Source organism: Halichoerus grypus, chromosome 6 (assembly GCF_964656455.1).
Source record: "Halichoerus grypus chromosome 6, mHalGry1.hap1.1, whole genome shotgun sequence".
NCBI lineage: Eukaryota > Metazoa > Chordata > Mammalia > Carnivora > Phocidae > Halichoerus > Halichoerus grypus.
In genome coordinates, this window is record NC_135717.1 from 138620133 (window position 1) to 138692221 (window position 72089).

At 37.7% G+C, this 72089-nt stretch overlaps 1 long non-coding RNA gene across 1 annotated transcript; it reads left to right on the forward strand.

Moving 5' to 3' along the window:
* Positions 1 to 14748: 14748 nt before the first annotated feature.
* LOC118544320 (uncharacterized) lies at positions 14749 to 50439 on the forward strand. The gene is made up of 3 exons (XR_013448583.1): positions 14749 to 14968; positions 38965 to 39117; positions 50168 to 50439. It is a non-coding gene; the product is annotated as an uncharacterized LOC118544320 (long non-coding RNA).
* Positions 50440 to 72089: the final 21650 nt, after the last annotated feature.

Sequence of the window (72089 nt, forward strand, 5' to 3'; positions counted from 1 at the left end):
CAGGCAGCCATTTTTTTTTAATGCCAAAAACATGCATTATAATCCCGATATATTTTTCAAATTGGGCAAGCATAGCCCAAGTGCTTAAGTGTGTGGTTGTCGAATTAGAGAAAATTGGGTACTAGTCATTGTTCTGTAAATCAGTGTATTCATAATGCCTACCTCCTAGCGTTTTGTGGACAATATATGTAAAGTAGATGCTTAATAAATTGAGAAAAAAGGGAAAGGTACGCACACTAACTTTTAAATATAATTCGAAGGTTTTAAAAATACTTTCTTCCTGTGTAGGCGGTCTTAAGATTATCCACCCATCCATATCATCAGCTAATTAGCCATTATTAAATTCAGCTGACATTCTAAAATCAATTTGGATTCCCTTAATAACCAAGGTTGACAATCGGGCTAATTTGGTGCTCACCCTAAACTGATCCAGATTTATAAGCTAGGTAAAGAAAACATTGTGCAATACTTTTTGTAGTGGATTAAAGACAGCAAATTTGTCCCTACAATCTAGAAGTACAAATAATAACATCTCAAACACATATTGCAGTTATAGTTCTCTTTAGATATTAAAGGAACGGCTTTTGTTTTCCTCTCTCAAAAGTGAATTCTCCTTGACAATACTTTTGCGCTGATAATATAAGCGTTTAAAACTTGATTGTTTCTACCAACCACTTCAAACTTCCTCCTCTAAAAAACATCTTAAAGCAGTATTAGGAAGAATGACAAAGGCAGGTTTAAGTACCTCTGTAGGCTGCCAAAAATACAGGTTAGATGGTGTTCAGCACCTGGAAAATTCGTTAAGACCATATGGACTGTCAAAAGTTCAATGTCCTAGAGAAGAAAACTCCCTGCAGTGCCAGCATTTGAATAAAAAAAATTATAAACAATGGCTCTAGGGGATTACTGTGATCTTTCAAAAAGTTGCAGGTTCTGCTGTTAATAGAGAAATTATAAGCTAAATTATAAACTCAGTTGTGGAACAGGGAACCAGACAAAGAGAACTGGAAAGAATTCTTTGGATAAATAAGATCAGTGTCCCTTTACTTGACTTTACTTCTTACGGGTTTTAGGCTTACATATCTATTATGTCCATGCATATAAAGGGGTGAAGTCAATGTAGTAAAATAAAATTAAACTTTCCTGTTTGTTCAATTTCTGTTTTTGTTTAAAAGACAGATTAGTATTTGTCAAAACTTCTATATTAGTAAAATTAACACAAAATATGAATGCCCGGAATAATGAAAACATTTTAAGGGTGCTTGGCTGGCTCAGTCCATAGAACGTCCGAATCAGTCTCAGGGTTGTAAGTTTGAGCCCCACACTGGGTGTAGAGATTACATAAAAATAAAATCTTTAAAAAATAAATAAAAGAATATTTTAAGGCACCACAGATAGTGTTTTATAAATTAGAACTGTGCACTGGTATTTAAGTAATCATTTCTGAGCTTTATGGAACAAAAGAGCAAGCTCTATGAATATTTCTTTTATATATTTCTAAGATAAAATTAATTTTATTCTTTTTCTTTAAATTGATTAGATGAAACTTGCCAACTGATTTAAGTAAACCTAGGATAGGCTTCCCTGCCATCAAAAAGTAAGCAGAAGAAAAGTGATGAGACATTTATAAAATGAAAGAAAGGAGACAAAAATTATAAAATGAAAAGCGGCAACATATATAATTTGTCAAAGAAGGGTTTGACAAAAAATACTTGATTTGCAATTGTCCCACAGAGAAACCCTAATTTTAGAATTAAAGATGTTTGTGTGTGTGTGTGTGTGTGTGTGTGTGTGTGTATCTGTGTGTGTCTGTGTCTGTGGTTAAAATGTTAGGTACTTCTTTTAGTGAAGTGACCAGCTTCTCATCTTGCTCTTTATTCTCACCACAAGAAGTAATAGAAGATTTGTAGAATCCTAATTAATCTTATAAGGATCCATTGTAGGACACTGTTACCCATAAGGAGCTGAGCCCTCAGACAGTGAGGAGTGACAATATTTTTCAAATTAACTTTCTTTTTTCAAGTATACAAATAGTTCACTCTAGCTGTTGAAAATTTGTAAAATACAAAAAATAAAGATGCAAATAAATGTCGTAGTAAATTTGCCTCTTAGGGTTGATCATTATTAACATTTTGGTTCACTTCATTCCAATCCCTTTTTTTTCCCCTGGCATACATATGGTGAGACACAACATCCATTAAAATGATGTTTATGAAGGAATTTGGAATGAGAAATTGCTTGGAAAAGAAAAAAATACACGATTTAGAACTATATGAACGAGTTGTTGCACAATATATTTTTTTTAATGTTTAGTGAACATTAAACAGCAGTAGTTCTTTATTAACACACAATCAGCAGGGTCCTTTTTATTAGGCATTCCCATTTTAACAAAACAAACCCCCTATGGTAGCTGTTGAGCTCCTCTTTTGCTTTCAGCTCTGTGATGGGAGGACCATACAATAATCATAGGATGGGACACTTGTTAATTTGGGGAGTCAAAGGCATAACTCATGACCCCAAAGGAGGACAGACTAAGTATTAAAATGTAGTATTGATTAACCAAAAGTGCGTATTCATTGTGGACCCAAATATTTGAAGGAAGGTTCTATGGTTGAAGTAGAGACTGAGCTGGGCGTGGAAGAAAGGACAGATTTGGAAAAGGCAGAGAGCGGACCAAAAAAATTTTACTGGACAAGTGGGCATGTCAGGGTATGTTAGATTTTGGAGGCTTAATTCCCAAAGGAATTTGGACTTGGTATTGTCACTCTAGGATGTCAAATAAGTTTCAATTGGCATGTCAATTCTCTTTGCCTGGTTGTGGCTATCAGACAATGGCTGTGCTGACAAAGGTACCAAGCCCAGTCAAAGGGAGGACCAAGATGCTGCGTTTAGTGATGTCTGCTATGGTCATGGGAGGAGCAGGCTTGGTGTGCTGCTACATAGTTGTCTATGAGGCAGTAGGCAGCACGGCAGTAGATTTGTTTTTAGAGCCAAATCATTGTTAAATATGATTAAAAAATGTACATGCAACAAACATTTTGTTCCTATAGTATTTCAGATGTAGAAAATGAAGATACAAACATTTATCAACACAAATGCTGTTGAAAATGACACAATGCAGCTCAAAATACTTTATATTTCTTTAGCTGATATAGGAAACTTAATTTGAAACAAAAATTTTTTTCTAGGAAATAGTTTGTTGGATATCTCTGAAATAACACAAATAATCTACTCAAATTCGTCATGCAGGAAGAAAGTAATCTTTTCCAAAATTTATTAACACTAAGATTTTTTTGTCTATATATTGAAAATACTAAGTACTCTTTTAGCTTTTTACTTTGGTAGAGTGATCAGTTGCAAAAAGATATTGTTTAATTTCCCAAGCTATGTGTTTATTTTAGTTGTCAATTGTTAATTGGTAGTATATATGAAAATTTGATTAATTTTTGCATATTGAATTTGTATCCTGTGTCCTTCCTATGCTTATTTATTCGTTGTAGAAGTTCCTTTTTTTGTGGATCCTTTCGGATTTTCTACATAGACAATCGTGATTTCTGTAAATAGAGACAATTTTATTTCTTCTTTTTCAATCTGTATGCTTTTTATCTCTTTTCCTTGCCTTACTGCTCTGCCTGGGACCTCCAGTATGATGCTGAGTATGAGTGGTGAAAGTGGACATATTCGTCTTTTTCTTAATCTTAGGGGAAAAGCCTTCAGTCTTTTACTCTTTAGCATGATGTCAACTATATCTCTACCCACTTTGTGTTCACTAATTCTGTTGATTATTGATTGAAGATTATTAAAGACTTTATAATTGTGGATTTGTTTATTATTCCTTGCACTTAAAAATTATTATTGAATCAATTTTTTTAGAACAGTTTAAGGTTCGGGGCACCTGGGTGGCTCAGTCGTTAAGCGTCTGCCTTCGGCTCAGGTCATGATCTCAGAGTCCTGGGATGGAGCCCCGCATCGGGCTCCCTGCTCCGCGGGAAGCCTGCTTCTCCCTCTCCCTCTGCCCCTGCTTGTGTTCCCTCTCTCGCTGTGTCTCTCTCTGTGAAATAAATAAATAAAATCTTTAAAAAAAAAAAAAAGAACAGTCTAAGGTTCATAGCAAAATTGAGGGGAAGATACAGAGATTTCCCACATACCCCCTGTCCCTGACACATCCATGGCCTCCCCTATTATCAACATCCCCCACCAGAGGGTACATTTCTTATAATTGGTGAACCTACATTGACACATCATTATTACCCAAAGTTCATAGCTTACATTGCAGCTCACTCTTGGTGTGGTGCATTTATGGGTTTGGACAAATACTTAGTGACATGCATCCATTATTATGGTGTCATGCAGAGAATTTTCACTGCCTTAAAAATTCTCTCTCTTTGCACTTTTATAAGTTTTGCTTGATGTGTTTTGAAGCATTTTTTGTTATGTATATTCACATTTAAGATATGTCTTCCTGTGATATGACCCTCTTTTGATAATACATCTTTGGTAATATTCTTGTTACAAAATTTACTTTGTCTAATTTTAATATAGCCCTCTCCAGCTTTATTTTGATTAGTGTTTTCATGGTATATCTTTTGCCATCTTTCTCTTTTAACCTCTGCATGGATTTCTATTTAAAGTGGGTTTTGTAGTTGGGTCTTGGGGCACCTGGGTGGCTCAGATGGTTAAGCGTCTGCCTTCAGCTCGGGTCATGATCCCAGGTTCCTGGGATCGAGCCCCACGTCTGGCTCCTGGCTCAGTGGGGAGCCTGCTTTTCCCTCTGCCTCTCCCCCTGCTCGTACTCTCTCTCTCTCTCTCTGTATCTCTGTGTCTCGAATGAATAAATAAAATCTTTAAAAAATAAAAATAAAAAAATAAAGTGGGTTTTGTAGTAGGGTCTTGCTTTCTTATCCAATCTGACAGCTTCTTTTAATTGATGTATTTAGATCATTTACATTTAATATAATTATTAATATGATTAGATAGAAATCTACCATGTTGGTAGCAGTTTTTTATTTGTTCTATTTGTTTATTGTTTTGTTTTTATTTTTCTGCTCCTTTTATTTATTTATTTTTAAAAAGATTTTATTTATTTGTGAGAGAGCGAGTGAGAATGAGAGAGCATGAACTGGGGGGGGGGGTAGGGGCAGAAGGCAGAAGGAGAGGGATAAGCAGACTCCCTGCTGACATGGGGGTTCAATCCCAGGACCCCAGGATCATGACCTGAGCCAAAGGCAGATGCTTAACTAACTGAGCCACCCAGGTGCCCCTTTTAGCCCCTTTTAAAGAATAAATTTCATGATTCCATCTTATCTCCACTACTGGCTTATTTCTTATACCTCTTTTAAAATTTTTATTGATTGCCTTAGTTTTTAAAATATACATTTTAACCAATTCCAGCCTACCATTAAATAATATTACCTTATATGAAGTGTAAGGATCTTATAGCAGTGTATTCCCAATTCTTTGCCCTTCTCAATACTTTGAACTGCTGTCATAAATTTTACTTTTTTTTTTTTTTAAAGATTTTATTTATTTACTTTTCAGAGATAAAGAGAGCATAAGCAGGGGGAGCGCAGGTAGCGGGAAGTAGGCTCCCTACTGAGCAAGGAACCTGATGCGGAACTTGATCTGAGGACCCTTGGATCATGACCTGAGCTGAAGGCAGACACTTAACCGACTGAGCCACCCAGGCGTCCCTGTATTTACTTTTATATATGCAATAAATACATCAAACATTGATTCTATTGTTGCTTTAGACAGTCAGTTTTTAGAGTAGGTAAAAATGAAGGAAAAAGAATTATGTGTGTATCTCCATTTATTCAGTTTTCCTTATCTCTGTATTTCTTGGTATAGATCTAAATTCTCTTTGGTATCATTCTTTTTTTCTGCTGAAAGAATTCCCTTAAAAATTGTTTCTGTTGGGGGGCACCTGGGTGGCTCAGTCATTAAGCGTCTGCCTTCGGCTCAGGTCATGATCCCAGGGTCCTGGGATGGAGCCCCGCATGGGCTCCCTGCTCCCCGGGAAGGCTGCTTCTCCCTTTCCCACTTCCCCTGCTTGTGTTCCCTCTCTCGCTGTGCCTCTCTCTGTCAAATAAATAAATAAAATCCTTAAAAAAAATTTGTTTCTGTTGGAAATAAATTCTCTCTTTTTTTTTTTTTTGGTCTCAGAAAATATTTCTCCTTTACTTTAGAAACTTATTTTCACTGTGTGTAGAATTATGGATTGACAGTTATTTTGTGTTTAGCACCTTAAAATAGTCATTCTAGATTATGCTTGGGGTTTTGACTCACATAGTTTCTGATAAATCTGCCATAATTCTTATCTTTGAATCTCTATGTAATATGTTTCTCTTTTTTGATTGCCTTCAAGAACTTGTCTTTATCTTTGGTTTTCATCAGTGTGAGTATAATGTATCTAGGCATTTAAAAATATTTATCCTGGGACGCCTGGGATCATGACCTGAGCTGAAGGCAAACGCTTAACCAACTGAGCCACCCAGGCACCCCGGTTCTTGTGTTTCTTTAGGTAATTTTTATTGATCTATCTTCAGTTTCACTGATTTTTTTTCCTCAGCTGCCTCAAGTACACTGATTAGCCCATTGGGCATACTTGATCTCTGTTACCATATTTTTTTTTATTTCTAGCATTTACATTTGATTTGGTTTCATAGTTTTCATCTCTCTGCCAAAATTTCCTAATTGTGCATGTTGTCTACTTTTTCCACTAGAGCTTTTAAAATAGTATTCATATTTTAAATTCTTTTATAATTGCAACATCTAGGTGATATCTGTTGATTGCTTTGTCTTTTGACAATTTGTTTTTTCTTCTTTTTTGTGTTTTATATTTTTTGTATGAATGTTGGACATTTAAGGTGGTACAGTGGAGACTGAAATGATTATTATTTGTGCTTGGAAATGTCCACCTTTTTTTCTTGCTTGGTTTTAGAAAAGGAGGGGATATTGAATCAGTCTAATCAGGAGTTAAGCTCGATCTGGTTTTATTGCTGCCGTGACCTTCAGCACACTATAGGTTTTAAATTCCTTGTCCTTAGGGTGGTGGCTGGTTTGTTGGGGAATTTTTCTCAATATCTGCTCCACCTTCAGCTTTAGGTCTTCCCTTTGTGCCTGTGCCTTAGACAGGGTCTCTTTACAGAGTCTTGTCCCTCTCTCAACAACAGACTGCTGTCACTTGTTACTCGGTGCTTGGAGCTTAGTTGTTCTAGGTGAATGTACAGGCCATTCTCGGTTGTACTAGTTCAGTCACGATCATAGGCAAGTACTCTGTCTCTGAGCTTGGGGGTAGGACTTTTTCAGTGATTCTTTCCCTCCTCTATCTGCAGGAGATCACTAAACATCTGAGCCTAGGGTGACTTCCTGCCCTTCCTGGAGGGACAACATTAGTTCTTTTCTATTTCCTTTCTGCAGCTGCAATAGGTCTTGACATTTTATCCAAGAGTGACAGGGTTTATTGTATCTTCTCTTAGTGATTTAAGGAAGGGAAGATAAGGAGAAGAATCCATTGTTCCAGTGGCTCTTTCCCTCCTTCAAGCCTTCTCTACAAGGAAGACTTTTTCCTAATTCTTTACTTGTCCCAAATCTTTCCTGTGAGTACCTGATGATGTCTCTGGAGAAGAGCCTTTGAGTAGGTGAAAATTCCCTTTGCTTTTATGGCTCCTAGGGTTTCTAGACTCTCCTACTAAATAGATTACAGGTGGATTTTAGCGATTTGCTAAATATTTTGGATGCTTTCTTCTTATCATCTTATATGTTGCTCAGTGTCTTCTCTAGGAAAGCAAGGGCTTCACTCCTTATCTCCTGTGTTTCTTTATATTTTGAGGTCATTTGTTGCCCTGAGGCCTCAGATCTCTCATGAAAATTATGAATTTGCAGATTACTTGACATTTTGTTGTTGTCGTTGAAGGGATGAGAGCGGTACTCTTCACAGCTTTTTAAATTATAAATAGAAGCTTAAATTCCATTTACTGTGAATTATTATTTTGCAAGAAAAATCTCTTGTTGGGTTAATATGGCTTGGGAAATGTTTAATTTTGTTAAGTCATGTTAGCATCAATTTAAGCATTGTTTACTTTTATTTAATATACCATATGATACATAATCACAATACTACATATAGTAAATATAAAGTAAGTATAATTATGGATACTTGAACATGTATTAGCAAGGTTATTGCTTTGGAATCAGATAGACCTGGGGTTTGAATCTTAGCTTGTCATATTCTTGCTATGTGATTTTGGAAATATTTTTTCTCTCTGACACTCAAGTTTTCTCATCTTTAAGTGGAAAGAGAAGTACCTATACAATGCGGTGTTTTTTAGAATACTACAGACCTTGATATGTAACAGATGCATAGTAAATGATCCCTTAGGTTATTTGGTTACAAGAATAGAAAACTCTTGTGAGAATTGAATAGTTTATTGCAAGAACTAAATAATCAGGCCTCCCTTGGAAGTGTGGGGCGCAGTGTCACTCCAGCTGGAATACATGGGTCTTTATTCTTGTATTCTACCATTAATGTGACTCAACTACCAAATGGTTCTGTTGCCATATTTTTTCAAATTTTAAGAGTAGATATCTAATTGATCCATTTTAACCTATAGACTGATTCATTTTGGATCAGTTGTTCATCTGGGTCAGCAGTTGTGACCAGGGGAAGGAGGCAGAGCATGTGGTTCAAACAGAGTCCCTGGAGGCTTTGGTCAGAAGAGCTTATTTAGAAGGGGCTATGGGCAGGTAGACAACTATTACCATCTCTAGTTCAAGGCTAATTATTTTCACTCTTTCTTTTCAAATAATTTTTCCTAAGGAGAAAAGAGCATTGTTTAGCATCTATGTAAATTACTGAATAATTTTATAATTCAACCTAAGTTTCTCATATGAATATGGATCCTTTTCTATATACATAATACCTATTACATTCAGCACTAATGGCTACCTTCTCCTAAGCCATCATTCTTCTACTCTCAAGATATATTTTAATTACAAAGGAAACCATTTTTCATTAATTTTAATGGACTAGGCCCACTCCTTTACTCTGTCTCAGATTGGATGAGTAGATAGGTTATGGCATTTGAGTATCATCTCGGCTGCTGACTAGCTATACAATTTTAAGTTACTTATGTTCTCAGTTTCTTTTTCTCTAAACAGGATAATAATGATGCTCACCTCAGAAGGTTGTGGGGGGATTAACTGAGATGACACCTATGAAGTACTTAACATGTTGCTAATAAATTATAAGTACTTAATAAATAAATGTTTTTTCTTATGATAGTGATATGCCTCACCAGAGATTAAATGTGAGTTTTGTGGGGTTTTTGTTTGTTTTCATGAGGGGGAACACAATGGTAGAATCATCAAAGACAGTCCACCTAGTTGCTTCTCACTCCATAAATGAAGGTATGGGGTGCTTAAAGGGGTATCTTTAGGGAGACTTCTTTAGGGAGTAGTCACCTTTGCATCACAGAAGACAGCCCCATTCTGAAGTCTCCCTAGCCTGAATGAGATGGTGATCTTCTGTCAGGATTTGTGAGTAACCCTATTTTCCAGGGAAAGAGGGTTATCATCACATCCTTCATGTGTCATGAATTGGTGATTTAAAAAAAAAAAAGCTGTATGCATTCTCTGAATGGATCACTTGTAGTACTTTGAAGGGTAACTAACTGATCCACTTCTAATCAAGCACTGTGGATACTGGCTATTGTTCTGTGAGGTGACTGGGAGTGATCTTTAAAGAGCTGATAAGTCAAAGCTACAACCCTGGATGCCCAAGTGTGGGACATCCTTTGCTAATCTTAGCCCCTTGGAGACAGTAGGATAGTCCTACACTGGAGAACTGAGGTGACCTGCATGGTAACAGCTGCATGGTGGATCATTATAGAGTAGGCAGCTTCATCTGTCAGACTTGGGAGGACGAGTTTTCAACAATAACACCATTTGGCAGCTAGAAGCAACCTATCGATAGTTGACATTCATTATGTGTTTACTATGATGCACTGTTCTTAGCTTTTATGTGAATTAACTTGTTTAATTCTCACTACTCATTTGACAGATAAGGCTCTGAAGCCAAGAGAGGTAGAAAATTACTCAATCTAGAAAGTGATAGAACTAGAATTCAAACCCAGGCAGTCTTGCTCTGGAGACCACATTATTAGGCACTATGTGTGTTGCAGATATAAATGATCTCTCCAGTAGGGAAGAGAAGGCAGACAGATTTCCTTTTGTACTATGTGAACCTCCAAGATTTTGAATAATTCAGAGGGAAACTGGGAGCTCCATGAAGGAGATTTCTTGCTTTTGTATCACATGGAATGTGGCCGTATTGATAATAATATTATTAAAATTTCTAAGTAATTTTCTACATATGCTTTATTTTCCCAATTAGATGTTAACTTCCTTGAGGAAACGGACTGCTGCTAATTTGTTTTATACCCCTACCCCCACACTTTATAATACTTTGTAAAGAATTATTCTTATAGGAGATCATTGGCAAGGGTTCTGGGACAGAAGAATAAGACTGGGTCTAAAAAATTAGATTTAGACAAATATGGAATAAAACCAAAAAACTCATTATTTATTTAGGCTTCTGGTGATTGAAGCCTTCAGTTTCACTACTGCTGAGAAATCATTCATAAAGGAAATACTTGAAGTATAGTTTACAAATTACCCTCATGAGAAAAAACTTAAGTGAATGGGCAGTACACATTCTGGCTCTTCTGTGAGTAGAGATGACCAAATGTAAGATGACAGCGGCTATTTGTCAATGCGAATCTATTCAGAATAGAGACCTACCAGTGAAAGATTAGAACATTAATTTCCATGTGCCTTGAACTCTTCTGTCTCTTGGGAACATATCTGCTGACATAGAACTTGATACCAAGGCCACCTGAAATAGTTCCTTATCAAATGACAGGGAAAAAACCTATTATCCCTCCTTTTTCTGTGTACCAAAAGTTAATGCCCTCAACTATCAATATATCCAGAGTAATGTAGGGTTTTGTGAGAATTTTCAAAAGAATAGCCAAGGTCAGTGGCATAGCAAAAATCAAAGCATGATCATCTTTCCCAAAGAGATGACAGAAATTAAAAATGGGTACTTTTTTTTCAGAATGAAATTTTTTTTAAGGAAAAAGTAAAAAAAAGAATGACCAATGCTTTACTATAGATCTTCAGAGACAGCAGCAAATGTCACCATGCTCTAAAAAAGAAAATTGGGGGCACCTAGGTGGCTCAGTTGTTAAGCGTCTGCCTTCAGCTCAGGTCATGATCCCAGGGTCCTGGGATCGAGCCCCGCATCGGGCTCCCTGCTCGACGAGAAGCCTGCTTCTCCCTCTCCCACTCCCCCTGCTTGTGTTCCTTCTCTTGCTGTCTCTCTCTCTCTGTGTCAAATAAATAAATAAAATCTTAAAAAAATAAATAAATAAAAATTTAAAAAAATAAAAAAGAAAATTGTTTGAGCTCTTTATAGTAAGTACCTTATTATTTTCTTTTTTTTTTTATAGTACCTTATTATTTTCTCATCACAAAAATTATACTTAATTTTGAAAAGCATAAATCTTTCATATTTGTATAATGTGAAAAAATAAAACTACCTGCAGCCTCACTATGCATTGATAACAGCATTAATATATAATTCCAGTTTTTTTTCTCAATTCATTTAGATCTAGAACTACATACACAGATGAGCTCTCTGTATAGATCCTTGAAGTGACATCATACCTTACATATTTTATTACATGTTTTCCTATATAAGGCTAGGTAGTGAAACCTTTCTCCATTGTGGCAGAAAAGGCTCATGAAGTTCCAAAGATTTGAGCTCCTTTTCTCAGTGTAGAGTTGTTGGGAAGCAGTTTCCCAGCCAGGGATTTTTAGTTCCTTTGCGGCTATGTGGGCCCACATCACTAGTTTTGGTGAAATGGAACAGGAGCTGAAGTGATTTGCCAAATCTGGGCTAAGGAGGTTAAGAACCCGCATGCCTTTTCTACCCTCTCATTCCCTTTCAGGTTTCACTTGGAAGCCTTGCTTGCACTTCTTCCATTGTCATGAGCAAAATATGACCTCTGAATAGCCTGCTGGTCCCAGGAGAGTAAAGGATATATAGAGTAGAGCCACCCCAGTTTCCCCATAATGTGAATCTGCACAATGAAGCAGAGCTGCTTCAATGACCTGTAAACTTATGATTGAGAAATAAATGGTTATTATTATATTGCATTAAGTACGCTTCACAGAAGCTGATGTGCCTGAAATACATACAACTGAGTCTAGAAAGAAAGATGTGTCTCAAAAAGAACTGTGGATGTGATTTTTGACAAATGGCCTTTTTGGAATCAAAAACATAGATCTAGGAGAAAGTTATATTGGCAAAATAACCTCAGCCTGAACTAAAAGGGACTAAGACTATGTGAGATATAAAAGTCACCTCTCAACTTTTTGTAGGCAGGAAGCAGACTGAGAAAGCGACTCAGGATTCAAGAATGGTGTGTTCTCCAATGTCCTTTTGAGAAGTGGCCAAGAAAGAGAATGTAAAAGAAAAGATCTCAACCTCATCCACAGAGGGCTTTGTCAACAGTTCTCAAGAATAACAGACTAGCCAGAAACTTCCAGGAATTGGGATTTAGGCCAAGGTTCTCAAGAATAACAGAGTAGGCAGAAACTTCCAGGAATTGGGATTTAGGCCAAATCAAGCAACATCTTCCCTCAGAAGGACATGGCAATACACCTATATGGGCTTCCAAGAATTGCTAATGGACTGTTGATTGCTGTGTGCCTCATTAGTCTCCCTTTTTTCCAATGGGACTGTTTATTGTGGTTATCCAGTCCTTTTCCATTAGTATATTTTGGATGAGATAAGGGAGATAATCTGTCTGTTTAGATCGTGGGTCTGAATCAAGAGGAGGCACATGTAGACCTGTTGTAGGTCGTGAGATCCTGGACTTGGAGTTTAATGTTATCAATGGATGAGATTTGGGTGGGGTGCAAGTATTACTTGTATATGAGAGGAATATGAATATTTGTAAACAAAATAAGGAGGACTGTCATAGATTAGATTACTTTTTAAAATGATTCACTTTTTTCCCCTTATCTTTACCTTTCCATATGAGTACTCTGCACTTAAACCTTGGGCTTGGCCATATGACTTGTTTTGGCAAGTGATCTGTTAGCAGGCATGGTGCAAGCCAATGCTTAAAATATGCTTGAGTTGTAGCTCTTGCCTTTTGGGCTTCAGCCATTATCATGAAAAAGACAAGCGCTCAATAATCCCACTGATCTCAGGAGAAGAATAAGAGATATATAGAGGAGAAGCACTCCAATGATGGCTACCTGAAACAAAGCTACCACAGGTCACCAACAAAACTGAGCAAGAAATAAAGACTTATTTTTGCATTTCATGTTAGTTTGAGGTTGTTCTATGAAATACCTATAATGCTTTGTCTCTTACCCTTTTGCTAAAATGTCACCTTCTTAGTGACTGACTTGCCCTAATTAAAATGACAATCAATACACCCTATCCCTCTTCTCTGGTATATTTTTCTCCATAGTACTTGCCATCTTCCAATATTCCATATGATTTACTCATTTGGGGTGTTTATCATCTGTCTTCCTCAACTAGAATGTAAGCTTCATGAGGTAGAAATTTTTTGCCTGTTTTCTTTACTGCTGTATCCTCAACAACGAGAACATTGCCTGGCACACAGTAGGTATTCAATAATTTTTATTAAATGAATGAATGAATTAATATATATATATAGAAAATATCAAAAAGAAGTACAGAAAAAATTAATAATGGTTATCTCCAGTTTCTGTGAATATGGCTGATTTTTCTTTACATTTTCTGTATTTTTCAAATTATTCAAAATAAGTATATAGGATTTATTTAATAAAAATAAAACAACTTTTAAAAATTGTTTTGACTAGACATAGACATTGCAGGGGTGTTTTTTTTCCTGCTTATTTTAATATTGTTGAGATTGTCCATTTATCAGTAATCATAATTTTGTCCTAGCATAGGATCTGTAGGCAGAAGACAGTTCAAAACAGAAGGTAAGTGGGTCAAGAAGAAAAAGTGGAGTAACTGAGAGTTGAGAATTGAGTCTGGGTATAACAACCAGAATCTGGGGGCAGACTGGGTACAACTGAGACTCACAACCCAGACATCTGTTCCATGTTTCTGTACGAATCTGAGCAACCTTCATTTTTTTTTTTTTTTTAGACTTTATTTATTTGAGAGAGAGAGAACACAAGTGGGGTGGAGGGGCAGAGGGAGAGAGAGAGAGAGAGAAGCAGACTCCCCGCTGAGCAGGAAGCCTGACATGGGGCTCAATCCCAGGACCTGGGATCATGACCTGAGCAGAAGGCAGACGCTTAACCAATTGAGCCACTCAGGTGCCCCTAACTTTCATTTTTTTTAAAATGAAAAAATAAAATAAATTAAATTAATTTATAAATTAAATTAAAAATAAAAAGTTCTTTCATGTTAAAGAGTTGCCAATTATTTCCATTTCTAATTATTTTTGAACTTTAAGACAAATTCAAGTTATGCCTCTTTTAAGACATTTTAATGAATTTTTTTATTATACCTATACAATTATGATACAGGTACATTAAAGAGTCTAATAAATAAACCCTGGTTAAAAAATGTCATTGTTCTATTCTATAGGGTACCAGTCAGTATGCTGATACAATCATAGCAGTAACCATACTAGTAGGATGGTTTGGTATTTGGTAGATTATTAAACTCCTTTCAGAGGAGCTGGACTAATTGCATAAAGTTTCTTCTCCTAGACTGGATGATAGCTTCAAGACTAAGGTGACCATGAAAAAAAGAAGACACTGACTATGCAGAATGAGAGCCATTGGATGACATATTTTCTCCATTCACCTACCCTCTTTTTTCCCTCCATCTTCACCTCAGTTGGAAGACTAGAGAAGCTGAGCAGTAAATTCTGAGTCCCAGTGCCAGGTAAGTTTTTCTAAGGAAGTGTTTTATCTTGCTTGATAGAAGTTTCTTGTGATTCACAGGGTATACCAGGACTATGGTTAAAAGTAGTATCGTAGGAGTTAAGAACATGGGGACTTGGAGTAAAATGAATTTGATTTGAATTTCAGCTCTACCACTTACTAGCAGTATTGCCTTGCCAAGTAATTAACTTTCTTGCACCTCACTTTTATCATCTGTAAGTGGAAAAAACCAAACAAACCAAGGATTAAATGAGATGTCTTTTTTTTTTTAAAGATTTTATTTATTTATTTATTTGACAGAGAGAGACACAGCGAGAGAGAGGGAACACAAGCAGGGGGAGTGGGAGAGGGAGAAACAGGCTCCCCGCCTAGCAGGGAGCCCAATGCAGGGCTCGATCCCAGGAGCCTGGGATCATGACCTGAGCTGAAGGCAGACGCTTAACGACTGAGCCACCCAAGCGCCCCATGAGATGTCTTTTATAAAGTACTCAGTATTGGATCATCATTGAATGTTTAACAGATTCAGCTGGTATTATTCTGTTGCGATTACCACTATTATACTATTACTACTATTATACGCTTATATTTTTCTATTACTACTATTACTACTATTATAATTTTCATAATTAATACCTGTTTAGTTAACCAGTAGGAAGGCTGGTATGCTGGCCTTCTGGAAAATGAAGAGAGGGAGAACTTGCAAAAAATAATTAAAAAATAATATGCCTAAGGTTTTCAGCTTTCCACTAACTCATGGCTGTTGATTGCATTGTCATTTTGAAATTTAGTATCAGAGCATTACTATATGGATACTGCAGTGTCATAAAATTTGGTGCATCTTGACCTTAAATGATGCTACACTAGCTTAAGCTATTCTCTGACTGTTGTAGCAGGCAGTACCATTCCTGAATCCCGACTATGGTGATCAGATCTATAGATTTCATTTTTTCATGGAAAAAAAACAAAAAACAAATTCTAGAGCACCACCAGGGTAAAGAATTGAGAAATTTCTCCTGATAAGCATGTAAAAAATAAAATTCAGTGGATGGGCAGCAGAGAGTTATGAAACACCACAATAGACCATGAAAAAAAATAATATCAGGGGAAAAGCTAACTCATTCATGTGACACATTTGCTTTTTATCAAGATTTCCTCCAATTAAATGTATGGCGATGATTATTGTAAACATCCATGTGATATTGAAACAGCTGTTGGTGTCCTAAAGGAATCAGCATCACTCCCTCCACGCTGGGCCTTTACTGCCCTACTGCTCTTTTTTGTTTTTGAGTCTAGCCTCATTACATTAATAGCTCAAAACCTTCTTGGGCGTGTTAAAAATAGATTGTAAGAGAATTGAAAGCAGTGTTTTCCTCCTCCCTCCCACTCCTTTTCTCGAGTGTAATATAATGGCACTCCTCAGAAACAGTCCACGGAAATCAGGATTTTCTCAGCGGCTTGTGTGGGAAATGTAGACTATTGTGAGCAACTATTGCAGCCCACTGCTTGTCAGGAAGTCGTTTTTAGAACAGTTAACTGAACAAACACCTTCCATTGTCTACAGAGGTTGGAAGTCCAATGAAATCTCCTTATTTCTATTCCCAAATCAACTTGGTGATACTTAATACATTTAACCCTTTTTATTCTAGAGTCTCAGGTTTATTGAAGAGTTTTTCTCTTAGTGATTCTTAACCTTTTTCAGTTCCTGGACTCCTTTGAGAATCCCGTGGGACAGTAAACTCATGTGTTCATTTTGCAGGGGATCTTCATTCTTTCCCCTGTTCCCACCCCTCATGTTGAGTTGTTCTGTAGCCGATCTGAGTAATTAGTGATCAAGGGAAACTCTAAAGTAGAGAAAGTGAGATTCTCCCTTCTCACATGTTAGCCCATGACATATTTCTAATTTTTCTTTGCAAATTTACTTTTTAAAAAAGGGGCTGAGCTCTACTGACAATAATTTTAAAAGCTGTTAATCACTTTCATAGTCTTATTTATTAAAGTGATAATTTAGAGGCTTAATTTTTCCTCACTGTAATAAAACTAAAAATTAACATAAGTGTGTATACAAAAGAGTTGGACCAAGAGGGCAGAGAAGGAATAGGCTATGTTTAACCTGGGCATGACTTTTATTGCACTCTCTAAATATTTGAAGGGCCTTTGTGGAGATGTAAGAGCCACATAATTATCATTTTATCCTGCTTCAGAGGAATTTGCAAAAGACGGTTCTTTTCTTTTTTAAACATGATTTGGTTAAACTTAAGATCCTAAGATTTAGTGTTCAACAATGGACATTAAGGAGTTTGACTGTCGTTGGGCATATTCAAGAGAAGGCTGCTGCACTATCTGATGGGAGGGAATATTGTAGAAAGCATTTCTGTTCTCTTTGGCTAGATAACATCTACCACACCTTTGCACTAGAAATTCTACAAGTATACCAAGAATTTATTTGGTCCATAGGAAGAAAACTTTTAAGATGTCTTTCCTTTCATGTTCTTTTTCTGTGTGGGTACACCCAAGAGAATAGTTTTAATTTGTGCTGAAATAGAGTCCTGGCTTTCCAAAATCATTCATTTTCTGTGTGGTCTTAGATATCTGTGATGCTATTCCATGAGAACTATGGCCTCTTTTCCAATATCTTGAACGTAACTTAATGTCCTATTACCCACTGGGAATTGATTGCCGTCATTGCTGTCAATGAAACCACAGTCTGACCTTCAAGGAAAGAGTGCATTTGAATTAACTGTCTTATCAAGAATTTTCTTTCATTTTTTTTTTCTCAAGCATTTTCATTAACTACTACCTGAGAGTTTACACTTAAAATTTTCCTTTTCTCAGCTAAGACTGTATCATCTGTTGTTATCTGTGTTGAATGTATAAGCTGTGAATTGCCAGATTGAGGAAAGTGTGATGGCATTAAACATCAAAGATTATTTTTCAAATGGACTCCTCTTGAGGAGCCTCAGAAGCTCTACATGATCTGGAATGCCTAACGCTGAAACTTTCTGACAGCCCTAACTTTGATATGTATATTAGTCAGCTTGGGCTGCCATAACAAAATCCTATAGACCAGGTGGTTTAAACAAAAGACATTTATCTTCTTACAGTTCTGGAGGCTGGAAGTCTGAGGTCAGGGTGTCAGCATGGTCAGGTTTTGGTGAGAGCTCTCTTCCTGGCCTGCAGGTGTCCCACTTCTCACAGTGCCTTCCCACTGCCTTTTCTTGGAACGTGTGTGTAGGGAGAAAGAGAATCTTCCTCTTATATCTTCAATACTATCAGATTAGGACTTTACCTTTATGACTTCTTTTAACCTTAATCATCTCCTAAAAGCCCATCTCTGAGTACAGTCACAATGGGGGTTGGGGCTTCGACATAGAAATTTGGGGAAGACACACTTCAGTGCATAGCAGTATAGCATATGTCCATTCTAGACCCTGCACAAACTTTTGGACACATGTCGATGAAAGAATGGGAAAGAATTTCATTATAACACGATCTTACCTGTAATCTACTCTTGTGACAGGGACTACGAAGACATCAAACATCCAGTATAATTAAGAGAGTTTAAAATGTTGGTATGTGTGTATGTGTGAAAGAGAGAGAGAAAAGATAATTAAGGCAATAAGCATTTTTAAACTATTTGCTAAGTACAATGTATAGCCAGGTATGATGATAGATATATCTTCACTTGATCTTAGCCAAAAGGCCGAGAAGTGATGATAGATATATTTTCCCTCCCCTATAATAATAAACAAACAAACAAACAAATACCAGGAAGGCATTGACTTTGCCCTCAGGGGTTTGGAATTTAATTGTGGAGCTAAGAACTAAAAACCATCCAAATGAAAAGTACATTAAAAAGACAAGCTCGTATGTGTTAAGCACTGAGTAATTGGATCAGAAAAGGAGTGCAGTTAATGTTCAGAGGATCATCATGGTGTGAGAAAACAAGGGAAGATTCTGATCACAGAGGAGGTAGGACATAGGATGAGCTGGGGCGGGAAGGAAATTTAGGATTTGAGGGGGATCAGAGTTGTTTTAGAAGAGGTAATGGCTGCTCATTTAGGGAAAAGTGGAGGGGGAAGGGCAAATATATAGAGCAGAGGGCACAGAGGTAAAAAAGAGCACACTCAGTGTGTGTGGGAAACCACAAGCAGTTACCATGGCTGGAGGTGGAGGGCCAGGCACAGGGTGGAGAGAGAAGAGGTAAACTAGCTGCTCAGAGGTCATATCACTAAGGACTGTATGGGCCATATTTTTACTCTTCAGATCAGAGGTTTTCAACACTGCCTCTTTATGTTATCCCTTGTAGTTTAGACTGGTCTTCCTGTCACAGGGATTATAGGACAACCTCCTCTTCTAGCCTTGTCCCTGTCTCATCTACCCTCCATCCAGTGCCAGAGAGCTTTCTAAAAGTCAGGTCTGATCATATTGTTCCTCTGCTTAAGTCCCTGGAATAACCTACACTCCTGAGGCCCCGCTTACTGATTCACCTTCCACTCTTGCCAGGTTTTCCCCATTATACTCAGCTTTATGTCCTAGTCATACTGAAAGGCTTGCAATTTTGTCTTGTCCAACCCTTGGTTATGTTGCCACCACTGCCTGGAATGGCCTCCATACCTACCTCCTTTTAAGCCCTAGCTGAAGGATCACCCCCTCCATGATGGCATTCCCAACCTCCTTTGCCCCCAAGTGGATCTGGCCACACTCTTTTTTATCCATAGGTATAAATCCTATGATTGTAGCTTAGTAAGGGGTTGGATACGAGAGATGTTAAGAATTTCAAACCAACAAGATGCAGTCAGACAATAGAGGTGGGTGGAGGAAGGGTTTGGAGTCTGGGATGACTCCTGGGTTTCTATGAGGCGTGGCATGTTGTATGTCATAGAGAATACAGGAGCAGAAGGGTTTGGAGAGAGAAAGACAATGAGTTCCATTTTGGTGAAGTTAAGTTGGTGCTGCCTGTGGAGATCCAGGTTGAGGTGAGCTGTAGATTGTCAGATGTATGAGCCTGGAATGCAGGAAAAAGATCTGGAGGTACACATTTGGGAATCAAGACATAGGCAGCAGATAGATCTTTTTCTTTTTTTAAGATTTTATTTATTTATTTATTTGAGAGGGAGCAAGCAATCACACAAGCAGTTTGAGCAGCAGGCAGAGGGAGAGGGAGAAGCAGACTCATCGCTGAGCAGGGAGCCTGACATGGGGCTCAATCCCAGGACCCTGAAATCATGACCTGAGCCAAAGGCAGACGCTTAACTGACTGAGCCACCCAGGTGCCCCAGGCAGCAGGTGAATCTTTAGGAATGAATGAGATTATTTAAAGTGAGACTGTAGTGTGAAAGGGAAAGAGAGAGGTGGATGTAGGTGATTGAGAAAGAAGGTGGGGTGGAAAATTGCCCCATATCATCCCTGTTCCATTTCTCCCCACCATTTTGGTCCCTGGGACCACAAAGATAACAGTGCAACTTGATAAAAGCTCTGTAAACAGAAAAGCTTTGTTTGCTATTCAGGGCCTCAGGCCACTCTAAGGTACAGTAAAATGTTGAATCTTATAAACTTCCCTGTGATCTATCCTGACAATGACAATGGGGAAATCTCTCTAACCTCATCATTGTGATTGTGTGTAATACCAGCACAGTTTTAATTCAATATTTAGAAAAAAATTGGTTCTATTAAAATAGGACTTTGAGTTTTGGAGTACTTCTGGTTATTAAAATTTGACTCCCTAAATAATTTAGAAACTTTCGAAGCAGGAATATCTCTGAATGTTATTCTTAGACATAGCAATACTTCCCCCCAGAAATTTCTTTTTTCAGGTTAATATGTAAACAAACACAGTACATTTTACAGCAAGAGAAAAGTAAGTGTGGACATATTATTCAAAAGAATCTCTGTTTTCTTTACCAAGAAGAAAGAAATACCTTTTTAGTCACAGAAAAAGAGAGAATAAGGAACGCATGGTCATAATGTGTCGATAAAGTGGCTTCATCGTGTGATAAATGAAGGTGAATGGAGAATTCCCTTGAGTCAAGTGTGTGGTAAGTTAAATCACGCGAACTATCTGTGATGGCTGCCACATGATTCAGGGCAGGCATTTCTTCGTGTTAACACTTTTCATGCTCCCTTACACTTATTCAAACACTGCAGAACTTCCTTACCAGCATAAGAGGGCTTTTTAGCTTTCTAGAGTACTATATTTCACTCAGTACTGATCAATAGAAATGGTACCATTTTCCGCATGGGAGATGTGAAAGCTGATCTCCGTTGTCTCAGGCACTGGGTAGGGGCCTACTTTTCTACAATGGGTCAATGAAACAGCGGAAGAAAGGGAGGAGGCTGCTGCCTCTGAGCTAGAGCAATTATATCAATCTTGGCAAATCGAGTAACATGCCTCAACCAGGCTACTCTTATCTCTATGTGGTCAATTAGAGGAAAATCTCATGAGGCAAGAAAAGGGAAAAAAAAGAATGATGTAATTTCTTTTATAGCCTCCTTGGCATGATTCATATGAATATTCATTATTACACATGGGAGGTATATGTATTATCAGATCTGGGCTTAAATGTAGAGGCACCTTTGTAAAGAAAGAATAATTCGATATAAACTTTGTATTTGTCTTAAGGAGGAGGTATGAAATATTCAGAGGGTGTATAAATTTGGGACATAGGCATATGCCAGACTGTTTTCAAATGTTTATTTTCTGCTATATATCCATAATTGTCTAATTTTGGCAGTAACTATTTTTGTCTTAAAGTGAAAATATGCTTTCAACTCAAGTAAAAAAACTGTGTCCGATAACCTCAAGTTAATTTTATAATAAGAAATATGTATTAGCTTTAAGTAATATAATTAATTTTTATGATTTTCTCTCTTTTTAACTAGAAGTCTATAAAGAGACTATGTTTTTGTCTTCATTGCACTAGTTGTTTTTATAAAAACAAAGATTTTCCATGTCACATTTTCATATGTCTTAGGGGAAGAGATTTTAAAAAGGATTTTAAAGCATTGACAAATATGTGGCAAATTCTATTTTAAACATATTTTTTAAATATCTATTTTACTGATGAATAAATAGGAGAAATTTAAATGACATTTCAAGGTTAGAGTAGAACAAAGAAGAAAACTGGGACATAGTTTTAAGTTCTCTTTAGTCCCAACCATCTCCTGGATGTCTAGCATCTCTCTTTTATATGTTACAGGTGGAACCCATCATTATTTTCTCCCAAACCTACTCCTCCACTATTCTCCATCTTGGACTGTGATATCTCCATCCACCCAATTGTTTAGGCCAAAAACTTGGATTCGTCTTTTGTTTTCCTTACTTCACTTACCCATCTTGCAGCAAATCCTCTTAGTTCTACCTCTAAATATGTAAATAGAATGTTTTTGATATCCCATTACATTCATCCTAGTCTGGGGCACCAACACCTCTCACTGGGATCATTGAAATAATCTCCAAATGTCAAATGTGTGCTAAGTTAAATAATTCAAGCTATCTCATTATTATTTTTGCACTCTACAATCTACTTTCCACTCAGTGGCCAAATGATATTTCCTGAAATAAACAAAAAAACTAAGAACGAATCACTGATCTATCTAAAAGTCCCTGACTTTAGAAGAAACCTTCTTAACCTGACCTATACACCCTGTGTGATCTCTCCTCTGCTTTTCCCTCCTAGCCCCATCTCTTCCATTCTCTCAGTAGTACAAGTACTTTCTGACTTGTTCATCACTTTATCCACAGCAGAGTGCTGAGCACAAGAGTAGGCACTCAATACATTTGTAAAATACATGAACAGATATTTTACATATTTTCTTGAGCGTAAAATGAAGTTCTCCTTTGGTTTTGGTGCTAAGCAGAGCTCAGACTAAATCCTTATGTGTGTGGTCATTTGAGAGTTTGGGACCGATAATCACTGAATGAAAGCTTAGGGCAGTCAGGGCTTGCTTTGCAACCTGTGCTATGCTCCTTTCCTAACATTTCCTGTTGGCTTAGCTACACCTGGATTCCGAGGTCAATCCTGAGTTAAGGCAGGAGTGATTCAAGGGCCTGTGTTTTAGAAGCAGGTGAATTGACTTGATGGTTCCTTAATACCAGCCCCACCATGACCTTGTGAATTTCTACCTTATTTCGAAGCCCACGTTCATATCTTGATCCTTGGTTTGGTAACTGAATTTCTGTTTACTTCCTTCTGCCTTGACAACTACTTAGTAATCCCCTTCTTCCAGCTCAAGACCCACCTATACTCATGTCCACTTGAGTTGACCTGTATTCAACATTGTACCATATTGGACATCACCATAGATCTCTTCTAAAGCTGATTTTGCATCCTAGTTGAGACCCCATAGTACCAAAGCCATCCATAAGAGGATGAATGAACAACCATAATGTTGGAACTAAGCCTTTAGAAAGCACCCAAAGCTATTTATGCATAAATCATGTGAAATCTTTCATAAGCAATTAAAAAACAATCACAACAAAATCCCATGGTGTTCAATATTTCCATATCCAAAATATTCTATCTTCTTTAAAAAAGAAAACCTGAGTGGGGAAAGCTACATGGCAATATATTTATTCCATATGTAATGATTAACAATATTTAAGTATGGTCCATTTTTGGGTAAGTTATCAATACCTCAAGATCTCCAACTTAAGGGGATTTAAAAGAAACTGATTCTAATGAAGGTTTATGATCTATGAAAAGCTGATGTAGGAAACAAATGAACTTACTTTCAGAGATAATCTTTCTAAGTATGAAGAAAAACCTACCTTGAATTTCTTAATCCCCAGTACCTTCTCTAGAGCTACTGCCCTGACAGAGATAGGAATTTAGGAGGGGATAAAGCGAGGTGTCCTTTCTGATGCTACAGCTTAGATTGTCATCTTACTAGGCTCTGCAAAGCCCTCTCATGCTCAGCAGGAAAATACTGAAGTTAAGTTTTGCTATCCCTTCTGAGTTTTATCAGATTTTCATGCCACAGAGAACCGTGAACAAGCTAGAGAGACAGAGATAAATGAAAAGTCCCTTTGGTGAAGGGAAAAAGCAATCACTACTAGTATTGTAGTTTTTACTTTTCTGCTGATAACAAAAAGAAATGGCTTAGTAATTTGTAGGTAACTATTGTGTCGTAAAGGAAACATGCCATTTAATTTACTTATTTCCAGGATAAATGAATCTCTTTTTATCAACCATTGACTATTGTTTAACCCTATCATTTTAAGTTTTTATCTCTCTTTCTTGAGGAAAAGCATAAGAACCCCAAGAAATAACACTTCGGTGCTTGTATTAGTCTGCTTGGGCTGTCATAACAAAATGCTCTAGACTAGGCAGCTTAAACAACAGGAACTTACTGCTCACAGTTGTAGAGGCTGGAGGTCAAACCTCAAGGTGCCAGCTTGGGTCACTGTCTGGTTAGTGAGTGCTATCTCCTTGGGTTGCAGACAGCCACCTTCTTGATGTGTCTTCACATGGCCTTTCCTTAGTGCATGGAGAGAAAGAGAGAAATAAAACAAGCTCTCAGGTATTCCTTCTTAGAGGGCCCCACCCTCATGACCTCAACTAAATCTAGCTACCTCCAGGGACACCTAGATGGTGCAGTTGGTTAAGCATCCAACTCTTGGTTTTGGCTCAGGTTGTGATCTCAGGGTCACGGGATCCAGCCTTATATCGGGCTCCAGCTCAGCACAAAGTCTGCTTGGGATTTTTTCTCCCTCTCCCTCTGCCCCTCTCACTCCTACATGCACGCGCGCGTGTGCATGCGCTCTTGCTCTCTCAAATAAATGAATAAATCTTAAAAAAAATAAAATAAATCTAGTTACCTCCATAAAGCCTATCCCTAATACTACCATATTGGGGTTTGGGGCCTCAATATATGAATTTGGAGAGGGACATAATTCAGTCCAGAGCATTCTACTCCGACCCCCAAAACTCAAGTCCTTCTCACATGCAAAGTATATTCATTCCATACCCACAGCCCTTAAAGTCCTAATTTATTTTAGCATCAGTTTTAAAGTCCAAAGTCTCATCTAAATATCATCTAAATCAGGTATGGATGAGACTTGAGGTATGATTCATCCTGAAGCAAAATTCCTCTCCAGTTGTGAACCTGTGAAACTTGACAAGTTATGTGCTTCCAAAATACAATAGTGAGACAGGCAGAGGAGAGACATTTCCATTTGAAAGGAAGATACAGGAAAGAAGGAAGGGGTAATAGGTTCCAAGCAAGTCCAACACCTAGCAAGACAAATTTCACTGGATCTGAAGGCTTGAGAATAATCCTCTTTGGCTCAGTGGCCCACCTTCCAGGCCCCCTGGGTTGGCAGCATCACCCCCATGGCTCTGCAGGGTGACCCTGCCCCTTGTGCTTTCTCATTTCCAATAATATGCTCCCTATTGTCATCTGAGACTTCACCAGAATCACCCTTCACATCCATATTTCTAGCACCTCAAAACTCTTGCAGCCACTATTTATTACCCAGTTCCAAAGCTCCCTCTTTGTGTTTAGGTATCTGTTACAGCACTACTTTTTTACATAAAATAATTTTGAATGAGACCTGAGAAGTTACAGTCATCAAGATAATTTTAGAAAATTTCCTATTATTCTTTTGTGCCCAGAATCTGGATTTCAAGTAAAATATTTTTCTCCAAATAATAGGATCTGTGCCTTCAGAATGATGTAAAATTGGGGCCACTACTTCTTTTTTATTACCTTATTGATGAGCATTTAAAAATCAAATTAATATGTGCATATAGTTGAATGACTCAATTAATCCTATAAGATTTATTTATTTATTTTTTTAAAAGATTTTATTTATTTATTTGACAGAGAGACAGCGAGAGAGGGAACACAAGCAGGGGGGATGGGAGAGGGAGAAGCAGGCCTCCTGCAGAGCAGGGAGCCCAATGCGGGGCTCGATCCTAGGACCCTGAGATCATGACCCGAGCTGAAGGCAGTTGCTTAACTGACTGAGCCACCCAGGTGCCCCTCCTATAAGATTTATTAAGACCTCATTTCTCCCCCTCAATTTGGAGGAAACTGGTTATGTTAATATATGATAATAGTTGGCAAAAGAAGGCAGAGCTATTTCACTCCTGTTTTGTTTCTATTTTCTCTAACATAAACAGTGATCTTAAAATGGGAAAGTACTTGGGGCGCCTGGGTGGCTCAGATGGTTAAGCGTCTGCCTTCGGCTCAGGTCATGATCCCAGGGTCCTGGGATCGAGTCCCGCATCGGGCTCCCCGCTCAGCGAGGAGCCTGCTTCTCCCTCTGCCTCTCTCTCTCTCTCTCTCTCTCTCTCTGTCTCTCATGAATAAATAAATAAAATAAAATCTTTAAAAAAAATGGGAAAGTACTTATTAAACACATGAAGAATATAGTTTATTGTAGATTAAGATGTAAAGAGAAAACAACAGCCTACTTTAGATGAATTCAAATGTTAAAGCCTTAACAATTTATGTCTAAGGATGCTGAAGAAACTTTTTAGGTTTATTTTAGAACTCTTTGAAATTCTAAGTAACCACTAAAAATGAGAGAGTGAGAGAAGGAGAGATATGGAGAAAGAGAGTGTGTCTATGATGGGTCAATGTCCTAACTTTTTTTTAAAGAGGGAAATGTATGGTTAAATTCTAAAGAGGATTTTCCAAAATATAATTCATGAGCATTTAGAAGCAGATGAGTGGTCACTAAAAGGCAATCTGATTTTTCTCTTTGTGGGTTCCCAGGATATCCAGTGTATGGGGGAGTATTGTGGGTGGCATTGCTTTCTTTCCTCTGCTCTGCTCAAAACCCTAGGTGCCAACATCCTTTCAGCTTCATCCAAGGACTTTGCAAGAAATCTCCTTTCAATAAGTTTGGGAACACATGGTATAGTGATGATACAGCTAGGTTTCAGTAAACCATTTGAAAACATCAGAATATCTTTGTGAATAACATGGAGAAATATAGGCTGAATGATAGTACAGTGGTTATTTGAGTCATACCTTCTTCCTTCCTTCCTCACCTATAGGAAGATGTCAACCATCAATACAACTGAGTGAATCACAATTGTTAGATTTCAGGCATCAAGGAGGAAATGGGGAGACTTCTTTTGCAAGGGTATTTTTGGCATCCCCTCAAATAATATTAAGTTGGCAACTTCTTGGTTATAGTTTCTGAGGATAGTATCCCTTAAGCAAATACTTTTAAAGCCACAAAATGAGCTTTGCAAAGAATGAGAAAAGCAAAACAAAGGAGTGTTTCATATTTAAGATTTAAATCTCTGTTCTTGGACATGTGCCTAGTTCTAGCAAAACAGCAATATCTATCCAACAAATCCCATACAAACTATCTACAGAAATGTTGATTTTCCAATTGAATTATTAATACATAATTGAAAAACCACTTTATTCTTCTTATACTTCTTTTTAAACAGCTCTTTAAAAAGTTAAATATGCTGTATAAGTGTCACCTCAGAAAACCTCTCATTTTCACCATGGAAGATAGTTTTATTTTATTGTAATATTTTTACAAATGGCAAAAGGGACATTGCAAAATATGTGAATTGACCAAGATGATTGAGTGAAAAAACTGATATAAGATCACAATTTCTTCTCTTCTTTTCTTGTGTAACTCTCATTAACCTTTTTTTGTTAATGAAAACTTCCCTTAACAAATATGTATCTGGGGGACACTGGCATACAAAATGCTTTCTCATTGTGATATTTTGCTAGATATATGGAAATCTTGCATCCCTGCTGTGACAATTTGTGAAGAGGGGATGAAAGAAGTTTGGTTCACTATTGAGGGTGTTACTGTTTGGTCATGCAGTTTTAATAAATCCTACCGTGTTGTGGTTCAGCTTTATTTAGTTTTGTGCTCACCCAAACTCTTGAGAATAAACCAAATGGCTTTCTCTCTCGTGCTGTATTAGCTCTGTGCCTTGAATGGAAATTAAATGCAAATGCTTTCATTGCACTATCCCCTTGTTAATTTATCACATGTTTAAACACAGCAACATATTGGAAAACCTTGTTATTTCGTAATCTTCAGATTCTTTGCACAATGATATTAAGAACAGAATAATGAGTAAAGATAAGCCGATGGGAAGCACATGTCTACAGGGCAACTGGCGGCAGTCCCACAACCATTAGTCTGTGGTATATGGTGAAACTGCTGGAGTCAGCATGACAGAGCAAAAAAGAAGGAAGAAAACTATCTCTGAAATGAAAGGAGGTGAGCAAAGCACCACTTTCAAGCCTTAATTATGCTCTCAAATAGTTTATTCTCTCCTTTAAAATGTGTGTTCTGATAAAACTCATGCTCTGTAGCAGATTTTTAGTTAAAAGTTAATAAGTGAAGATGATGATGATGATAATGATGGTGATAGTAATAGTAATAACAATACAGAAGAGGGCCAACTTCTAGGCAAAGATGAAGTTAGAGAAGTGTTTTGCAGGACAGAGCACAAGGTCTTGTACCAGAGGACACCCACTAAATATATGCAGACTTGATTGATGGTGCATGGAGGCAATTAAGAGAATGAAGTTGCTCATTGTTGTCTTGATATACCGGTGGTAGACATGCTAATCATAGCCAAATGTTGATCATGTGGGATTAAATTCATGAGCAAGGATATGCATTCAGTGATGATTATACACCCGTGAAGAGAGAGATAAGGAAAAGGCTTTGGAGATTCTTCCTTGTCTTTCTTTTTTCTTAGCACATTTTTAAATCCAGATTTGGAGCTCTCCATTCATTAAATTTGGTTTTGAAACCTGCCTTCAATTAAGCAAACATCACCCAACATGCATTTAGACAATATTTCACAAATGGCTGCACCCTAAACCTACTGTACTTAATGTAAACTATTATTCTAGACTTTACTTAGTCTTTATATCTTGACAATCATATTTCAAAAACAACTAGTAATTGTTTTCCATAGGGTTCTTTGTTTTTTTGTTTTTTACTTTAGCAGAATATCAATGGGCTTGATTGCATGTTAGATCATAGAGACATTTTAAAATGGCATTGCTGACCCTATCATCCATTTTTTTAAAGTGTTGACCTCTGTGATGCCTGTCTCTCTTAAAATTTAGGTTAAAATCTGGATCAATAAATAAAGCATAAACAATTCCCTAAGGCAGTCTTTGAAAGTGCTTTGTGCACCAAAATTCTATTTAAAATTTTGTTTCTGCTTACATACTTCTCAATACCACATTATACTCCTATTAACTGGTTGTCTCCCCAACCCCTTTCTCTCTTTATCTACCTACTACCTTCTTGTCTTCCTTCCTTCTTCCTTTCTTCCTTTCTTCCCTCCTGCCTGCCTTTTTCTCTTCCTTCCAACATGGTGGATGGTGGTGTCATCCACTGAGATGGGCAAGACTGAAAGAAAGAGTCATCTTTGGAGGGGAAATCAAGAGTTCAAGTGTAGATATGTCGTGTTTGAAATGTTTACAAATCTTCAAGTGAAAACATCAAGGTGCAGGATATATAAGATAGGAGCCCAGAGGAAGGGGTTGGCCTGTAGATATAAATTTGAAAGTCAACAGAGAATTAATATGTATAAAGCCACAAGATTCAGTACAATCGCTTCAAGAGTGAGTGCAGTTAAAAAAAGAGAAATGCCTAAGGAACAAACTCAGGGTACTCTAACATTTAAAGATCAAGAAGAGAAAGAGGGAAAAATAATATTTAAATGTATTAATACAGTTTTATTTTAAAGAGTTTCCCATCCTTATTGATCACTATTGTTATTTATTTTGGAATTGGCATGGGACATGGTTTTCTCTTTTTAGAACTTCAAATTTTGCTGTCTAAAGTCTACAGAACATGTCTGATTCAAGTCATTTGGTCCAGTACTGGGAAGCGGATCCTTATCAGTGCTGGCTGGGAGGCCAGTTCTTAGATAATGAGGCTTCCAGAGACTTAGCCAAGTAAGGTACATTATCAAACACCAGAAATACACAGGTGTCAGTACCTATCGGGTGGAAATGTAAAATGCAGTTGAGGAGTGAGACAGGAGTGTCTGGAACTGAGAGTCTCACAGAAGTGGAAAGGTAAAATAGACAGGAAGTGAGATCAACAAAGGTGATACTGGTAGGGTCAGAATAAGGCTGTCTGACATGAGGCTGGTAGATTGGAGAGCGGTAGGTTGTATTCAATCTCCTGAATATATTCCAGCATCTGCCTTTGAAGCTGCTCTTGAAACAGCCAGACCACATTAGAGAAAACCTACCATCAGACTTTTTTGGCATTGCTAACTTTAAAGCGAACAGTCATCTTCTCCCAAATGTTCCCACTTTCAGTTCTGATAGAATCGTGTCCATGGCTTCCTCCTAAGGGTAAGACTTAGATTCATATTTCATTAATGGCTATTAGCTACCCACCAGGCCCCGGGATGGTCACTTGCACATATATCAGCTCTTTGAAGGATTAAATTGTCATCTTGGCCAAGGCAGAAGTTCATATAAATAACTTATACTGCCACAGTTTAAAAGCCATGTGTAAATTTCCTAAATCCTCTTGTGTGCAATATTTGCTTAATAGTTTGTCTCATCTGGAATATTTGAAAATTTAGTTCTGTATGATTTAGATATAGTGTCAGAGGAAGTCTTCACAGCTAATTTTCTTCCTTCATGCAGAGAAGGACACATCTGACATAATATAATAAGTCACATTGCCAGGATAAGAATAAATAGCAACTATAAACAAACAAATAAGAAACCAAATCATAAAATGAAAGAGCACTGGAAATGTGGCCAAACACTGTTATTGTGGAGGGACCCGAGTCTGGCATTGAATTAGGCAAGTGGGTCTTTGACTGTGTCATGCAGGTGATTGTCTCCTCTGAGACCAGTTGTTCCTTCCTAGGTTATCTGGGTCCTTAAGGCCCTTATATGATCTAGCAGGGTCAGAGGATTGTTTTCCAAATTTTAGGAACAGAAGGAGCATCTCATCTTGGACAAAGCTTTGCATATTTGCCCTTAGCTTCATTTTCCAACTATACCATATCATTTTTGACTGCCTTTCCTGACCCTGAAACTTCAGTGTGTTTATCGAGTCTCAGTTCGGCATCACCTTTCTGGTGGGATGTGGGTTATTTTATCATGAACTAATCCTATGTCTTCAAACCAGAACAGATGAGTAAATCAATGCTTATCCACTACACCATGTGGAAGCCCTAGCATATATCGCACCTGGAGTGAGCCTGGTCCGCTGGAGAGATGAGATGGGCAGGGAGAGAAGCCATATTTCAACCCCGACTCCCCCCCCCCCCCATTGGCCTAGATGCCAGGAGTGTGAACATCCATCATTTCTCGTTCTGGGTTCTCCAGTTCCCTTCCTGGCGGTGATGTTGTTGTATGCATCGGGTGAACCCATGTAATAGGCAACGGCATGGTTTACTTGACCTGGACCAGTAGGAGAAACAAAGCTTCCGTGGGACTCAGAAACTCTGGTGTGCACAAGCTTAAGTTAGCTCCTTTGTATAAAAGTCATATTCTTCCCCTTCTTCATCTCTGGCAAAAACTTTCCTCAGAATACTCCCAAGACTAGTCGTTTTCAACTTGGGGTACTCATTAGGATCACCTGGGGAACTTAGAAAGAGCACCATTTTTAAGTCTCCCAGGTGATTCCAACATGCAGCCAAGTTGAGCACAGTCCTTCTTCCAGGTTCAGGCTAACAAGGCCAAGAGTAACCATGCCTCTAATTATCATCTGATTATTAATTTGTATTTTCCTTGTGTAATGTCGTTATGATTAGGCAGGGGCAACCAGGAGCAGAACACATATAACTGACTTTCGGACTTTTGCCTCTCCTCGGGAAAATGTCTGTGTTCTTGCCTGCTGTCACTCTTGAGCTTAAAAGAATGCAAACCACTCCACATGTCTTCCAGTTGGCTCTTCTTGTTTTGTTCTTTCTCCCTCAGGGTTGGCTCTCTAGAAATTCTGGCTGATAATCTATGATGTTTCCCCCAAAATTGACTGCTTAGTACTTTGATGCCTTTCCCACCTCTTAACCACTTAACTTCCTCCTCTGATCAATATCTGCCTCTCAACAGTAGGTAACATTTTACAAAGTAGCGTCTGCTGGGAAAAGAGACTAAAAGAGACTTTGGGTGGTGAAAGGGTTGGTGATTTGAAAAACATATGTGCTTTGGTCTGTGAGGGAGGTTGTTACCACCAGATAGTAAGGGTTGAAGGTAGCATGGGCTGACTGCTCAGGAGAGCAAAGACTGCTCCCTGGCCTGGAACTTCTACTCAGAAATTTGTATCAGTGCCTAACTAGGACCTTTACCAGAATCAGCCTCAGAACCCACAGACCAGGCCTCCATCCTTGAGGATTGGTCTGCTTTGACCTTGGTGAGTTCAAATCAGGTCAAATATTGCTGGTTTCACAAGGCCTCCAGCTATATCTGGGACCTCAACTTGTATTCATCCTGAAGCCATTTATGCCACAATTCCCTTTGAAACATCAAAATTAGCTCATCCCTTATGTCCCAGACTTATTCATTTCTTGCCTACCGTCATGATCTGTGCTTTTTATTATGAAAAAGGGGACCCCCGACTCCACTGCTTACCCTATTCAAACTTCATTCCATCATAAACCAGCTCTTCTGCATCCTCACTTTCTTTATGGAATGCTCTTGCTAGCTCTTTACCAGTACCAACAAATGGCTTTTCCATGGATGTATCATTTCCGCTGCATCCCTTCAAATACAGAGAACCACAGAATTGTAGGATGTCATGTTTTCTGCTTCTCTACAAAAGGGCATCTATAATTCCATTTTTTTTTTTTACCTTCATGAGAAAAGATCCTGCTACTCCAAGGATTCTGCCATCTGAAATGACATGCTCTGGCCCTCCTTACCCCCACGTTCTACTTGCCTATTGGTTAGTCCCTCATGTTAATTAAAAATGCATGCAACTATTTTACCAACACCTTCTTCAACTCAAATCCTACCATTATCCCAGCTATATTTCCAAGGACATTTTGTTTGCAGGCATAGAAGAGTGAAAATTTATATACTACAGTTAAAGTATGCAAAAATGAGAATGTGTTTTTATTTTTCATAATTGATCTCATTTTGTACTCTAACCTCCATTGCCTTTGTAGTGGGAAAAATAAAACCAGAACACAAAGCCCTCAAAACTGTAAGTTTATCCTTTTGAAGTATGGCGTCTTTTAAAGCTTTTAAAAGTATTTTTCGTGTTCTTCTAGAGTCATCGTTTGGATAAATGGTCATTCAAGTCAAAGTTATACTCCTTATCAGGGCAATTTCTCCCCTTTTTTTTTTTTCAAGATTTTTTATTTATTTGACAGAGAGAGACACAGCGAGAGAGGGAATACAAGCAGGGGGAGTGGGAGAGGGAGAAGCAGGCTTCCCGCTTAGCAGGGAGCCCGATGCGGGGCTCGATCCCAGGACCCTGGGATCATGACCTGAGCCGAAGGCAGACGCTTAATAACTGAGCCACCCAGGCACCCCAATTTCTCCCCTTTCTTAAAAGCAGTTCTCTCCTTTCCTCTTTTTCAAGAAAATTGTAGTGTAGGGGGATGCTAACAGACTCTCTGGCATGGAGGCAGGGGCTCTTGGTCTGAGTTTTCCCAGAGCCATTTCTAGTTTTAAATGCAGTGCCCCTAGGCTGATCTTACCCCTGGGCGGGTGTTGGTGTTGGCTGGGGTGCAGCTGATTGCGTCTGGTTCTTAGGGAAGTTGCCCCGGTATTCATGTAAATCACTGGCAAATGCCACAGATTCCATTTGGTTGGATCTTCTATTCTGTGGCCTTCTCATCCTTACCCCAGGCCCACTTCTGGTCCACTGGTTCTCTCAGCGCCTCTGTGTACGCTTTGGAGGAAAAACAGAGAGCCCTCCAGTGCTTCCTCTGTGCCAGGCTGGAGGGTGTGCGGCTGAACTCCTTTACCTTCCTTCGTCCTTTCTAAACGTCTCCATATAGACTTCCAGCCAGAAGGTAAAACACAAGCCTCCCCCTGCTTTTAAAGATTTTTATTCATTTATTTGTCAGAAAGAGAGAGAGAGAGGCTGAGCACAAGCAGGGGGAGCAGCAGGCTCCCTTCTGAATAAGTAGGCCTATGCAGGACTCGAACTCCGGACCCTGGGATCATGCCCTAAGCTGAAAGCAGACGCTTAACTGACTGAGCCTCCCAGGTGTCCCACCTCCTTCTGCTTTTAACTCCCCCTTCAAATCCTCTGATTTCTCTGGGGATTTTTGCCTTCTGCACCTTCCTTTCTTCTGTATTTCTCAAATGAGTAGTTTCTGTTCCCACCATGTTACTAGGACTACTTTTCATAAGGTCATCAGTAATCTGATTGCTCCAATTTTTTAGCATTTTCAGTATTTTCTTACCGGACCTCTCTGCTTCATTGAACACCCTGATCCCTTTATTTTCCAAACTCTGTGCTTTCCTGATTCCATTCAGAACTTTTTGCCTATTTCCTATTTTGTTTTCCCCTTCGGTGCCGGTGTTAATGAGAATTCTGTCCTTGAATTGTTTCTCCTCTTATTCGAGCTAAGTCCAGGAAGAGGGGGACGTTCTGCTTTTATTCCTGTGTTAAACTACATTCTTTACTGCTGCTGGAAAAATAAAACAAAAACCAAAAAAGTATATATCCAGTTCAGAACATTTCTCCAAGCTCATAGACTCATATATTTAACTACCTCCTGGATATTTCCAGGGTTTCAAACTGAACATGTACAAACTGAACACATTATCCTTCCCAGCTCCTCAGGATATATTTTGCAGTCTTGACTGATACCATTTTCTCCCTAGCCCCTGGAGCTGAAGTACTTGGGAGTCATTTTTGGCTTTTTTGATTCTTTAATCTCCTATATTCTCACAATGAATCACCAAAGCCTGCCAAGTTTCTTCCTATTTTATACTAATTTGTCAATGATCTCGGGTCATCACTCATGTATCTATGTGTCTATGTATCTATATGTCTATCAATATATCATCATATTATCAGTCATCTTCCATTATTTGTCTATGATGAAAATTTTTCTCCCAAAGTATACATATTGTTAAATGATTAAATGTAAATACAAATAAAAATTTAGAAATAGGGTAAACATACAATTTCTAGAAAGCAAAAAAGAAGTAAGTATTGCAGTCAGTGAAGACCCACATTGTAATTATTATTGCTGTAATTAAGCCTCAAACTCAGTACCAAACTTCTGAGTAGCCAAAGTGAAAGTGAAACTAGGTCAGTTACCTAATTCTTCTTATCAGAAAAAACAAATGAATTTTCACAATTAAGTTGTAAACTCTGATTAGCTGAAGCTTTGTGTTGATAAAGCTTTGCTTATCTTTCCTTTTTAACTTAAAGGTCACCTTAAATTGCCCTTTTTAAACAACTCTCTCTCCAGGGCCGGTCTCTCTTTTGGGCACTTAATGCTCCTTGAACATTTGAAGACCTCTCTTTCTTAAAAAAAAAAAAAAAAGACCCTTTTCAATTTTTCCCAGTCTGTCCCAAGATTAGGGCCTACGTTCTTTGTTTACGGGAGCCCCCAGTCCGTCTCTTTGTCCCGCAGCTGTGTTTTGGAACCTTGTCTCTCGTTCTTAAAAGTTCAGGTCTCTCTGCAACTCAGCATTGCCTAAGGGGATTTCAAGCAGATTTATACATGTCAGAGATTTTAGTTGGGGTCTAAATTGTATTCCCTTTTGGATTCAGACATGCCTAGACAAGTTTGTAGGTCCACTGGGGCTGGCTCCCTGGTGCCTTATTTCATAAAATGATCGAGAAGTCTTTGATGAAGAACTGTGCTTGCTTTGATGCCAGTGGTAGGATGTGAAAGTGCCACTTACAGTTATTATTTGTGAATGAAGCAAATACAGTAGCCGCACAGCAGATGCCTGTTAGCCTATCAGAGCGCGGAGGAAGGTAGCAGGGTCTCGGGGCGTTGCGGCAAGGGGGCGGGGCACGCAGAGTCGGCCGCTTCGTGCTGCGCTCCCCATCGGCCGCAGAGCTGGCTGTGGCGTGCCTTCGCGGTTCTGAGTGTGGTGCGGTGGTGGAGAGCCCAGGGTGCCGGGGCTGCGGGACAGACGCGGACTGGAGTCCGGCTCCGCTCCTTCCTTCTCGTAGCCTGGGGCAAGTTCCTTTCCGCCTCTGACCTTGTTGTTCTGAGGATTAAAATTAAGTCCTATGGAGTACTCGACATGATATTTGGCATATAGTAGTGCTCAATAAATGGGAGTTACTATTAATAATATCATCATTATTATTATTGTCAGACATCACTGTAGGAATGAAGAGCAAGGGAAGAAGAAAATGGTGAGCTGCACGGGAGATGAAAGGTTGGCTTTGGGGGGCCCTGATGAGACACACATAGAGGTTTTGTAAACTAATTAGGAAAGGAAGTTGAGAAAGATTAGGATTCTTGGAATGTATGATGTATGAGAGCTGAAGAGACTTACGTGATCTCATTTCCTGTCTGTAGAAATTGAGTTGTTGCCAGACTTAGGGGTATGGCAGTTTCTTTATAAATGTTAGGATGGAAAAGATATTCCATGGGCTATCTTCTATGTCAGAAAGAGTCTTACAATCTGGAGGGTTTATTTGTTTTGTTTTGTTGTTTGTTTTTTTAGGTTTGGAACTGTTTCTGAAGTTGGCCTTTATCTTATGAATACTGTATAACCTATAAATATTATGCAACAATACTTGACCCTTCTGTAATATTTTACAGAGATGACCACTCCCTCGCTGGAGACTTCTACAAACCAGTTTCTTCTGGTTTTCTTCCCACCATTCAGATCCTTCTTTCTGGAAGCTAAGTTTTTTCCCTAAGGTTTCTCCCTCTTTGAAGCTCTTAACTATCCATATTTCCCAGGACTGTGTTAGCTCATCGGTCTTCTCAACTTTTAATGATCTGTAGTACATTCAAAACCCATGGCTTAGAGCACCATTTATAGGTATATGACTTGCAAGTCTGTTCCAGAGCTTGACCCTTCTCCCGAGTTATTGGGTCTGTATACCCAATCATGTCAGGTTCGGCAAAGAGGATTTAAACAGAATTGGTGGGACAGAACTTCAGCTACTGAAACAAATGGGGATTTCCATTCACACAGGTGCCCATTTGGCCCCTGACATGTTTCAGCCCCAGGTCTAGGTTGAGGCATCTTGGTGGAAGTGTACGGATACTGGTCCTAACAGCTATGTCAAGTGATTTCTACTACTTGTCAGTTGCATAACCTTGCAAAAGTTACTTAATCCCAGAAAGCCCTCATTTTGTCATCTTTAAGATAGGGAGAATGTATATACACTTTTAACTTCTTGCCTCTTAGCCCAATGGATGCTTCCAGGATTTACATATGTTTTTTGTTATTGTTAGATTTATAAATTTTCTTCTTAAAGTATTTAATTTTAAAGGGGTGAGGGTTCTATATAGAGTTATGACCATGTTGAGTAATATCTTTCATTGGCACTATTTTGTTTTAAATTATTTTCTTCCCTATTGGTTCAATATAGTTGTCTAGAGCATGTATTGTGCTGTTACCTTGGAAACCCAGCCTTTACACTATTGGTTAGAATGTCCCAAGGTTGTCCATTATATCCCATCACCTACTTACCCTCAAGAAAGCAAGTATCCAACATATTAGAATTAGCCTACAACCTCTAGCAATCTGTTACTACATTTAAAAATTCGATGTGGGGGCGCCTGGTGGCTCAGTCGTTAAGCGTCTGCCTTCGGCTCAGGTCATGATCCCAGGGTCCTGGGATCGAGCCCCGCATCGGGCTTCCTGCTCAGCGGGAAGCCTGCTTTTCCCTCTCCCACTCCCCCTGCTTGTGTTCCCTCTCTCGCTATGTATCTCTCTGTCAAATAAAGAAACAAAATCTTTAAAAATAAATAAATAAATAAATAAAAATTCGATGTGGTTTTTCATTCCTAAATAGTTTTTTAGCTTTTCTTTTTTTTTGTTGGCACAGAAGCAGACTTTTTTCCCCCCACAGTTTTGCTCTGAACGCTAGTCTTTGTGGTCTCTAGTGTTTATGACCAAGAAGTGTATTTTCTGTTGATAAAAGAAATAATCCAAAGGTGTTCCCTTCTTTTAAGCACACTTGCTTCAGCAATTCAAAGTGGGTGGGGAGACTTTCTCTTTGGAGTTACTAGTATGCTCAAATAATGAAACAGGTTGAAAAGAAAATGTTAACCTGCTATCTTCAATTATATAAGCCTGTTTTTCCTTTCCTTACCACCTTACTTCTTAGGGAGTCTAGATTCCTTGACCTCAGTAAAAAGATGGTGATAGCCTTTCAAACCCTCAATATTAGTCTTCTTCATGTTTATTCACGGTTAAATCTGTTTGTTTCCTTTGACCCTAAGCTCTACAAATGTGTGATGTACATGATGTAGACCTCATTGCCCCTGAGAAAATCACTTCCTATACTCTCAATTATTGCTACATGAAAAAATGGATGTTGATAAAACAAAAAACTGAATTAAAAATAATGTTCCACTGGGATATGCCGTTGAATCATGTTAAAATTACAAGTATGTCTATTCCTGTTTCCTTGTGAATGTAGTCTGTTTTGCTTTTTTCTAGTAATTTTTCCTTTTTCCCAAATGAACCCATAAGTTAATCTACATATATAATAGTTTCCAAATGTGGCTTTTGTAATCATTAAGTTAACTTAAATAGATATACATTTGAGGCACAAAAATGCTATGGATGGATTAGTAAATGTGATATTTATACTTTAAGCCAGATTCTCTTTTGAAAAATAAAGTAGTATATGAAGGAAATGTAACATAAGATGTGCATATGACTATTGCACTTGCTTTTGAAGTCCTCTGTGTTATCCTGTCTTGTAGCCTACAGAAGAGAGTCAATGTAGTGTCAGAGAAAGAGCATTGCTCTGCAAGTTGGCATAGCTGCGTGCTCTCAGCCCGGCCATGCACCAGCTCTGTGACTGACTCATTTACATCCCATTCATGGGTTTCAGTTTCCTCACTTATAAAATGGGCATAGGCTAATAATATATTTCCTATTTTCTGACAGGGCTATTATAAAGATTTGAGGAGGAAAACTATAGAAAAGCACTTTACCACAAACAGAATATGGAAAGAAATAAGAAATCTTGGCTGTACACCCAGCTCATGTACTGAAGAGTTTAACAAGTCCAGGGTAGAGTCACCATACTACCCTTACCAGGTAAGTGTTCTTGGAACTAGCATACATGGCTCCCACTGGCAGCATCTCAACCCTTCTCAAGCTTTAAGGAGCTTTCTCACATACTTGGGAAACACAAAGCTGTCTTCTGCATCCTTTTTCTTGTACAGGTCATCCTACTGTGTGAGGGGCAAATGCCCTTTCCGGTCTTGCCTGTTCTCAGCATTAGTTGGGGAGAATTTTGCCATATTATATGTCCATGCTTTCCTTCTCCCTACACCGAAATCCATGCTTGGAAAGCAGAATGACCCTGTGAAAAGAGCACTGGACTGACTGAGATTCAGGAAGTAGGTTCCAATCACAGTTCTGGCGGTAACTAGCTTGGTAACACTCACAACATCATCTAATCTGTCTGTGCCTCGTATTTGTAGAGTTGTAGAATCTCTGAGTTTGAAAGATAACAACAACAGCGTAAGATCACTGATTTACCTATCCCTTGCAAAAATGAAAAGCTGTTTAAATCTTTTACTCGGGGCGCCTGGGTGGCTCAGTTGGCTAAGCATCTGCCTTTGGCTCAGGTCATAATCCCAGGGTCCTGGGATCGAGTCCTGCACTGGGCTCCCTGCTCAGCGGGGAGTCTGCTTCTCCCTCTCCCTTTATGCTCTCTCTCTATCTCAAATAAATAAATCTTTAAAAAAATAAATCTTTTACTCAACATCTCCAATAATAGGGATGTGACAGGCACTTGATATGATAGATTTAGGAGTCAGAATTAAATTTAAATCTCTGCTCAGCTACATACTATGTGTGTGACCTTGGGAAAGTTATTTATATCCTTCATGCCCCAGATTCTTCTCTCTTCAATGGAAATAATAATATACAACATAGGGTTGTGGTGAGGACTGCACGAAATAATGTGCATAAAGCACTTAGCATGGAGCCTGGCACATGATGAGAACTCAACAAATGGTGATGGTGCCTGTTCTTGCTGTCCTCCTTCCCCTCCTTTTTATTATTCCTAGGACTATGTGGTTGTTCAGACTCAATTTGAGCATTGCCAGTGATGATTACCTTCCCAAATAGCCCACTGTTAATTTTGTAAAATCATAATCATCAGAAAGTTTTCTTTCTAGTCAACCCCAAATTACATCTCTTTATCTCTAGACGTTCTTTTTTCCAAGTTCTGATCTCTCAGCTCATAACTACCCTTTGTGTATTTGAATATGGCTATCATGCTCCCTACTTTACCCTATTCTCTAACTTCTTTGGTTTTTCTTTTTGACCCTTTCTTCCCAATTTCTTTTAATCAGCTTTTATATACCAACTTTCAAATTACTCTTGAAAGCTTGCCATTAACTTGATATCAACCCTTTCAATCAACATTCATAACTAGCCTTTATTTCTAAGGAATTTAGTGATTCTTCAGGCTAATCTTCCTTTTCTGTGTCTAGAAAGGACCAGCGGTCACTCAGGGCATGGGTCTATGCTCATCGACACCACCAGCTCTGCCCACTTTGATTCTGCACCTGAGAGCAAACCGTTTTTTATTTAAGCTTACAGTGTTCTTCGTAGAGTTGATGGATAGAGAATATGGGATGCTATTTTCAATCCTATGATGATTTTTATACAAAGAAATATGCGGAAGCACTCATAACATTTTTATGTATCCTGACGGGTTAGATTGACTAACCAAATTTCATTTTTATGATGTCCTCATGAAATTTGGGCCTTTAAAAATATCATACAATTTATCCACAGAATAAGCCTGTAAAACAGAGAGGCGGTAAGCATTATTTCCTCCAGCTTTACATAGATCTGAAACCAGATGTTTCCCAGGAGCAATGACCAAATTACTTCTACAGTACAGTTATTTCCCAGCCAACCAGCCAACAGATGGGTTTATACGTCATGGCAGACTGGCAAGTTTGAAAACACATATTCTCTCCTTTTCCACAGAATTGCCCTTTATATATTTGAAGACACAACTGTGTACTTCACTTTGGTACTTACTATTTTGCCTCAGTATGATTGTACTTGCCTCACCTACCCTATCAGACCACAAACTCTTGAAGGCAGGGAATTGATTTTACTCTCCTTTGCATGTCTTATTCTGCCTAACCGAGCACCCAACTCCAGACTTTCACTCAGTAAATCTCCTTGCGGGGCACCTGGGTTGCGCAGTCAGTTAAATGTCCGTCTCTTGATTTCAGCTCAGGTGATCTCAGGGTTGGGAGATTGAGCCCTGCATCAGGATCCATGCTGGGCACTGGGTGTGAAGCCTCCTTGGGATTCTCTCTCTTCTTCTCCCTTTGCCCCATAGTCAATCAATCAATCAATCAATCAGTCAATCTTGTTGAACTGAATTCAAACAAGGACTGTAAGAGCTAAGTGAACAGGTGAATTTAGTTCTGAAGGAGACAGAGGATATAAATATCCATAAGGTATATTATATTACCTGGAGTTGTCAAAAATTTTAAATCAGGTTGCCAATTTATATTACTCATTTTTATCAGTTGATTATAGCATACATGGATCAATTTTCTAAGCCAAAATAATTCTCCAAACTGTGTTAAAATTAAATATTTATTATTGTTAAAATAACTAATATACAAAATAACTAAAATAACTAATATAATTATAATTTTCCATTTTTTTATTCACTCACCATTAATGGTTATTACCGCATTGCTTAGGAAGCAAAGATGCCTGGTATTGTTTCTGATTGACAAAATTTCTTTCAACCGTTTGTTTCAACATTTGTAGAAATAGCAGTAGGAAAACGCAACATGAAAATAATACTTATTAATTATAATCGGATTCCATGAGAGAAGAAAGGGTTATCTTTTATTTATAACCAAAGGGAGCCGCAAAACTAGGAAGATTTTCTTTATCTAAACTGTTCTTACATAAAGGGTTATATTCCAAAATATATTTGAGGAATTGTCCAGTAAATAATAGAAGGATACTATGGAAGTGAAGGGTACATAATCTTCCTTAAATGCTAGATCCACAAGAGCTTGCTGTATCTTCATTTTCTAAGTGAAAACTCTCTGTTCTAATAAGCAGAAAGAAAAGAAAATTATTTTTTGAAGGACCCTAGAGAAAATTCATTGTACTAGTCAAACAAATTGAATCTAAACAATGGATGTTTTGAGCATGTGAATCATTCTTTTCAACTCTTTAGTGTTAATTGTGCTATGATCTCTTTTAATACCTCTGATATTGCAATAGTCCACAGTAAATAACACTAAGACTCTTTCCTGCCTTAAAGGCAGGTAATAGAAGTAGGATCTGATGGTCAAAGAGAGAAGAAGAAAGAGAGAAAATGGACAGACATATTTGGTTTTGATCCCCATCTCTCCCAGTTATCCCTTTAACCCATATCCTACTTCATACCTTTCCACATCAGGGACTAGCTTGGTGTAGTCCCACATTGAGGCTCCAGAAAGGATTTATCTGAAAATTAATAATTGTTTGTATCATCTGGCCTAGGATCAACCTTCCTTAGGACCTCTGAAAGGCTGGGGTGTTCCACTCATTCAGCAAATATTTACTAAGCACCTACCATGTACCAGACACGATGCAACTTTAGGAAACAGGAACCTTTGTGTAGTGTACCTGTATAATTTTGGACCACTCAGCATTTCTTTATAGTTCTCAACAGCATCATAATTTTGTTTTAGAGAGTTATCTCTCTCCCATGTGTGTAGTTTTGAAGGACAGGAAAATCCAGATTTATACTTTTTCCTATGGAATTCAATGGGTCTAGAGGCTCTCGTTCCTCATCCTTGTTTGCCCAAGAGAATGCATGTAACCTCTGTTCAGCTAGTGGAATGTCTTTCCTGGCCTTGAATTTTAATTAATTGAATCAAACACAGAAGTGATCTTTGGCACTCACTCATGATGACATGAATGTTTCTAACATGAGGCCACTGCTGAGATTTCTTTCCCAGACCTCCAAACTCTCTTGTCCAGAACAGAGCCTTATTCTTCTGATCCTCTGTCAATTCTGTGAATATATTAATCCTACTCTCATATTCTTCCAATACATTTCTTATATATAAGTTAGGCAGAATTTGTTTCAGCTAAGGACCTTTACTGATGCACCCTAGCCTGGAGCTAATGACCACTCTGGCATCCTAAAATCTCCAAGGGCAAAGCATTGCTTTTGATTGGTTCAAATGACTGAGGATTACCCTGGCTTGTATTCTTACCTGAGCACATCCAAATTATACTAGGTCCTGGGTAGTGAGGACTCAGCGTTTCATAGGATGTTTCATTGACATCATAAGAACTTGGGCAAGTTCAAGCAACAGAGTTGTTTTCAATAAAGAAGATAACAAGGGGATAGGAGGCTCTGTGGTCATAAATGGTTACTGGCAGAGGGAAGAAGGCAGAGGTGAGGATATACCTTACAGGTCTGTGTGAAAGCAAAGAACAGCAAAACCCAGCTCAGCCCCAGAATGAAAAGGACTCTAGGAAGTGAACACAGACATTGCAATATTTTCCAGATGGGACAGAGAAAAAAAGGGAAAATGAAATTCCCACAAGTCTTGTGTGGAAATGTAAAGGAGAGAACTGCCAAATATGGATAGTGACATGCCCAATGCCTTGTCCCTGGGGTGTCCATGAGCCTATTAGCAGTCATGCTTTCTTGGGAATGTTCACTTACACAGAGGCTCACCATCCCCCCCCACACACACACACATTGAGGGCCTTCCTTGTTCTAGGCCAGATCCTACAGGGACTGTAGGACAGGAGGTTCTAGGCCTTCCATGGCCTTATTTGTATGTGTGAGAGAGAAAGGTAGGGAGTGACAGACAAGACACAGACAGACAGAGATACAGAGACACACCGAGAGAATGAGAATGTGTATGAGGGAGAGACAGGGATGGAAAGAGGTCAGAGTTCTATCTTCTCAGATTTCATTCTTTTCTTTAGAGAGGAACCTCCCCTGGAGTATCTTACTTAGTCTCCCCAAATCATGCCCTCTCCCCCTCAGCCCCTCTTGCTACATACCTGCTTATTCTCCCTAGTCCTCCAAACCCAAAGTATTTGCTCCTTCCTGTAGCTGTTCATTTTGCTCCTGTCTCCAGACCTTTTCTTTACCTTTCTTGGGGCACTTAGACATACTCAGTTCTTCTGCCATCTAAGTAATTATCTTAATATTTTATTCAGTGAGAAAGCTATTCTGGAAATCTAATTTTCTTCCCAAGAATTGCATAGCCAATTTGGGAACTTCAAACATCTGTAATCCCAGGACAACATTGGGGATTAAAAAAAAAACAACTCAGACATACAACATTTTCAAAACCATAAAGAAAGTTTCCAAAGTGAATGTCTTCTCATTCTAGATATTTTTATCTCTCCAGCACAGTTTTGCAGTAGCTTTTCCTTACTATTCTTTTCAAAGTACCTCTTTGCAGTTACTGATTTTTAGCCTCGGTGTCTTTTCAAAGATGCTTTTCTGGGGACTGTTGATTTCAGGCCATTTCAACTGCACGAGTTATGCAAGTGTGAAAACTTTTTTCACTCTAAAAAAAGATGCTCCAGCCTATTTTTTGTACTCATAATAAAGGCAAAAGGATAAAGACAGAATTTGGGCATTGGTGGAGTCTTTGCAAGGAAAGGAAGAGCTGAGAAAAGTTATGTTCCAAATCAGTATCACAATCAAACCTAGAACAGAGGACTGATGACAAAATAAGGCTCTGAGTTATACAGAGAACCAAATTCTTATTACAGTTATATTTACATTTTTATTAGTATCATCCCATTTTTGCTTCTCAGATCATTAAAAAAAAACCCAAAAAGTTATATTGAGTATGAGTAAGAAGTTATATAAAGACCTAAAAAATACAATGTATACAGTGAATAAAATGAGTATTTATCAAGTTTTAAAAGTTTCCTTTTGGTCAATTAATATTAGTTCTCCAGTAAGTACATTGGGCTGTGGACACTTATTGCTTTGAGAAATTTAGAATAAGGGGAATTTAAAATTACCTACAACCTCTGTAGATGTTTAAGTACAGTCTCTCCCTGTGTATCTTGGTGCATGTGTGTATTTGCAGACATATATTTAAATGAGAGCATAAAACATACGTTAGGGTTCAATATATATGAACTGTTATTTAGGACATTTCTAGGCATTACTGAATTCCCTGATGTCTCTTAGAAACAAAAATGTCTGTTTCTAATAAACTTATTGGTATAAATGCCAAATGAAATAAAATGTCACAAGCAAGACACAGAACTGATTGAAGTGTTTGTTGACTATTTTACCAGTTGTTTTTCCATCTCTGGTGTTGCTTCTATTAATGAAGAACATGTGTCCTCTCACACTTAATTGTGGAAAACTTTAATTGTGGAAATCAGAGGTAGAAATAGCACAAAGATGAACCCCTGGGCATGGATTCCCTCTCCGTTGTTTATCAGCATAACCTTGTCTGGATTTCCTCTCTTCTCTCCATGGTGGCTATTGCAAAGTGGACAGTGACTATCCCACCATAGAATCATGGAGTTTTCTTACTTTTACAATCTTAAGTCCATCAGGATCATTCAGCTGCAAGTAACGCAATTTTTAACCAAAAGAGACTCAAAAATAAAGGACTTTAGTTTTCCTACAGAGTGAGAAGTCAGGGAATAAGTGGTTCTAAATTTGGTAAAGAAGCCCCAAGTTCATATCAAGGAACTAGAGTTTCCTATCTTTCTTCTTTGCCATCCTCAACTTGATGTTGGTTCTTAAACTACAAGATGGCTGCGCTGAGGAAGCATTATGGCCTCGTGATACCATGTTTGATTAGGAGAGTGGGCTGGGGAAAAGGGTTTTTCTTCTTTCAGGAAGACGGATTTCTCCCAGAGGCTCATTCTTAGGCATCACTTCATGACTCATTGGCAAGAACAGGATCACATGTCCCCCCATTCGTACCCCCATAGCTGCACAGAATATTGGCCAAATGATTAACTAGCAAAGGAGAACACTATTGCTGTGATTGGATTAGACAAACCAGAGTCATCTCCTGGGGTTGGGCATATTAATACCTCCCCTGTCATTATGATTCCTTTGGCAAGGAAGAAGTGGGGAAGGCTGTTGAGTCATTAAGTTTTGCCAGTTTCCCAGCTGTGATTTCCATAATATCTCCCTCTATCTGGTATGACTCAGCAATGGGAGTCTTTTGGATGTGCACCTTGGGTTCTAGCCCTCCACTCAAAAAACCTCCTCATTATTGATTCAGAGAGAAAAGCAGGTCTAACTCATCATTCTATAGCTTCTCACATAATTCATAACTTCATATTTATGTGCTCTCTGAGCTCATTTTTTTTTAAACCCAAGAGGTTCTAGTTTCAAAATGTGCCTTTGTCTCCCCCCGCACCCCCGTCCCCAACTATGGCTGCTTCTGTCTGGGTACAAAATAAAAGGGAGAAAAAGTCTGTGTATCTGGTTACTTCTGGTTATCTCCTCTAATTTCAGGACCCATAAGCCTCTGCCAGGAGATAGTTTGTGATGTAGGTCATCTATATTCTCTTGTTTCTACTTTTGAACACTCTGCTGGCTGTTCCATCTTTCCCATGAATGTTTAATATGTATAATGATCCTGCCAGAATTGATTTTTCATTATAGAGGCCATTTTCCAAAGAGGTTTGTCACTATTTTTAAAATAGTATTTTAGCATGTTTATAAAAAACAGTTCTAAACTCAATTTTGTGTAAGTTTCTTCACTGATAGAAGGGATTTTCATTTTACATTATTCTTATGTTACTGATAAGTTGGAAGGTATGACACTAGCCATTTAGATTTTAGTTACATTTTTAACAATTGGTTTATAAACAATTGGAAATAACTGGTAAATTATTCATGTTCAAGGGTGTTATGTAATCTTTCCAAATCAGTAATTAGCCACCAACATACTACATTCCATCTAGTGACCAATCCTGAATATACTTGTGATCCAAAATGAAGAAAAATATGATGTAAATAAAAATGAATGTCTTAGGGGCACCTGGGTGGCTCAGTCAGTTGGGTGTCTGCCTTTGGCTCAGGTCATGATCCCAGGGTCCTGGGATCGAGTCCCACATCTGGCTCCCTGCTCAGCAGGAGTCTGCTTCTCCCTCTGCTTCTCTCTCTGTGCTCTCTCTCTCTCTCTCCTCTCTCAAATAAATAAAATCTTTAAAAAAATGAATGTCTCAGTTTTGAAATGGGTGATTCTTTTACTATTTTTATATTAGAGGTCTTTCTTATTTGGATTTTAATTGCTCTTTTTTCTCCCACCATTTATTTATCTTCAGTTTGACCATTGCTAAATGAGTAATTGGCTTTCGTATTGAGTTATTCCCTTTGTTTTGACCACCTGAAATCAGGTACAGGTGTCACAGTGACTTCTTAATAGGGAGATCTTAAAGAGAAATATGACTATAGAGGAAGAGCCCAATTGCCCTCTCTGATAATTTAATATTTTAAAAAATTAAGGCTTTTTTAGTATGAGGAGGCATCTTTATCCCCGATTTCTCCACACACCTACCCACCCTCCACACACAAAGTTCAAAAAGACTTACAGGAAGAAAAGAAAGATAGCAGTTATGCTTTCTTGGATCCTAAATCTTGCCTGAAGATTTTTATAATGAAATGGAGGAAAAAATAAGTCATTATTTCTTTGCTTCATGTTTTTGAGAGCCATGTATCCCAAGATATCATAGAACTTAGCAAAATAGCTTGGATACTGATTGAAAAGGCAGACTCAGAGTCTAGAAATGCAAAATAACAGCCCATATGCCAAACCACATGCATTGTAAGGCTTGGTACTTCTGAGGGAAGATTTAAAAGGCGACAAAGAATTCCAAATTTGGAACCCACAGAGACATCTGGTATCTTAGAACTTTCCACTTTCCCTTGGCAGATATTTCAGCTAATTTTCCCACCTTGGTCAGAGTGTATAATTCTTTCTTAAGCTTATTTTAATTTTAACATATTCTCTCTATTCAACTGTTACTGTGAAATGGCCCTACTCTCAGGACCAGCCATTTAATTTTAGCACTTAGATCATTTAGCAATTCCTTAGAGGAACAAAAATAAGGGGGTGGGATTTAATTAACATAATGGGTACATCATCAACTTTTTTGGTGGCATTTATGTATATTTCCAACACTTGGTCATCAAGCAGATGCATGTAAAAAAAAAAAAAAAAAAAAGACAGATGAATCAAAATGTAGAAAAAGCACTGCATTTCAAACGGTGATTTTCATCATCAGTGTGCATGTAGTGGCTCTTCAGTTTCAAGTAGATATTACCAAAACTATCCTGAGAGGTATCCTCATTTTGTTGTTTGCTTCTTATAAACCAGTTGCTAGTAGCTGATCTGTGTCTACTTGAAGAATTCATTAGTTGAGTCCACATTTGCCCAATGTGGATGGTGGAATGGGAAGGGGACTTGAGATTAATGAGGCTTTGGGACAATTACTATGAAGAATGTACTAAGGGGTACATATAAGGATTATTGAGTAGCAATGAGGACTTAGTTGAAACTGAATAGTATGAATATTGAGTAGTGTAGACCATCCCTATTTAATGACACTCAGTAACAGTATCATAGAATTGTGTTTATTTTATTTTTTTTAAGATTTTATTTATTTATTTGAGAGAGAGAGAAACCACATGAGAGGGGGGAGGGTCAGAGGGCGAAGCAGACTCCCCGCCAAGCAGGGAGCCTGATGCGGGACTAGATCCAGGGACTCCAGGATCATGACCTGAGCCGAAGGCAGTTGCTTAACCAACTGAGCCACCCAGGCGCCCAAAAATTGTGTTTATTTTAGAGTTGAAAAGGACCATCTTATTGAAATTTTCAACTGACAGATGAGGAAACTGAGGCATAAAGAAACTAAACGAGTTGCCTGGGTCTACAAAGCAAATGGCAGAGCAATTCTAACTCCTGGACCAGATCCAAAGATAGTATTTATAGGGATTTCAAAGTATGACTAACTTTAAAATAATTGAATTTTAGAATTTTCCATGGATTCTCTCTCTCTCTCTCTCCCTCTCCTGTCAAAGAAAAGATCTTGCTAGAATTTGATCAAAATAATTTCTTGTCTTTGTGGTGCCATTTCTTGAATTACTGTGTCAAGTCTTATCAGAAGCAAGAGAAAATGGCAAACATGGGAATGTATGTACCATCGATGCACCTGACCAAAGATTTACAATTAGTAGATGGTCTCTCTCTTTTTTTTTTAAGATTTTATTTATTTATTTCAGAGAGAGAGAATGAGAACACAAGCAGGGTGAGCGGCAGAGGGAGAGGGAGAAGCAGGCTCCCCACTGAGCAGGGAGCCTAATGCGGGGCTCAATCCCAGGACCCTGGGATCATGACCTGAGCTGAAGGCAGATGCTTAACTGACTGAGCTACCCAGGTGCCCCGATTGTCTCTTATTTTTAATATCTATGTCTATATTTATCTATCAATTGATTAATTTTATCATGTTCTAAATTCATTTTTAAAAACTTGCCACTTTTCTGAGAATATTTGAAGAAATGAAATGAAAAGTAAGTAGTGCCAGAACTCCTGATGGACCCCTAATTACCGTCAATGCCACTTATATAGCTGCAATACCATTGAATGTGTGCCCCCTTCATACTTTAAGATCATGGGTCTAGCCTGGTGGACATTAGAAACTGTCTAGTGTGGTTGACCCTTTGATACGAAATCTAGTCCATTTTCTAAAATGGGATATGCTCTAGGTTAAAGTACAAACGGTGATGGGTAATCAATGCTACATTAAGATATGACTTAGAGACTCTCTTGTAATGACACTTAATAACATGGAGGGATGTTTTAAGTGTGAAAAATACTTCTTACAATAGATATTCCCCCTTTCAAGTTATTAGTCATTATTTTGGGGGTATTGAGATTATAATCATTTGGATATATTTTGTGTGTATATTTCAAAATTTCTACAAAAATCAGTCATATTTTAAACAAGAAAAGCATAAATATTCTTTTCATTAAAAGAATAACCAAGTAAGTAGAAAAATTAAAGTGTATGAAAGGAAATCTCCTTGCTTAAGGTAACAAATTATATATATATATATAATTTTTTTATTTGACAGAGAGAGAGAGCACAAGCAGGGGGAGCAGCACAAGGAGAGGGAGAAGCAAGCTCCCTGCCCAGCAAGGAGCCTGATGCGGGACTCGATCCCAGGACCCTGAGATCATGACCTGAGCCGAAGGCAGACGCTTAATGACTGAGCCACCCAGGTGTCCCAAGGTAACAAATAATATTAAAACATATTGTGGCTCAGAGAATTTGTATGTCTTTAAAAGAGGGGTGGTTATAGAAATAACTTTATATTTTTCTGATCGGTGTTACAGAGAATAGTGAGAGGAGAATAACAAACTGCTCAAACAGAAAGTACAATTGAAATAATTTTAAGGGTAATAAGATTGAAATACTATTATTATCTATAATAATAAAGTACCTCTTTTCTTACATGGAAACGGAGTTGATAACGTACTTTCAACACACAGGAAATATAAATAACCTAAAAATCAGATGTATGAATCAAATGGAGTAATAATACTTTTCATTTATGAAGCATTCACTTGTCTTTATTATTACTATTTCTTCACGTAGAATGGTGTGCACAGAGAGTGTTTCTATGGGTAGAATCCCATATGAATCCCATCCCTTATGTTGTTATAAGATAAGCAGCACAGTTATTTTGAATGTTCATTTAATAAAAGAGGAAACATACTCTAAGAGGGCAGATGACCTTGTTAGGCTGAGAAGGTGTTGATATCTTTTTATAATTTGATGGCAAAAGTACCTGTTTTAGATCTTTGTGAATAGATTTGTATTTTGCCCTTTCTCATTCTCTTTTTGTCACCCAAAATGTTACCCTTATTCTTCATATATTCATGTTTCCAAATCCTACTTTACTATTCAAACTATTTTGATTAGAAGCAAGGGCGATGTTTAAAGTAGTTAGCGATAAGAATGATGTGGGCAACAACTCATCGAAATGGTTGCTAGAAGAGCACCAATTATCAGGATGTTCCATAGACAAATGCCACAGCCATGTAGGTATGTTTTAGCTAAATATCAACCTTGTGACAGAAAACCCAACTTAAACTATTTCAAGAACTTCTGGGTAATTTTTTGACACACATCTGGACTGTCCAAAGGTGGACCGTTTTTAGACAAAAGAAGATCCAGGAGCTCAGATGATGTTGTCTCTGTCTCTTCATTCTGCTTTTTTCCATATTGATTCCATTTTTTAGAAGGGCTGTTACCTTGTGGTGCAAGATGACTTAAAATGGCTCCAGATTTACCTCCTATTTCCTCAGCAAAAATGAGTGTCTCTCTTTGGTTGCCTGGTAAAAGTCCAGGCACTAACTTTGAATGGGCTCTGACAAGTGTCCATTCTGTAGCCAAGGAGATGTGATATGGTAAGCACTGAGGAGGGCAGCCAGCTCCACCCAAACTATTGGACTAAGATTGGGGAAGGAGAGTTTGTGAAGAAAAACCAGGGCTGTCCCCAAAAGAAGGGGGAAAATTAATAGTCAGTGACAAACTGTAAATGTCCATTCCATTCTCTTTCCTTTGAGCCATCATACCACTTTATTACTTTAAATAGTTTTCTAAATTATAAAGAAATTACTCTTATTTAGAAAACTCAAAAGTAAAATGTAAGAACAAAATCAAACGAAAATATAAAAATGACATGTTAATAAGTTAGAAGTGAAGAAAGAAAGTTGTAATGTGTGTAGTAGCATAATTCATTGCAAATAGTGAAGTGTAGAAGTGTTCGCTTACTATGACTTAAAATTAGCCAAATTGATTTTATTCTACTCCCTCTAGTATCTTTAATGTTTTTCTGTATAAACCAGATTGCAGCCACAGGTTTTAGTATGGCGTTGTAAAATAAGACCAATCATAATAAGACCAAGAATTGGTTTTCATAGTGTTACTAGAACTTAGTGTTGTTTTTAAAATAGAAGGTAGGATAAAGTGTATAATTTATATTCTGAATTATCCAGTAAATATTAAGCTATATATATAAATACACATATTACATGCTTTATATAACATATATGTTATAAATATGAAACAGAAGATAAGTTGTATACAAAAGAAAATTGGTTCCTAAAATTTCAGGATGTCATTAAAGTCTTTGGAAATTGTATTGCCACAATCATACATGTCTTTGAAAAAACACTTTGAAAAAAAGCCAATATTGATCTGTATGCTAGTTCTATTGGCCTAATACTTAAAATTTTAAATTAGTGTTTTGGGGGGCACCTGGGTGGCTCAGTTGGTTGAGCATCTGACTCTTCCTCTCAGCTCAGGTCTTGATCTGAGCCCCACATTGGACTCCATGCTGGGCATGGAGCCTACTTAAAAAAAAATTGGTGTTTTTGGGCTTTAACTCAAATGAATGACCCTTTTGATGGAGTCTTGAGTCAAAAAGAACAGCCATGACTGACCAAGAACTTTATCTTTGACAATCCCCTACAGCACTGTCCAATAGAAATGTAATAAAATCCACAAATATGAACTACATATATTGTTTAAAATTTTCTACTAGCCACATTAAAAAGAAACAAGTGAAATTAATTATGATAATATATTTTATTTAACCCAGTGTGTCCAAAGTTGATCTATCATTTCACCATTAAATCAATATAAAACATTTTAATGGCATATTTTACATTCTTTTTTTCATATTAATTTTTAAAAATCCAGTGTGGATTTTATACTTACAGCACATCTTAATTTGGACTAACTGCATTTCAAGTGCTCAATAGCTACATGTGCTTCACAGATCTAGTAGATCTGTGGCTACTCTAGGCTAGGCCAGAGTTAACTCAATAAGGCAAGATGATAATGATGATGATGATATTATTAAGACATAAATTCCTTGTGCATTCCTTGACAATTTCAGTCCTCAGCCTGACTATCTAGAATTGGATCGACTATATGAGATTTGAGAAGATTATCTGTTGAGGTTGTCTAAGCAGGCTACAGGAAATTTTGGCTTTACTATAAGTTATTATCATGTATGTTACTTATACTGAACTTACACATAACTTATATTTGTAAATATCAGGTACCCAACATTGTTTAGCTCAACATCCTTACCCTTAATTTCAAAGCATAATGATCTAAAGTGGAAACAGTTACTCACAACACACCCAGTAGCGGAAAGGGAAAGTTCAAGGTCTTGGAAGCACAGCAATATGCTTCAAAGTGATTAGTACGGTGTTGTTTTCCTGGTATAATGGCACATTATACGCATTGTAATCAATAAAGGTACATTGGAGAAAGACTTCTACATCTTGGCTTACTTTAAATGGCCTCTTTTAACTCTTGTTTTATTCAGGGCATAAAAAAAAGAATTTTAGTATAAATCAATACCCAAAAGTTGTGGCAAGAAATAAGCTTGGTCCTGCATCACGGCAAATTGAGAGGTATAGGGAAGGTACGATAGAGATACATGGTGGTTTTATGTTTTTTAAGAAATAAATCTAAAGTAGTTAGGTGGATCAATTACTTAAGTAAATTTATTGGGTTGAACTTTAAATATGTTAAATGGAAAGACTAAATGGGACAGGCCTATATTTTAAACTAATGCACCTGATCAATAGGTACCAAGTAACTCTTCAACCTGACTATATTTGTAATGACTACATGTTCCACATTTACCAAAATGGTTTCTGTTCAACTATTCCTGTTCCATTTGTACCTCATTTTTGGCTTATATCCATTTCTTTCTCAAAAATAAACAAACAATACAGTTCAAACTTTGGGAGAAGTTTCCAGGCCAGATCCAGTGGTCATGAAATTTTCCCACATAAGGTAGAATTTGGAACCAAGAAAAAAATTGCTGATATTCAACATCATTTTTTTCTCCAAATTATCACCATGCTTGCTTATCAGGCTCTGGTATAGATTTAGATTGTTCTTCCTTAACCGCAAGAGAGTACATTGACATCATTTCTGAGTTTGGAAAGGCACATCACAAGTGTTGCAGGAGACATGTGTGTGTTAGCATATATTATGAATATTTGCCAGGCTCCTTGAGGAAAATATTTATGACAGAAATTAGGAATGCTGGTTATTGTGTTGACTCATATATATTAATTAAATATCAATAGACATAGAGATTCGTTGTCTTATAATTTGGGGCACTTTCTGAATGAGAGGTTGAAAAACAAGAATCCTCATCAATTATGGAAAATTATCCCTCAAAAGTAAATATTGCCTCTTTGCAAATCTCTTTATTTTTTCCACCTGGAATTCCAATGGTACAGACTTGAACCTTTTCCTCTCTATGGCTTTTGTCCTCTTTTTAATGTGTGTTGGTGCTGCATTCTGGATGATTTCATCAGTTCTATCTTCCAGTCTACTAATTCTTTTATTTCTTTTATTTTAGCTCTGCTTAATCTACTGTGTAACCCATACAGTTTAAAAATAAACATTTGTGAAGGCCCTGGGTCTTTTATATGATATCTTGTTCTTTTGAAGGAAACATGAAATATACATACATAGGAGTGTATAACTTACTAATCATAATGAATGTATTTTTCAGGGAGTTTCTTTTGGGTGCTTCTTTTTCAATTTTTTATTTTTTGTTTACTTCCTTGTATTTAGAAATTATATGTCCTCTGGCTAATCATTTAGTGGTTAACACACACATTTAATTGTGGTAAAATCATATTACATTCATCACTGTAATCGTTTTCAAGTACAAGTCAGTGGGATTAATTACATTCACAATGTACAGCTGGCCCGCATTGCACACAATGTGCGATTGGAACTGTATGGTTCCAGAAAGTTTTATCACCCCAAATGGAAACTTTGCACCCATTAAGCAGTCATTCCCAATTCCCTTCTCCCCACAAATCAACTTTCTGTCTCTATGGGTTAGTTTATTATGGACATTTCATGTAAATGAAATCATACAGTATGTGGTCCTTTATGTCTGGCTTGTTTCCTGAGTACCGTGGTTTCAAGGTGCATCCACGTTGTAGCATCTATCAGCAACATACACAGTAATTCTCTTTATGGCTGAATAATATTCTATGGAATGGATATCTCACACTTTGTTTATTCATTCATCTGGCAATAGACATTTGAGCTGCTTTTACCTTATGACTATATTGTAAATAGAGCTACTATGAACATTCTTGTACAAGTTTTTGTTTGAACACCTATATTTATTTATTTATTTTTAAAGATTTTACTTATTTATTTGACAGAGAGAGACACAGCGAGAGAGGGAGCACAAGCAGGGGGAGTGGGAGAAGGAGAAGCAGGCTTCCCGCTGAGCAGGGAGCCCGATGTGGGGCTCCATCCCAGGACCCTGGAATCATGACCTGAGCCGAAGGCAGACGCTAAATGACTGAGCCACCCAGGCGCCCCTGAACACCTATATTTAATTCTTTGGTGTATATACTTCTGAGAGAATTTACTGGGTTCTATGGTAATTCCATGCTTAACTTTTTGAGGAAGCACCAAATTATTTTCCACAGTGCTGTGCCATTTTACATGTTTACCAGCAATGCACAAGGATTCTAGTTTCTCCACAACCTTGCAAAAACTCGTTATCTTCCTTTTTCTTTTTGAAGTTTTATTTATTTCTTTGAGAGAGAGAGAGAGCATGGGGGGAGTGGGGGAAGGGGCAGAGGGAGAGAATCTTCAAGCAGACTCCCTGCTGAATAGTCCTATTGACTTTGCTGAAAATCAATTATAAAGCCCCTATTCTATCCCACTCCCCCCCAAAATTACACTCCCCAGCTTTTCCTTCTAGGTTTTTGCCTGTCTTTTGTTTGTCCCAGGTTTTCTCCCCCCAGGCAGTAGCAACTTGCTCATTTTGTTCATTTTCATTGTTTTTGAGGACCACATAGCCACTCCACTCTGATAGAGTTCGGAGTTAGGCAAAACAAAGGGGAAATTCTTGCATCAGTCTTTGGGAGGAACTCCAGTCAGGTCAAAACAGAAACACAGTTCCTTGGGGACCAGACCCTTGCAGTTCTTCTGGTATCAGGTGCCCACCCTGGGAATGCAGGTTGCTATCTTCAACAATGCCAATATGCTAGGAAGGAGGAGGGAGCTAAGAGCAGTTAAAATACCACAAAAATCTCTTATTTTATTTTAGAGGCTTTTCTGCTGGCTAAGGTCGTGCTTGGTTGCTATAGACCTTCAGCTATCTTCCAGAGTTGTGATTCTAACAGGGTTTGGTTGGGTTTTGTTTTGCCAAACTTTAGTGTTTGGGGGGAGGGATGGCTCCTGGAGATCCCTACTCTGCCATATTTGCTTCTATCACCCTACCCTATATATTTTAACATGCATATTTAATTGAACAAAGTCTAAAAGTTTTCACCTTTCTTTCAAAAGTATAATATTTTAAAAATTTCTTCATGCTAATTGTTTCCTGTCAAACATATAGGCCATTTCCCCCATAATTTTAGTTCTTGGCTGCTTATATGTCTTCCATAATAATGATGATTATGATAATAGCAATGAGGATGACGATGACTATTGCTGTTTCATAAGGCAATGCTTCAAATTTTCTCTCTTATTTACTAACATAACTCCCCAGTATTCCATTGTAAATTATGAAGTCTCCAAATCTTCATTGTCCAATGTGGTAGCCACTGGCCACATATGGCTATGGAACACTTGAAATGTGGTTAGTAGGACTGAGGAATTCAATGTTGTTTTAAGTTTAAGTTAACTTAAATTTAAATTTAAAAAAAAAGGAGTGGAAAATAGTTTTCTGTTAAACATAAATGTAATCTTTTCATAGGACCACATTTCACTTTAAGTGTTAGCATTGCAATTTTAGTGTGTTGTAAATATAAAATACACACCAGATTTCAGACTTATGATGAAAAAATAAATGTAAACTATCTTATCAGTAATTTTTTATATTGATTACATGTTAAAATGATATTTTAATACAATTGGATAAACTGTATTATTAAAATTAATTTCACCTGTTGTTTTTAATGGTCATAATGTGGCTACTAGAGAATATAGGATTACATATATGTTTCTATTGATTAGTACTGCTCCAATCAGTGTGATTTTCATTGCTCTGATGTATGTAAAACTTAGAATTTCCCTTACTGAAGCTCTTTAGGTGATAAATTCTCTGTTTTGTCTAAAAATGTCTATTTCATTTACATACTACAGAGATAGTTTCTCTGGGTATAGAATGCTAAGTGGATATTTATTTAAGTTGATATTTCTAAGTTGATATATCACTCTACTGTCTTCTGGCTTGTGTAGTTACCTTCAGCAAATGTACATTCAGCCTAATTGCCATTTCTGTGTTAGTGATCTCTTATTATCTTCTGGATGGTTTTAAGAGCTCCTTTAAGTTGATGTTCTGCTGCGGTCTGTCTAGATGTAGATTTCTTTTTATTTATCCTACTTGGAATATATTGGGTTTCTTTGAACTGAGGCTTTGTGTTTTTCCAATAATTCTGGAAATTCCAAGCCATTATCTCTTTAAAGAGATCCTCTCTCCCATTTTTTCTATTTTCCCCTTTTGGAACTCTAAGTAGATGTATATGAGACTATCTCTAGATTTCATGTGTTTTCACTTCTCTTCATAGTTCTTGTCTCTTTAACTTTCTTGGCTACATTCTGTTAATCTCTTGTTTAATCAACATTGAGTATTTTTAGGGGCACCTGGGTGGCTCAAGTCGTTAAGCATCTGCCTTCGGCTCAGGTCATGATCCCAGGGTCCTGGGATTGAGTCCCGCTATTGGGCTCCCTGCTCAGCGGGAAACCTGCTTCTCCCTCTCCCATTCCCCCTGCTTGTGTTACCTCTCTCGCTGTGTCTCTCTCTGTCAAATAAATAAATACAATCTTAAAAAAATAATTGAATATTTTTATTTCAACTATTGTATATTTTACTTCCAGGGGTGCTGTTAGGTTCTTCTTGGTCATTCTTTGCTCATATATTCAAGCTTCTCATTTAATTCTTTAAATATGCTAATTATAATATTTTCTATATTCTAACATTGTCAGTGTCTGATCTCTGTGTGTTTGTTTCTGCAACTGTTATTTCTACTTGTTTTCATTCATGGTACCTTCACTTTTTAAAATGTATTTTACAACATTTCAGTGTAAACTGCATTATTCCTAGGACTTCATCTTATCCTCAAAGAGGATTCTTATTTGCTTTTGCCAGTCCCTGGGTGGTGGGGGGTATTATTAACCCAGAATCACTTTCATTTTTCCATTTAGGTATTTTTTCAATCATATAAATAGTATGAATTTGCAACAAAATCTGTGTGTGTATTGGCCTATGAATATACATTTTTAGGAGATGATTTTTTTCCTCTTCCACCAGATGCAAAGGCTGAATTAGGGAAACTTCCTGGCTTTCCCCTTCTATATGATGGGTTTATTTCTAATTCATTATTACACTGAAGGGGTAGCCTGGGGGGGGGTGGTATTGCATTTTAAGATCCCTTATTAGGTCCCTAACTCAGGTGGGCCCAACACTCCAACTTAAGTTCTCTCTTGTAGAAGAGTCTCATGTAGAAATTGAAATGAAACCTCATGGTCTCCAGGGGAGCAGCAGAAATCCTCAGGGCAATAGCCAGCTTTGGTGTCATTTTCCTTTTAGGATTTCAATTTTTGGTGCATTTTGAGAACCTGCAGATTCTTTGCTTTTGTGTCAGTGCAATATGCTAAAAATATTTTCTTTATATGGTATCTGGCATTTTAATTCTTTCAATTAATGGATAATTCAGTGTATTTTGTCTGTCATAATGTTAGAAAATAAAATGAGCTTTTGTTCCTTTCTCATAGTTTTAGTTCCATCTTTTATTTCTCATATTTTTAACATAATTATTTTATAGTTTCTGTCCACTAATTCTGATATCTGAATTTTTTGACAGTCTAATTCTCTGTGTTGTGCTATTATTGTTTCATTTAACCCTTATTCATGGGATTCTTGTTTTCTTATGTGTTTTTTAAGTTTGGATTGTGAAGTCATGGTTAGTGGGGCTTCATATATGGGACGATTGTGAGGGAGGCATCGCTTCATGCAAGATTATCTTCCTCTTTTAGATAGCTCAGCCATTTTCCAGTCTGGGACTATTTTAAGATTTGTTGGTTTGGGGTTTCTGGGACTATACATGTTGTATAAAATCAAATGCCAAACTCATATGAAGGCAGGCCTATAGTTATTAATTCTTTGACAGTCATCTTATACCCTGTTCAGGCTCAGGATGGGATTCATACATTTTCTTGCCTTCTCTTGCTGGTAGTAGGAAGTCTTGGTTTGTATCTTGTTTCCGTGAGGATATAGCCTTTCCACCTTTGTGCAGCGGTCCCAATTGCAAGTCCATCCTGGCTAGTCCCCAAGGCCTTGCTTGCTTCCTTAACCTCTTGGTTTCAAGACCAGGAAAGACTCCCAAGATTAGCCATAGTTTTAGCATCAGACCATATTGCCATTCTGCTTTCCAGAAACCTGGTCACTGGGGCCTTCTAGTTCCCTTCTATTTCTCATTGTTGATTTGTTTTCTCTTTCTAAATTTATATTTGACAGAGATTTGTTTCATTACTTTGACCCAAGAATCAGTTCCTAGACTTTTTAAAAATTCCATTGTTTGGTTGTATTCTGACATTAAAACTTTATTTTTTTTAATCCTACTTTTCATTGCTTTGTTTTTATTTTTGTTATTGTTCTTTGTTTCTCTTATTAATTAGTCCATACTTTTACTTGTAAACTTTCCCATGCATTCTGTTTTGGATGTTTTTTGTTGGCATATATTGGATATCTTCACCTAGCATATATCATATAGCTTTAAGTTAACAACCAGTGGAATTAAAATATGACATATACCTTTCAAGTAACTAAAGATAAAATTAATTAAAACATAGTTTATGTTACAAGAGATTAAAAAAGTAAGCAAAAGGAATCATAAAACATATTTTCATTAAAGGGAAAAAAAAGGAATTGTTATCTACCGATTATAGAATAGGGAATGATTTGAATCTTTATTTAGTATAGAAGTTTAAATTACTTACATATAGTTATAACTGATAAATTTCATGCTTTTGGTTTTTTGTTTTTGCTGTTGCCTTGTTATTTATTTTGTGTTCTGATTTTTGTTATTTAAACTAGTATGTATTTAGACTATATTTTGTGACCAAGACAAGAATATGAACATTTTTTTAGAAATATTCCTCTGTAAAAAATAAAGATTTTTACATAGCTAACTATATATTTGTTCAATATAATTAATTGTGTTATTCTTCTATATGTTATTTTCTTTTTAAATATGTCAAAGACAGAAAAAGGTATATTAAAGTCTCCCACAAAAATTATATTTAGGGGTACCTGGGTGGCTCAGTCATTAAGCGTCTGCCTTCAGCTCAAGTCATGATCTCAGGGTCCTGGGATCGAGCCCCTCATTGGGCTCCCTGCTCAGTGGGAAGCCTGCTTCTCCCTCTCCCACTCCCCCTGCTTGTGTTCCCTCTCTCGCTGTGTCTCTCTCTTTCAAATAAATAAATAAAATCTTTTAAAAAATGGTATTTAGTCTTTTTCTCCTTGTTTTGCAACTAGTTTCTAGTGTGTGTGTGTGTGTGTGTGTGTGTGTGTGTATGTGTGTATTTGGGACCACACTGTGCAGTTTTTTAACGTTCATGATTTTATTTTATTGAATATTGTACCATTTGATTTTTAAATCTTGAATTATATAGTATTTTACCCCCCAAACATATTTAACCTATATTTAGCACCAATTATAAATATCAAAAGTAAGGTATCATCTTTTATATTTTCTTTATGTAAAATGAGGAACTTAACCCATCTTTACCTGCTTTCATTCATTCAATCAAAAAATACTTCTTGAATACCTATGATGATTCCCTAGGCACTGTTTAAATTGTGAAAAAGAAGAATAAACATCCCTACCATCTTGGAGCTTAATTCTAGTGGAGAGAGACAGATAATAAACAATAAGTAAATGACCATATTTCATTGAATCAAAGAAGTACATTTTTTTTTTCACAATTTAAAATCTTTGAAATCAGGAAACCTTTTGCAACTAATGATATATCATGGCCAATTGGCTATGCTTTTTTGGGTAGAATATTTAAAAAATGGTGAGCCTCATAATTAATGATATCCTACATGGAATAAAATATTGTAGTATACCCAATGGTGATAAATGCTATGGGGACAGAGAAGGTGGAGAAAGGGGATGGACATTCCTGGAGAAGTGTTGCCTTTTTAAGTGGGATGATCAGGGATGCCTTCCTGAGAAGGTGACTTTTGAGCAAAGAGCTGGTGGAGATGAGAGAGTGAGTAGGACCACTGTGTGCAGTTGTGCCAGTTGTACATTGCTTCACTTTTGTGATCGCCATTCGTATGAATTATGTGAAGAGCCTTACAGCCATGCTCCATGCCTATGGGAAGGAGCCATGTGGATTTCAAGGGGAAGTGGGTATAGGCAAGAGTACATCATATGCAAGGGTAATGACGCTGGAGGGCCCCAGGCATGTTCAAGGCACAGGGTGCGTGTGGGGGACAATAGTAGGGGATGTTGGAGAAGACAGCAGGAGCCAGTTTTTATAGAGTCCTGTGGCCTCAGGGGGACTTTGACTTCTACCCTGAGTGTGATGGGAAACAACTTGAAGATGTGGAAAAGGCAACTGATGACATCTGACTTACATTTTTAAAAGGACCACACTGACTACAGTGTTGAGAAGAGATTACAAAATGGGACAAAACAGGATATGATGAGACGGGTTAGCAGGCCTGTTGCAATAATCCAGGTTGAGAGGAAGGTGCCTTGGTGGAGGGGGTGGCAAGTGGTCAGGGCCTGGGTATATTCTGGAGGTATATAAGGCCAAGAGCATTTACTTATGGATTAAATATGGGGTGTGAGTCAAAGAGAGGTGTCAAGTATGTTTCCAAGTTTTGGGGACCTAAGCAATTGTTCTCACTTCTCTGTTTATATACTCTAGGGTTTAAAACCCAAATTATACATATAAAATTACTTTTTAATGACACATATTTTTGCTAAAGTACTATTACTGATATTTATATACAGTTTGTGACAAAATTTATTATGCTTACATAGCACTAAGTTAAACTGGTTTTAGCTCCCATCTGCTTTATGATCATTCTTGGTTTCTAGATTTTGAGCTATTATTTGAACTATCTCCATATCTGACTTCTGTCCATAACATTCTACTCTGTATTTTGGTATTAACAATTTCCAGCTCAATATGGGATAAGATGTGTAGACAATGAGAACAAGGACAATGACACTTTGATTTCCTCCTTCTACCCATATGGTAGAAAGATAGCTGCTTGGTTTTCTGCTTGGTATAAACTGCTATTTCTGAACCAGGGGAATGACAGAAGATGGAAAAGTGTCATCTACCTACTTATAAGGAGACAGCCCTGCCCTTTCCTGGTGGTGTAACAGGGCTAGGTCACTGATTTGATCTTTTAGTCTGGTGCCATTGACCTTATAGTGAATAAATTTCCCTGATTCTGGAAGCAGAGTGATTATCAGGACTTGTTTTGGGTGTTTCTCTTTCTTTTTGTCTTGTTCTATACCTTCACATAATGTAGTGGGGTGATGGTGCAGTGTGTGCTAAGGCTGGTTTGTTAGGCATTATTTTAAGCTGGAACTCAGAGGCTTTACATTTAAAACTAATTTAACAAGCTGCCTTAATTGAAGAAGGCACCAGCTGAGAATAACTTAAATTGTTAAAGGGACTTTACCTCCACTGGACTACCAGGGTTTTGACTTTTATCAAAATGGCACGCTTATCTTCATATACAATTAATCACATGGAGCATTTGTGTGACATCATATATAACACCTTACGCCTTTCTCCTAAATAGGCATTTAATTTGTGTTTCCTTGAGCAGAATTTGAAAGCAAAGTCACTCCCATCTATGCAAGACCACATCTTGAACCTGATGGAAGTGTGTTGCTTTCACGTAGACCCAGCGAATTAAAAAGCTTATTCAGAAATGTAGGAGGTAACATTTGAACAGTGTGGTAATGTGATTTGTGGTCAACACCCTGCTCTGCTTCAGTTGTTCTGTGCATTGTCATGTTGAGGTATATTTATGGAAACTGCCTATATCTGAGCTCCTTGAGCATTTAAGAAACACTGGCTTTGCACACTCCCTAGAATGCCATCTCTAAGAATACAGCTTTTATAGCGTATATATAGGAACAGTCAGTTCCCATATATTTCTGTATGCATTTTTTATTCCTAAATTATATATGGGAATGCAGTAAGTATTCTGGTGTGAGTCTTTACAGACAAAATAATATTGTCTCTTTTTAAATGTTGGACACAGCTAGTGGCAGCCCACCAGGAAGGCCTGAAAGCCTAGCCATCTGTCAGCAGAAGGGAAGAGTGTTAACCAACTGAAAGATAAATGGTCTTTGACTGAAAAGAGTTTTCCTTAGGATATTCTAGTCATCTTTTGTGAGTTTTGCTTCATTGAACAATAAAACCAAAGCCTGTTTAAGCATGGCTTCATGATTCTGCAGTGAAGATTTTCTCTTACGGGTGGTTGTCGGTTGTCAACATGCCACTGAATTGTATTTTAATGTAAGTTAAGTGTAATGGGATTAGGAAATTGGTAGTTGTATACCTAGTATTGTTATTCCCAGAATAACTTTAAGAAAATATTTTTAATATCTAATGGTAATTACAAATAGTCCCTGTTAACTTTGCAAATAGCCACTCATGTAGAGGATATGAACTACTGTTCATAGTATAGTAGAGAGAGTGGTAAAAGATAATGTCAATTTATTTTTCTCTCAGAAAAGGATATGTGGTTGAAAACTTGGATGGGAGGTGAAGGTTTGAGGCCATTCTGTGAAAATGTTCTCTTGGTTAAGCAGTGTTATTACAAATACAAGTGTTATTTCTATGCACCTCCCATGTTTAAGGCCCTCTTCTACGTATTATGAGAACTAAAGCAACAAAAACGTCTTAGAATAGTAGGGAAAAAGGTCATATTTTATACAAACCATTGTAGAAAATAATCAGAATCAATTTGCATTATCATTCGTATCTGGTTGCTAAAGAGATTAGTTTATTTTGTGGAATTGTGGGGACTAATGTTTTCTAGTCTTTATGCAGAATATGATTAATTTCCTCAAACAAAACCAAAAAACCTCAATATCCATGTTGTAAATCCTTCAATTGCTTTTATCTTTTTTGTGTCCTATAAGCAATATGCATAATCTTTCATAAATGTCTTTTAACCTCTGTAACTTTTGGGATGAGAATACTGTGTGCCATTGGACACAGTGTGGCTTACTCTCTTTTGTCAATATGGATTGAAATGGTTGTGGAAAGTGGCCAAATTAGACTAAATCTTTTAAACAATATAATTTATAAGAATAAACTGCATTTATTGTTGAGAAGCATTGAGGTGAGGTACATGCTTAGAAAAAGAAGGTCACTCATTTCTCTTGTTCTTCAATCCTAGTCTCTGTTGGTGCTTTTTCTGGCTGTCATAGCCTAGTAACCTGCTCAGGTGAAGCCGCAGCTGCCCACCTGTGCTAAACAATCTCCAGAATTCATTCTCTATCTGAGGACAATGTAGAGGCTATCATTATAGCCTTCTTTCAGGAAAACCTATACTACAAAGACACTCACAAAGCTATCTTGCAGATCATTATTCACGCTATAGAGGATTTGGGGTGGCAGAATTTACAAAGAGAGTTACCCTGAGACTCCTGCAAAAAACAATCTCCCATGTGCAATAAAACACAAATTGACTGCTACAACTTTTTTTTGAAGAGAATTTTCAGCAGGACTTACCAAGAAAGTAAGTAAAGTAAGTAAATTGAATTCTTTCTAAGCATGTTTAGGAAAGGAATATTGACTGTCACTGAAGAGATCCTCAAAATTGTTATTCCTTATAATTTTATGCCTTTAAGATCTTGGGCAGGAGGTTTAAGTCCGGATATTAAATATTTATTAATATGCATTCCTCCATTATCACCAAAGGATGGATTTTGGTTCAAGAAAGTGATCGTTACAGCTTTTTAGTGGAATCACTGGTTTATAATGTGAAAAGAAGAAACCTGTAGAATATTGGATGGCTACTCTTATAAACATTACTGGCTCCTATTAGATACTGCACCCCAGTAACTGCCTTTATTTTTGTGCTTATGGGCTTGCATATATGCACGTGCTTATGCACACACACACACACACACACTTCGTGTAGTTATTAGAGCGGGGATTAAAATGCCATATTTCCTCAATTAAAAAAATAAGGGTAGGGGATTTTCATATCTAAAACTTTAATATCGACATCAATGAAGTATGCACATGGGAATGTGAACTATAGAATTGGGTCTTTTAATAGCAGTTGCTGGGTTGGAATGCTTTCTAAAGCCAGGTTCAAATCTCTTCTAAGGCAAAAGAAGATGTTTACCTTACGAAGCTAAGGCACAGGAGCTCAATTGGAGACTGTTTGCTGCACAAATAAATGCTAATGGAATGGAATGTTATTTGCGTCAGTCTATTCCTAAATACATTAATTTTCTCTTTTGCTATTCCAAATGTTCAATTAAATTCTTCAGTCTCTCCCCACCCCCTGCCAGGAGCATAACTTGAACATAGAATTAGTTCCATCTGAAACAAGACTATTAACCTGTTATTTCTTGGGCTGCATTTGTATATTTTATATACCAGCTTTAAAATGATTTAATAATGAATTTGCAAATCACGACATAAAGTAATACTATTAATGCACTGAAATATGTGGTTAAATGAGTGCTGATTTTTAAACCAGGATTATCTTTTAATTATCTTTCAATTTAGTTTTTTCTAACTATAAACTTTTATAGCACATTTTTATTCTGTATCTATTTTCATATTTATTTATGCTACTAAAAAGAAACTGCACTAAATGAAAAAAAAAATGGATTTAACATAAAGACCCAGGTAGGGCTATGCAAATTGGAGGTATCATAAGACAGCATAAATATGTGTCTCTTTTATAGAGCGAATGGCAGGAAGTTAGGATTTTATTGTGCTTTTATTTTATAAATTAATGGACGTTGTTATCATTTGAAGAGTACTTTGGAGAATGCTTACCACTTTTTTTGAAATGTTCATTTTCTACAATATGTTCTATATTGAGAGTTAACTGATTTATGTGGCACTAAAGAGTAAAAAAATAATGTAATGAAGAACCATCTATCATTGAAATAAACTCTCCTTTTTGAGAGCTCATATTGGAAAATCTGAGACAGAGTGATGTAAACAATATCTATAAACCCTAAATTTATTATAGAAATGATGAGTTATCATTTTTATGGAATCAAAATCAAAGGCCAAGAAGGGACAGTGTAAGGCCATCAAAATCTGGGCCACTGCCTCCCTGTTTAGACAGCTGGTGAACTCGATTCCTTTCTTTAGTCATTGCTGAAGGAGTGTCAGGGCTTTATGTAGGAATTTGATGCTCAATGCAACCGTAAGATTCTTACTTATATATAAACAAAGTAAAACATCTCTTTGTAATTTAGCTGTGGAAGATAAATTTATAACAGTGAAGTCTGTAATTACACGTATGTTACCATTTGAAGCAAAAATGCCTATTAAGATTAAAAATCTTCAGAAACATATTACATGTGAGGTGTGAATCTTATTTGGATTCTGATTCAAACAACCAGGTCTAAAAGGACACTTTTGAGACACAGGGAAAATTAAACATAGATTAGAATATAGACAGTATTAAAAGTTTTATTAATTTTGTTGGGTGTAATAATAAAATAGTGATTTTTAAAAAAAATTCCTTATCTGTTAGAGATAAATACTGATGTATTTCTAGAAGAAACAATGTGGTGTTTGGGATTCGCTTTAAGATACTCCAGGGGAAAAAAAAAAACGGGAAGGAGGTTGAGAAGGAAGAAGGGAGAAAGTTGTTGATTCTCGAAGCTGAGCAGAAACATTTGAAATCTTCCATAGGGGCGCCTGGGTGGCTCAGTTGGTTAAGTGACTGCCTTCGGCTCGGGTCCTGATCCTGGAATCCCGGGATCGAGTCCCACATCGGGCTCCCTGCTCAGCGGGGGTCTGCTTCTCCCTCTGACCCTCTTCCCTCTCGTGCTCTCTGTCTCTCATTCTCTCTCTCAAATAAATAAATAAAATCTTTAAAAAAAAAAAATCTTCCATAATAAAAAGTTGGAGAAAAAAAGCACTCATGTCAGAATGTACACATTGAAGGGAGTATTATCTTAAAAGTAGTCATCTTGGAAGGTTGTATGCTTACTAAATACTTATTCCAATAGTAATAACACTAGTTAAAATAGCCCTGAGACACATCTTTTGAAAGTGTTCTCATGACAGTAGAATTCTCAGCATGTGGTCCGCATGGCCCATGTCAGGGTTTGGGTTTCAGGGCAGGAGCAAGGCCGAGTAGGGAGTCCCTTGTCAGCAAACATACTGCATCCAAAGGTAAGAGGAAAATTTTAAGTCAGAGTCCATTTGGAAAAGGAGTAGTTCAAACATTTGAGAAATCATTGCTAACTCTAAGTTCAAAAAACCAGAGGTGGAATCAAGTTCTGGATTCAAAAATCTATGAGTTGGCAGTAGGGTGGAGATTGAGATAAAGTTGAGAAGGACTGTTAAACTGAAATAAGCTAAGTATGAACATCAGTGTGGTGTCTGTTGCTCCATCAGATGTGTGGGGGGTGGCGGGGGTTGAACAGAGGAGCCAGCATGGGAAAATGAGGCACACTCCTGTAGAGCCACACCTCACTCTGGCGCTCGGGGCTTGTCACCCAGTTTGGTCATCTACTTCTAGTTATTGAACTTAGCTCTGAATGACTTTTGTCTATTTTCACAAGTTAGATATATCCTGAAGAGATTAAAGCTTTGTCAATCTGGACAGTACTCAAAAGAATATGTCCCAGGTTCTGAAGGCCATTCCAAAATGAGGGTTTGCAAAAGACCGGAAAGGAGAATCCTTGCAATAAACATACAGCTTTCTTTCTTAAAGAGAACAAAACCTGTTTGCGTAATATAAAAATTCCGTGTTTTTTAAAATTCAGCCATATCACTTATAGTGATAGCTCATTATTGTTATTCATTGTAATTTCTAATTTAAAGGTGTTAAGATTGAATTCTAATAATTCATGGGAAAAGGAAGGGTGTGGATGTGTGTGTGTGTACGTGAGAGAGAAAGAGAGAGAGAGAGAGACCTTTACTTCTTTGTTTTTGAACAGCCGGAGAGTTCTATCTTAGGTCTTAAAACACTTGACTCTGTCATCAATTGATTTGAGAAGCAGCACTAACTCATCTAAAAGGTTGCCATATTCATTGATTCGATGTCATCTGCTTTTCCATATACCACAGCAGGAGAAAGCCATACCTGATCTTTGCAAACATTTAGAACAAATGTCGTCACTTCCTTTCCTTCCCTGGGGACCTCTGGCCATCTAGCCAGGCACAGATAAGGGTGCAGCTGGTAAACACAAAGCTTATGCTGATGCACATCTCCATTCACACGTTAGGCAGATGAACAAGAACCGTTATGACTGCAGTCTAGACAAACTGTTGCAAAGGTGCCCTTGATCCTGCAGGTCCCTCTTGTGTCGCCACCTCTATGAACTGGAGTCTGCTTTGCTAGTGACGCTACCTTGGGGAGAGGAGGGAGGAAGACATTATCAGCAAATGTTGCTTCTTCTTTTCTTCTTTGTAGTTCTCACAGTCCTATTGTACACCTGACATCTGACACGATGAATGCATTATCAAATCATTAGTCCCCATTAAATGCGAGGCGACTGTGTCTTCTGTCAGTCAGTGCCGTATAGATCCAGAGGAGAAGCAGTTAAGTGTTAATGGATTTGCTTTAGGCATTTTACAACCTATTGGTCCTAATTAGACTGAAAAAGGGTTGCTATAGACAACCTGGAAATTGAAATAATGCATTTGTTCTGGTATATTCTTCCTAAACATGTCAGTAAGAACTTAAAAAAAAAAAAAGAGTAGAGAGATATCACAAAAGAGTAGAGAGATAAAGCAAAAATTTTGTTTTTCAAAACATAGAGCCTAAACCTCACTGAGTTATGTACAGTTGATGAGGTGGCTTAGCAAATCTGAAAATGGCATCCTGAATGTAACACATTCAAGAAGCTTACACCAAGTATCACCTAAACAATGTGGCTGCGAAAGAAATTTGAATTAATCACTAGAAACACAAAGCTAAATTGTAGAAAAGCACAGATTCTCCAGACAAGGAGCAGGGATGGGATCTGAACCCAGCATGGGTCCTAGTGGTGTTAAGCCTGAAGAAGTAAGAGCAGAGGGGTCACTTATTATATGAACTTTAATGAGCTGTCTTGCGGCAGCAGCAGCGGAGGTCCTTTGAAGTACCCAGAACCCTCAGAAGAAAACATTTGGAGAGACATACAGACATTTGCAATAATCAATAGGAACAGTGGCAAAAGCATTAATTAAAGCTGCTGCAGTTTCTTGCAATCCAATGAGGTTGAGATTTCAGATAATTGTAGTACAGTAAATGGACTAAGGAAACCAAAGCTCTTTGTCTCGTATGCAGGCCAATTTCCTATGCACAATCAAATTTTACTTCTTATGTTCCCTAACAGCTGCTCTAAACCCACTGAGGATTCGGAAGTCATGATACAATATTAGTAAGAAAATTAGAGAGGTAGCAAATCACAAGTTGCTTTCTGAGCACCACAGTAGGAGGTCAGTTCATATTAAATATCCACAGCCTGTGTGCACACACTCCCATTTCCTAGGAGACTCTAAGCAAAGTACAGCCTTCAGGGATATACACTTAGTAGCTTTTGCATAACAATTACCAAGATGGTGATCCCAGCTAATGAAATTCTTATGCTGAAGAAGGGCCCCCAAGGCTCAGAACAAAGGCCTCGAGGAAAATAGGGATAAACTCCTTATTTAAAAAATAAACAGCCAATCTCATTTCTTTATTCATTTAACATATATTTATTGCAGGCCTTCTTCCTATCACTTTGGATAGGTTCTGGAGCTGTCATAGTGAGGAAATCAGACTCTGGCCCTGACCTCAAGGAATCTAAACCTAGAGGAAGACAGATTTCAATGAAACATTCACATAAATAAATGTATATTTACAAACTGTGAAATTGCTTTGAAGTAAAGGTACCTGGTGCTATAAAAGAGTCTAACAGAAAGACACTAACCTTGACCATGGGGGGGGGGGCAGGGAATATGAGGAATGACCAGGAATTCTAGGAGAAGAGAAATTCAAGAGAGCTCTTGTTTGAAGGGAAGGTATGTGCAAAGAACCTGTGCCCGGAAGGGGCATAATGCTTTAAGAAATTAAGAGAAACAGGACATTTGGTGGGCAAAGGGCAAAGAGCAAGATGTGAAATGAGGTGAAGACACATAAGCAGACCATGAAGGCCACGAGAATTTTTTGAGCCTGTAAAGCAATGGAAAACCATTGAAATTTAGGTAGATAGCTGTCATGAGCCTTTTGAAGTGATCACTCTGGATAAAGTGTGAAGAATGAGATGGAAGAAGTCAAGAAGATTGCTATAGACAGTAGCTCAAGAAATAGGATGGCAGTTTGAACAAGGATGGTAATGAAGAACATGGAGAACCATGAACAACTCATGGAGAGAGATTTAGGAGGTGAAATAGAGAGGAATTAAAGTTTTAGATACGGGCAGTAGTAAATGAGAGGGAGGTGTTGAAGATGAATCCTAGATTCTGACTTCCCTAATAGGATGGACAAGGCATGATTTCCTTGAATAAAGAACCCTGGAAAAATAACTGGTTTATTACAAGTTCATTACAAGTACATTGAGTTTGGGGATAACTGATGCACATCAGTGGAGATTCTTGAGCCCTATTGGATATTTGGGTATGTAAATTTGTGTGTCATTGATATGAAGCTGGTAATTGAATTATGGATGTGCATGAAATCATCAATAGAAAGAGTAGAAAGTAAAAAAAGAATACGGCTCTGACTAAGCCTAGAGGAATTGTAATACTTAATACAGTGGCTCTCAAAGTATGATCCCCAGACCAGCAGTATCAGAATCACCTGGGAATCTATTGGAAATGCAAACAGACGTACCGAATCAAAAACTCTGGACGTGGGGCTCAGCAACATGCCCCAAAACATGTCTTCAGATGTTTCTGATGCATGCTCAAGTTTGAGAACCACTAATAATGGAAGGGTGGAGGAAACATGTCTGTAAAGATTACTGAGATTGAGCTGCTTGCCAAATGCTAAAAGAAAAACCAAGAAAGTCATTAGTCATTAGGAAAAGGGGGAAAATAGTTCAAGGAGAAGATCAAGGTCAACAAAATCAAAGGTAGTTGGGAGATCAAGTGAAATGGAGGTCACTTTTGACTTTAGAGAAAGCTATTTCCTTCAGGGATTGGGATGAAAACATACCGGAGGGATTTTGAGGAATGAGTGAGAGGGGAAGAAAGAGGATAAGTATAGACAACTCTTTTTAAAACTTTGAATAGACTGAATCTGGAGGAGATGTGTTTTAAAATATTAGTGTCATGAGCACATTTTAATGCTGATTGAAAAGATTGGCTTGAGAAAGAATGCAGAGGAGACAGATGTAGTAAATCAGCAGTGAGGGTTCTTGGGAAGGCAAAGGGTATGGGTTGCAAAGCCCAGATGGAAAGACTATATTCAGGTCCACTCTCTTGTAGCTTAAGGATGAGTGGAGGACTGTCTCATACCATTCTCCTCCTTGCTTACTTTGCTCAAGCCACATGGATTTTTTTGTTGTTCCTGAACATGTAATAAATTTGTCCTTCTTCAGTCATAACTCAAATGCCACCTCCTCAGAGAAGTTTTCCTTGACACTGTAGCTTCATGTTGTCTCCCTCTATTCCCAGCCCGGATCACAGCCTAATCCATTACCCCATCTCTGATTCGTCACAGCATTTTTCCCTCTCCGATGGTATCTTAAGTATTTGCCCACTGTCAGGTAATTCCGTGGGACAGAAAGACTTGGCCCTGT